General features: G+C 32.0%; 1 protein-coding gene across 1 annotated transcript; it reads left to right on the top strand.

The window, feature by feature from the left end:
* The first annotated feature begins 28321 nt into the window (after positions 1-28321).
* Positions 28322-29655, top strand: LOC134682051 (uncharacterized). The gene is made up of 2 exons (XM_063541649.1): positions 28322-28426; positions 29326-29655. Exons 1-2 carry the CDS (start codon positions 28361-28363, stop codon positions 29638-29640), a joined length of 381 nt encoding a protein of 126 aa, XP_063397719.1. The 5' UTR covers positions 28322-28360; the 3' UTR covers positions 29641-29655.
* Positions 29656-72089: the final 42434 nt, after the last annotated feature.

Genomic DNA, 72089 nt, shown 5'->3' on the forward strand with positions numbered 1-72089 from the left:
TGGAAATTAACACTGTATATTTATATAAACGATCAATCTTATAAATAAACAAACAAAATTGAGTTGATGTTGCGTATTTTCTATACTAGGTATTATGATGGTTTTACCATATAATTAGGGACGTTTTGTTCATTAGTTTTCTGGATTTTAATTTGGTCTTAGTTTATACTGGTTTCGAACACGTCTATTCGTTGTTTCATTATATAACTTTCTTTTTTTAGAATTCCGAATAAGTAAGTGTTAAAAAACTTTCTAAAAAAGATAAACATGTAATGATTATGATATACCATTTATAATTATGTAGTAGAAATGGATCAGCAGTAGTGGATTGGGAAGGATACAAACGAGTGACGTTATTCTGAATCTACTTCTAGTTATAAATCTTTGCGTGCAAAACATTATGTGTCATATTATACATTTTACTTTCGACAAATAGTTTTGTTCATGTATGTTCGCACAATTGGATCACATTATCGTTCAAGTTTATATAAAGGCATCAAGATCAAGAATTTAAATTTAGTTTTGATTTGTTAGATTGATATCGTTTCAGTCAGAGTACCTGGTTAGTTCATATGGCATTTTATAACTAATATTTTTTTCTGTTTAAATCCTGTCAAACGCCAATTGGGTAATGGGTTAGGACAAAAGTTTAACATATATCGGCTCATGATAAGATCAGACAATATAAATGTCATATCAGAAAACAATATGCGATATACTGCCTTTTAATTGAATAAGGAATTATCGTTTATGTTTAAAAACAATACATCATTAGTTGTTTTAATTCTGCATTTCTTTATAATAAGAAATTCACATTTAATTTTGCATAGTAATGCATGTTAATGATTTATTCATGATACAAAGAACAGATAAAACAATTTCATTTTGCACATCATATTTCTTAAATTTGATTAGAATGTAATTTGTTTTTGTATATTTTTAACTTAAAGTGTAATATACCAGAGGTATACCCAGTAACAAGACCAGACCATATTCTGTGCAAGGCATGTGATAATGAAGGCGATGTCCTTAAAGAGATTAATGTGAATAAAACGAGCATTGCCATAGAGTAGATATCAAAGTCGTTATATAGTAGTCATTATTTTATAGTGCGCTATAGAGAGGAGCGACAGATACCAGAGGATCAGTCAAACTCATAGATCGAAAATAAACTAACAACGTCATGGCCAAAATAGAGAAAGACAAACAGAAACAAAATGGAAAAAAACTATACAACATAGAAAACAAGAAACTGCACAACACAACGAGCCCCACTAAATATGGGGGTGGTCTCAGACGCTCTTGCTGGGTATAAAGGTCGTGCTCCACATCTGTCAGCCGTCGTGTTGCTCATGTTATTACACACTTTGTAAAAATTCTTATTATTTAGGTTATGTTCGTGATTCCATAACGGTTAACCAACTCGTGATGGCGTGAACTTTTGATGTCGTCCCTAATATATGTCTATATTATACAATTTAATATATTATGGTGTTTCTTTGATTGATGATAATATTGGTTAAAGAGTAAGATTTGCAGTAATTTATCTGCAGTTCTTTACACTTTTGGCCGAACAAGGCCTATCAACATTGCTATTAAGCTTCTTACGATTTCTCAACTGTTGAAATATTTTATTTCATAGATAGATTTACATATGTATGGTTGTATATTTAAAATTCCAAAGTTAATAAGTTCTCGTATAATAAATAAACAAAAGAAATATTCAACCACGTGCGATCTTCATATGCATTTTAGATGATAATTTGTTTTGAATAGCATCCAAACATCACGATGGGATAATAACACAAGAAAAGAAATAGAATAAAGTCATTCATTTGTGCGGGATACGTATGGTATCTTTGATGAGATTTAAAAATTATCATTCTTTAAAATAAATCTGTCAGAGTGAAAATAAATTGTTTATATAATGAAATGTCAGGAGTTCGATTATTTTAAGATCAAAATCAAGGATTAATTTATAATAATATAAGCAAAGTTTTTGTTTGAGTTATATCACATGACACAGATATATATATATATATTTATAAATACGATATGGGAAATTCATTTTTTTAGTTATTATATTGCAATTTGATCGCTGCTTTTCCGTGACTCTAACTCCGCTGTTAAATATAACGCAAATACAATAAACATGTAGACTCGTTATGAAAATTAACTTATAAACAATTTAAATGTATGTGTTAACTTACAGACTATAGTCAGTCAGGGGCATTACTTAAACAAGTAACAATTAAAATTACCGATACAAGTAATGTTGAAAACGAGGCTAATTTAAATATAACTTATATAAGTTATTTTTCTGAATATTATTTTTATAGGTGTCCAAGAATACAGATTTTATTAGCTTTAAATAATTTTCACAGTTATCTGGTTATTTTTCCCTTGATATATAAAAACTAATTCTTCAGAAACACTAATTAACTTTCCGACGCACTTATCGTTCATACCGACGCTTCTGGGTCAAAGATTGGTCTCTTGGGACTATTAAATTATCATTTTCCTCTAAAATCTTGAAGGTAGACTGATATAAATAGATAGATACTTGTGAATTAATTAAGACCTGAAGTTATTTATAATTTGTAACCTAAATTAATTACATATGTGCCTTAGATGAGTGTAGTTGCTATTTTATTCAAAAATGTTTAAAATAACTTATTCAAGTAATATTTTTGTCATTATTTTCAAAGTAACCCTTTATCTCTATACTCCTCTCAAATCTGATAAATTCTTTGTTTTATGATATAAAATGTTGTTTAAAATCATGAAAACAACATTTAGTCTATGTTTCTATTGAAAATTAAAATAACTCTATTAAGTAATTTTATTATTTTTAAAATAAAAGATTACTTATATGAGTAATTAAACAAAATAACTTGTTTAAGTAACGCCCCTGACTGATAGTACTTAACTTAATATATTTAGTGAATTCGATTGAACAATAAAATGAACGATTCAATAGAAGATCGACTTACAACTTGGAATTCGGTAGAAGCTAGAAAGTACATACTACATGACGTGTTTCTCGTTTTATATCTCATACTGGGATTAGTAGGGAATTTGATTGTGTTGGTTATTTACAAATTGAGACTGAAACAAACTGAGGGCAAGTACTTTATACCAATTTTAGCATTTGTTGATATAATTGTCTGCATTTCGAAAGCCCCATTAAATTTATGGGTAAATTTACTGCCTGTTAAATTTACAAATATGATTTCATGTCAGATAATGATGTTTTTATTCAACATGTTTGGATTTTCGTCAATATTTCTTCTGGCAGTCATAACCCTGCAGCGGTATTTAAAAGTATGTCGTCCATTTGGACCTCAACTTTCTCTGAAGGCGAGACGTATATCATTGGTAATAATATTTGTTTTGTCTGTTTCCGTGTCTGCTCCGTTTATTATCACGAGAGTACAGCTACGCATTCCAAACATCAAATTAAATGTGACAGGTTATAAGTGTGGTATCGATATAATGAAAGTTGATCAGAACACTTATCGAGCATTTATATTTTATCCGTCTTTTATTATCGTTGGTGTAATGCTGGAGCTATTCATTCTAAATTTGTTAATTGGAAGACAAATAATAATTGCAAGCAAAATGTTCATTGGGGTGAATAATGCTTTGAGGATAAGAACAACAGACACACAATTGTCAGCATCAAGAAACAGGTTGGACACAAGTTTTACCAACATTGATTCTGGGAGTATTGCATTAGCTGATACTGACCTGAAAACAACATCCAATGGAACCAACAATGGAAATAGGACTACTAGTTCTGATGTCACTGACCGGCAGCTGAATACATCAATAACCAAAGAACGTATTGCTGCAGCTAAACGCTTTTCATTGATGATTATTGTTATAAACTTAGTATTCATTATTTGCTATATTCCTCAGTTGGTTTTACTCTTATCGCTGTTTTTTAATTTCTGGATCCAACGAACGGAAAATGAGGCGATTATTTTCAAGTTTATTGACCAAATGATGATTATAAATAACATCGTCAACCCGTTTGTGTATGGGATGTTTGACAGACAATTTAGAGCAGAGGCAAAAACTTTGATGTGCACATGTTTTAAATATCGAAAAAAGTGAATTTCAGCATTGTTTTAATGCAATTACAAGACCTTACATTGAAAACATTAAGCTTCATAATGGAAAAAGAAAAGTGAGGAGACTCTATCATAACTCTGCTTTTATGAACTAGGCTATTTCTCATTGTGAATTTGGCACAAATAAAAAACTTCAGTGTGTGATCAGGATTCGTTTTATTTCAATCGATGTATGACTATTGAACAGCAGTATTGGACTATTGCCTATTTTACAGACGCCCGACGCCACAAGTAATGTTTCCATAATATAATATATATTTTACAGATAACAATGGAGATCACTATGCCATTGTTTTTTTTTGGACAGGAAAAATTACCGCCGTGTTTAATAGATAGAAACAATGTTACCTGGTCGTTCGCTTTATTGTCGTCTTGTAAAAATTAGTGTAGAAAAGAAAACATCTAATAAATTATTTGGTTTTTTTTGTTTTTTTTGTAACAAAACAATCTTTTAAAGTCTCATTTAAATAAATGTATAAATGTTGTAGTGATTCAAACATCAAATGAAAAAAAAAATGATTTATAAATAAACAAAATAACCTGAAAGAGTTAATACTCCGATTGTCTGTAGACAAAATAAACAATTTCAACAGATTTGTGATTTTGGACAGACCAACCAACTAGCAATAATGTGGTTGAACAAAATTGCTATGAACAGAAGTTCCACATAGTGTCAAATAGTAAATACTCGTCTCATAACCACATTACTGCTTTAATATGAATTGCCTCTCCTGACCATTTCAGCGTACATACTAAGCCAAAATACACTATTCCAAAAAAAGAGTAAAATATTGTTTCAACATCGGCCTGAAGAAAGTGTCCTAACACACCTTTGTTAGTGATTTTAACAAAAAACATTCATAACTAGTTCGTTGGCGATTACAAACGAACTTACAATTAGCTTTTGTTAAATTCCTAAAGAAAAAATTGGTGTTAATTTTTGGGGAAATTGAAAAAAAGGATACTAAACAATTATAGGTCAACCTTGACTAAAATCGAACAGAAAGCTATAAAAGGTCCCAACAATGCCTATTGTAAAACAATTTAAACGGAAATTTTAAAGGTCTACTTTTTATGAAAATACGAAAAAGTAGAAACATTTTAAACCACACCTCAAAACGACAACCTCTGCACATCATATTCCGGACAGATTCCAACAGATGCAGCGGGTTTGAAGGTTTAAATAGGTGCCAATAAGTACTGACCTTCACATTCATCTAAACAATTGTGTAACATAACATCAAAGAAAGACCTTTTCTTAAATCTTGAAAGTCCATGCTATGTATTGGTCATCTACACCATACAAGAGGGGCGAAAGATACCATAGGAACTGTAAAACGTATGACTTGAAAATACACTGACAACGCCATGGCTAAATATGAAAAAGAAAATAAGACCAATAAAAGTAAACAAATCAACATAGTAAAGTAATGACTGAGCAACAGAAACCCCATCAAAAATTTGGGGTTATATCAGTTGCTCCGGAACGTTTAACATATCCTGTTCCACATATGGCAGCCGTCGTGTTCCTCATGTTATCACGAACCCGGTAAATAGTATAAATTGGTAGGTCGTATTCATAAACAGGGAAGAAGAGCTAGATTGTGCTTACGACTTAAGAAACGTTTCCGATATCATCTGTTAAACGGTGAGTCAATAACGGTCAACTAAATCGTGATTACGTACGTAAAATTTACGAAGAGATGATTTCAACTATACTATTTGGAACTCTTGGTTTTGATAGCTACTTTGTGAACAGCAACCTTTAATCAAGGAAGTCATGATAGGGAATACATAAGCCGGAATATCGTGTCAATCGTCAATGGCAGTCAGCAGTGTTCAACAACATCAGTTGCTTGACCTGTTAGTCAAAAACGTTTTGTTAAAGTATACTTTTTACTTCTTTGTTCTTTTTGAAAATGTTGTATGGCGACCTCTCTATAACGAAATTTTCTGTACAGGGGCACGTTTAATTGCGGTGTTTATCGAACAAAATCATATAGGGTTGCGCGTTGTTTTCAATTTAGAATTGTATAAATATGTAATATTTAGCTTCTGTAAATCAGCTTATTAGACTACTTCGCAGATAACTTTTATGTACAAATACATAGAATTATTCCGCACTGCTTTTGACAAATTCACAGTGGTAATGATTGTACCGAAAATAAAAATAAACTTTCTCACGATCACCACATAGGTTGAGTTGAAGTACATTTTTTAAGTGTTTATCACTTATGTTGAGTTATTTTTGATTGTAATATTTAAATACCAACTAATGAAATTTGCTCAGAACAAGAAGTTTAACATCCATGTCCAAGAAGTTATTTCTGATTATTTAAAATTTTCAATTTATTTTGCTTTCAATATTCTTTGGGAAAGTGACGGAAATGTATGATTTTATCAACCGTGATGAAATTTATGATTTATTTGAAGAAAATCAAATAAAAGTTGAAACATATTTTAATATGTTTTTAACTGCACCATATATGTCATTAAATAAATTGGCTGTATATCGCCCTTAATATTTTCAAAGTAAAGGCATATTAATATAAATCATGTGAATGTTTCAGATGTCATAAAAGCTGACCGGCATCATTGATTTATCATACTTTTAATACATTTTATGCTTTCAAAAACAAAACGTAACTGTCAAATTGTGGACTAATTGTTAAATATGCCAAATGAATTAGGACAAAAATAATTTTACAAAATTAACCCATCAGCCACACAAATGAATTCCTTGATCCACTGAATCGACCGTACATATTTTCTTATAAGGTTCACGCATCTTGAAAAGTAGTCGTGTCTTTTTCCTGCGCCGATTTTTATTTGCAAAAAGATATATAACGATTTAAGTATATTAACATTGGTTTCCTTCCCCCTTATTTACATTTCCCTACGAAATCATAGATATAGGAAAATGTGGTGTGCGTGCCAATGAGACAACTCTCCATCCAAATAACAATTTAAAAATTAAACCATTATAGGTTAAAGTACGGCCTTCAACACGGAGCCTTGGCATGCTTGTTTTCGTTGTTAGAACAAATAACACTGAAGGAGAAGTGATGCCATCAACTAAAATTTTATTGTTTTCCGACGGAACAAAACTAGTCATACCTGCTGCATGTTTTGAGTCAGGAGCGTGCCGTTCAATATTTGTCGTATTTTGGTATGGTTCATTAATATTTCTCTGTTTGTAAAGAGATTAGATCATTGATTTTCTTGTTTGAATTGTTTTACACTTGTCATTTTGGGGTCCTTTAAAGGTCGTTGTATGGATTGTCTACATGTAAAAGCGTTTTGTTGAAGGTCGTACTATGAACTGTAATTGTATTAACTTTATATACATACTTTGTCAGGTTAGGAACAACTTTCGAATTTAATAATCCCTTTATAAATAAGGGACTGTCCTTCATACCAGAGATTCTTTTACTGTTGTACAAAGGAAAAATGTGAATTAAAAAAAAAATGTAACTGACACTTTAACAAACTGAAACTGAGGAAGACGTATCAAATATACGACACAACAGAAACACAATATTAAAATGTAACACACACAGAAACGAACAATAATATAATTATAGCCGTTTCTCTGACTATGTACTGGGTATTTGAAGAAAATAATGGTGTGTTTAACCTTGTTTTGCTGCATTCCAAATCTCCCGCTTCAATGGCAATGTTCGTTATAACATTAAAATGACAACATCACATGACAATACAATAATTGGGAGAAAATGAAGGACAGAGAATCAAACGAATAATAGCCAACAAAGGGTACCATGTAAAAAATTAATACGCCAGACATGCGCAACGTCCACACAAAACAACCCAGTGAAGCTCAGAACAAAAAAGTCTGAAAGCCAGATCAAGTGCATATTTGAAGATTACCGAGGTCCAAAAGTTCCAAAATGGTGTGACCAATACGGTAAGTGTTATCCGCGTGGGACAAAAATGGAGTCTTAAATCACCTTATTTTAATAGGCTATCAGTAATATCAGCCGTTAACCATGTTTCTGTAAGTAAGATAAGATTCCTGTCTCCAAGCTTAATTTCAACTATTGATTTTCTAGACAGAAAACTTGGTATGATTAAGTACGATAAAGCAAATTGATCTTGGTAACGATCAAAGTTTACCAGTTGAACTATCATTTTGTAAGCACTTATCTGTTGAGTCGGTCAATGGACCTGAAGTTTGATATCCTCTGACTTATATATAATTATAAATATACACATGGAAAAAAGTATTGCAACACCTTGATTTTTTATAAATTAAATCGGCTTCTTATTTTGGATAGAATATGATAAAATGTTTGTAACATAATATTGAAACATAGTTAATGATAACATTGGCATTTAAACATAATAAAAATGTATGAAAAAAAAGGTTTTATCTAACCACAATTTTTATAATAAAATAAAGTGTTTTTGTACAAAAAGATGAATTTTACAACTTTTACTGTAGTCGAACTTTACAATGTCAGACATTTCAAAATTAATGTTAAGATGATTGTTCACATCATGGTCGATCGTTATATATAACCTAAAGAATTAGTACTTTGCGCACAGCCTCCATTCGAACGGATAACTGCCTGTTAACGTCTTCCGATTCCTGCCGTAAATCGCCTTAATTGTTGTTAAGGTAGCATCAACCATTTATGATTAAGGACATTGTTTATTTTATGACGTTTATGAACTTGGAAGTCCTTTCGTGCACTTTACGCCAATTGTGTCCCATATATGCTCAATATGGTTCAAATCCGGGCTACGATCGGGCCAAGGAAGATGAACTGAATTCAATTGGAACTATGAATCTTCCTCCACGATGCATACATTTGTTTTGATTGCCTTGTGCAAACTTTGGTAAGCAGGTTAACTAATATAGATGTATATTAGTCGATTGAGTGCGACTGTTGAGAAACCTAACATAGGTGTAGCCCAACACGTGCCCTAGATGTATTTAGGTCACTTCCCATTTTGTACATCCCGTGTAGATGAATATAGTACAAGACACATGTTTCAAGCACTACACTAATAATGTTACTGAAAAGAACATCATAAGTACAACATTTTTTTTTACCTATGACAGGAAACTAAATTGTACGCAAATCATAATGCACGATAAAGAAATAGGAATAATAATTTTATTTTCAATTAGAAGTATCAGAAAGGAGAGTTTTTTTATTCATCAATTTCAAAAGACCATCTCAAACAGCCGAACACCGAACAAAAGAAGAAACCTTCCCCAAACAAACATTCATCCAAGTCTTCATGCATAATCAACTCGTTTTTAATGAATTACGGCAACACTAAGTATAAAATGGGGGAGTCTGAAGGGGGGGGGGGGGGGGTTGCGTTGAAATGAGGTTGATTCTTTTTTGTATGTATCCCCATTTGCCATTTAACACAGTACTGTCGAAACTACGCCATTTGTGTTTTTTTTACAACTATACAAAACATATACTCACTCGTTCATTCATAAACATTGTATAAACACATAAATTCAAATTCAATAATGTAAAACAAGTCTCGCTGACATTGTTTATTTGATAAGCGTCCATTGTTTTCAACATCCCTGTTAATGACAGACATTGCACCATCATCATTTGTTGCTAAGCAATCTCTAGTGTCACCTGTGGCTTCTTCTGGTTGTTTGGACCACTTACTTGGGGTCAATTCCAATCTCGTGTTACTTTAATGGCATCATTAATATTTCGAATTATGTGTTCGTCTTCGTTTGTGTCTATAATGATTATTTTCGCGTCGAGAATCCATGTAGATTTTAGCTTCTTTTTTTTCATACAAGACATTACGCAAATTATGCCAGTTTATATCACCATCTTGTTATTTCTTGTTTGATGGGTATATTAGCAAGTTGGAGCTCCTTAAATGCATTTTACATGCAATCCTGTGACCGTTAGTACTGGGACCTGTTTTATTAAATGCATAGAACATGCTTTATGACTTCTGGTCAGTTAACGTATTAGATGCATTTGACATGTTATTCTATAACCACTTTAAAATGTATGTATTGAATGCATTGGCAATGTTATGATATAACAACTTGCTTTCAGATGACCTCTGGACAAAGAATGTAATAAATACATTGGCTTTTATCACTAGAAAATGAAATTATTATGAATTAGGATTAGAGAAAGGTTTCAGATTTTGATTCACTTACTATTTCTATTTCCTTACAATCTTATTTGTAAGAGTGTTTTACAGTTTTGTTCATTGAACGCCCATCCTAGAATTGATCATAAATCCGATAGCCTCGTTACGATTGTCACAATGCATCATCAGGATGTTGTCTCACTTTGTTTCGGCTTTCTTAAACTTCTACTTTTAATCAGTCAAGCAATATCGTGAAACAATATGACAAGTGTATATCTAGCGTGCCAGTGAAACACAGGTAAAATAAATATCTTTCTTAAGTCTTGTACAAAAGGGGACACACTTACTTTCGTTCCTTTTAGTTTTGATGTTAATATCTCATGTTTATTTGTTTCATTAATTCATTACCGAGCTTTAAACTCGTCGTGTCTTCCTTTTACATACAAGAAAGATAAGTTCAAATGATTACTGGCTAAAACATAGGTTTAAGCTCTTTTACATCAATAATAATCGGTGTTTTTTTTTACATGAATATAGAAATAATTTATAAGAATGGTCAGATGATACAAGAAGTAAATCAATAAACAAATCAAAATAACATAAAATATAAAAAAGTAATCATTTGCATTGTATTATAGCTCCCTCCGGTGGATCGCTATCCTTGCCGTGGTCGGAGGGCTTGCGTGTCTCAGTGACCCCAAGAGCTATGCCAGCTGGAGGTTCGTCTCCTGGTAGGGTTACCCATGCTGGACAGGTCGAAGGGTGGAGACCAGACTAAAGTGATCCGAATATCGTGAGATGCCCGATGTTTTAAATAAAATAGGCTCTCCAACCCGTTTGCCGTGGGTTGCTACCCGTGTCGGTGGTTGACGAGATCCTTGTGGATGAGAGCTATAGCCAGACTCCTTACGGTCAGAAAATACCCGGACGGACGAGACTATAGTTCAATAAGCTGCTTTGGCTTCGAAATCATCTAAACGGGAGGTCGGATGGACCCGGTTCGATCAATCGGCTGGTCATGTCGAGCCCTTCAGTTAATCCTCAACAATAAGCTTTCTTGTAACAATTTTCATAATATACACATGTATTTTAAATTAAGCTATTTATATTTTGGATAACTGAAGAAGGCGATGGCTCATGGGTCAATCAAGTGGTACGCTTTCTTTTTCGCTTGATGGATACGCTCTGCTTGAGTATACTATTCTTGGAACATCTGGTGCTTTCCGCAGTGGATCTTGGGTGCTGATTTTGAGGACCAGCTACATTATATATGGAGCTCGTTTTCAGCATTAGCACTCGATCCCGGTTCGCCACGGAAACACAGCATCGCCCTTGTAGGCACTCCGAGGTGGGTGGATGGCAAGAATGGTGAATCTTTCTCCTTTCATATGGCACAACAAAACAAACCCTCGAAATCAGCTTTAATACATAAGAAAAGAAAATGTGATGATTCAGTGCCCTGTCGGGAAGATGACAGTTGGCCCAGATTTATTGTAATAAAAGGAAAAGAAGAAAAACCAATTTCAAAAATATCGCCCTTTGTAATTCACAAACAAATTCAAAGCGTTGCTGGTACTGTTAAAAAAGTTTCAAAAATGAGATCTGGCAATTTGTTGGTTGAATGTTCCAACAAAAGTCAATCAACACATTTACTTACAATGTCTACAATATCAAACTTTCCTGTTTCTGCCTCTCCTCATAACAGTTTAAACAGCTGTAAGGGGATCATTCGAGACAGAAGTCAATACCTTGGTGACCTTACCGTGGAAGAAATCGGTGAGGATCTTTCAAGCCAAGGTGTAACTAATGTTATTAGATTTCAAATTAAAAAGAATGGAAATATAATCAAATTAAATACTTATCTTTTGACCTTTAGAACTCCAACTCCTCCTCCATCTATTACTTTAGGTTGCTTCGGAATCAGAGTTGACATGTTTATCCCAAACCCAATTCGATGCTTTACTTGTCAAAAGTTTGGTCATGGAAGCAAACAATGTCGTGGTAAGCAGAGATGCTTCAAGTGTTCTGACGAAGGACACGAGGGAACAAACTGTCACTCTGAATCTTCTAAATGTGTAAACTGTGGTGAATCCCATTTTTCATCGTCTAGGGACTGCCCTGTTTACCTTAAAGAAAAAAATATTATTAAAATTAAAACAGAAAGAAACATTAGTTACCCAGAAGCTAAACAGATAGCTTCTGTTTCGAATGATCTCCTTGTTTCAAACAGACCATCGTACGCCAGCAAAGTTGTCCGCTCATTCAGTCACGAGAATACACAAACTCGAATGACTTGGCCAATTGATGCGGACAATTTTAAAATGCTGCCTGTTGAAACAGAACCTGCCGATAAAATAATAATTCCAAGAAAACCACAATCTTCCAAAACCAGTACTCAGTCAACTCAATCTTCCTTACAGAGCTCAATATCATCACCAAAAAAAAATGAGAAAAAAAATAAAAAGAAAACAGAAACAGTAGAAATACACAATTGGAGCGGTGAATCTCTCTGGGATCTTCCCAGTGACATAGATGATTCTTCCACCTCCAAAAGTCTTCCTTCATTTGCATCCAAGAAGGTATCTTCTTCGTCCAGTACACAGTCTACCAGAGCCCCATCTCCTCTTCGTTCTCAAGAAAAGAAGGATGTCCAAAAGAAGCCAGGAAATACATCCTCTCAGAAGTCTTCTGATTCGAGGTCGCGGGGTAGGGGTCGAGGCGGAGTAACACCAGCTACGCGTAGTCCTGGAGATCAACGACTCTCCTCGCACAAAAGATTTTCAACACTTATCATCGAAACTGAAATGGAAACCGAAAGTGTTCCGCCACCCGAAAGATCACGATCTCAGGGTGAGCGAAATAAGAATGCTGGCAAACTCGACAGCATTCGCCCTTCTTTTATTAAATAATGACAAATATAATCCAATGAAATTGCCGAGGTCTTAAAATAAATCTTCTCGAGTTAACACTTCTAGTTCAGTCTTTTTTACCTATTGCATTTTGTCTTCAAGAAACTCATCTAAAAGAAAGTGACAACGTATCTTTAAAAGGATACAACATGTATAGTACATTTTCTAAGGTAGATCAACGTGCTGCAGGCGGATCATCCATTTTTGTGAAGGACAACGTCATTCATAGCACTGTCCAACTCACAACGGATCTGCAAGCAGTTGCAATTCGTTTATCATTAGACAAAACAATTACATTATGTTCGATATATATTCCACCTTATTCAATTATCGATAAAGCAAAACTCAAAAACCTCACTGATCAATTACCCTCACCATTTATACTTATGGGCGACTTCAATGCCCACAATCCATTATGGGGTAGCAAGACTCATAATGCCAAAGGTAAGATCATTGAGGACTTTGTCTCTCAAGAAGGATTATGCATTTTTAATGATGGATCTAATACGTATCTTCATCCTGGAAACGGGTCTTATTCTTCTATTGATATCACTATATGCGATCCCTCTCTGCTTCTGGATTATGCATGGCGTGTTCATGATGATCTATGTGGAAGTGATCATTTTCCAATAGTACTTGAACATCTTTTTAATTCTGCCCAACAGAGAGGACCACGTTGGAAACTTGACAAGGCGGACTGGTCCTTGTTTGAGAATCTCTGTCGAGCGGAACTTCAGTCAAAGATGTTTGAGACTGTGCAAGATCCAATTTTAACTTTTAATACAGTTAAAACGTCAATTGCTGACAGAACTATTCCTAAGACCTCGGCAAATCCAAAACATCCCAGTAAACCATGGTTTGATGACACATGTGATCAAGCCATAGGTGACAGTAACAAATCTGAAAGACGGTTCAATCAACAACCAACGACGGAAAACTTGAGTAATTTCCGTATTTTCGCGCAAAGGCACGGCGGACTTGTAGGCAAGCCCGACGAACATCCTGGAAAAAAATTGTCTCGGGGATTACATCTCGCACTCCGATGACAAAAGTTTGGAATATGGTAAATAAAATTAAAGGTAAAAATTCTAAAGCCACTGTAAAACATTTGAAAGACGGCAATAATTTATTAACATCTGAAAAGGATATTGCCAACAAACTTGGTGAAACTTTTGCGAAGTCTTCTTCTTGTAACAACTACAGGGAAGACTTTAAAAAAGTTAAAAAACAAAAAGAAAAAATTAAATTAAACTTTAAATCAAAAAATGGTGAAAATTATAATAAACTATTTTCTCTTGAAGAACTTAAAACATCTCTGTCAAAAGCCCATGATACAGCTTGTGGGCCTGATAATATTCACTACCAACTCTTAAAACACTTGCCAGATTCCTCGCTAGAAGCTCTCTTGCAGCCCATGAATAACATCTGGGAATCTGGTGATTTACCATCAATCTGGAAGCTTGCAACCGTCGTGCCTATTCCAAAACCAAGTAAAGATCATACGGATCCTATTAATTATCGACCAATTGCTCTTACCAGTTGTGTCTGTAAAACACTCGAACGGATGGGCAATGATCGCCTTGTTTGGTTCCTGGAATCCAATGGGCTATTAGCCAATATCCAGTGTGGATTCCGACAGGGTCGCAGTACTCTTGATCATCTTGTTCGATTCGAATCATTTGTCCGTAATGGTTTTGCGAAAAATGAGCATGTGGTGTCGGTCTTTTTCGACCTTGAGAAGGCCTATGATACTGCATGGAAATATGGTATTTTAAAAGATCTATTTGATATGGGGTTGAAAGGCAATATGCCTAATTTTATTTCTAATTTTCTCTCTAACAGACAATTTAATTTTAGAGTTAATTCGACCATGTCTGATCTTTATGATCAAGAGATGGGTGTCCCTCAGGGCAGTATTTTATCTGTTACATTATTTAGTCTTAAAATCAACAGCCTTGTTGAAGTTTTAAAAAGTAATATTGAAGGTTCATTGTACGTTGATGATTTTTTAATATGTTACAGAGGCAAAAATATGAATAACATTGAAAGACAATTACAATTATGTCTTGGAAGAATTGAAAAATGGACCTCGGAAAATGGTTTTAAATTTTCCACTTCAAAAACGGTCGGGATGCATTTTTGTAACAAAGGAAAATTGCATCTTGATCCAGAACTAACTTTGTACGGCAACCCAATTAAAATGGTTGATGAAACCAAATTTCTTGGTTTACTTTTCGATAAAAAGTTAACCTTTCTACCCCATATCAAAATGTTAAAAGCGAGATGTTTAAAAGCTTTAGATATTTTAAAAGTTGTCGGCAGCACTGACTGGGGTGCTGATCGCAACATTTTACTCAATTTATATAGATCTATTGTTAGATCTAAACTAGATTATGGCTCTATAGTGTATGGCTCTGCAAGGAAGTCCTACATACAGATTCTCGATGCCGTGCATCACCAAGGTTTGCGTCTCTGTCTTGGCGCATTTAAAACCTCACCAGTTGAGAGTCTGTATGTAGAGGCTGATGAGCACTCACTCACTGACAGACGTTTGAAGCTTGGACTTCAATATGCTGTCAAACAAAAAGCCCATTCAGATAATCCTGCCTACAGCTGTGTTTTTAATCCGATTTATGAAGATATTTTTGCAAAACATGAAAATAAAATTCCTCCGTTAGGTTAACGTTTAAAACCACATTTAGCTTCTCTTGATTTAAAATCTGTTGCTCAAGTTCAAACTTGCAAATGTCCTCCATGGGAACTTCCCAAACCAAAAATGATATTTGATCTCCGTGAACACAATAAAAATAAAACAAATCCTCTTTTAATTCAGCAACACTATGCTGAAATTAAAGCCGATTATCTAGATTTTTCAACTGTCTATACTGATGGATCAAAAGATGGTGATAAAGTTGCATCTGCGGCTGTCTTCAGGGACAGAGCTGCAACCCTCCGTTTGCCATCTGATGCATCCATCTTTACTGCTGAAGCAGAAGCAATAATTTTGGCTTTGAAATTTATTGCTTCTTCAGATAAATCCAAATTTATTATATGTTCGGATTCACTTTCATGTTTACAAGCTATACGAAATACTAAAATTAAAAACCCAACAATCCTGAAAATTTTATATGTAATGAGGAATTTAAAAATTCTTCTGAAAGAAATAATATTTCTATGGGTTCCGAGTCATGTTGGAATCCTTGGAAACACAGCTGTAGACCTTGAGGCAAAGAATGCCCTGGGTGACCCTCTATCGAACTGTGATATACCATATACTGATTTTAAATCTAATATTAGGGAATATGTTTTTAATATATTGAAAAATAAATGGAGTAAAAAAGATGATAATAAATTGCATGAAATTAAACCTAATTTAGGCAAACCTTTTAATAATATTATGTGCAGAAAAGATCAGTGTGTTATTACTAGATGCCGTATTGGTCATACTAGAATAACACACGAGTATCTTTTAAAAAATGAAGATGAACCACAATGTGTTCCTTGCAACTGCAAGTATACTATTAAACATGTTTTAATTAATTGTATTGACTTTGCTGATATTCGTAAGAAGCATTTCAATGTCAATAATATGTATGATTTATTTAATAATGTTCCATTTACAAATATTGTTGCTTTTTTAAAAGAAATTGGAATTTATTATAAAATATAAAATTGTTATTATATTTAAATCGATTTTAATTTTTATCACGTTATTTTACTGTTGATTTTTATTTGTATATACTCAATTTGCTTTAGTCAAGAATTTTAGTATATTGAAGGACCTTTTGTCTTATTTTAAAAATATGCTTTAAATTGTAAAAATAGTCGAATTAGCTCTCGCCGCGATATAGCCTTTTTGTGCTAATGCGGCGTAAAGCAACCAACAATCAATCAATCAATGTATTATAGCTTCAGAAAGAGTTTCATGCATGATGTTTAACTGCCTCAACAATACTAGACTTTATTTAAAAATATTAGGTTGATGAAATGTATGTTTTTTTATATATTTTTTACATAACGACCGAAAACACTGTGCCACAAATTCGGCTCAGGCAGAAAAAATCTCATACATTTTCTAACAGTACGTTACACGGACATTGATAGATATATGTTTTTTTGGCAATTATTTTTCATCTCCTTTGTTTTGTCAAAACAAAAAAAAAACTAGCAGTACAATCATAATATAGTTACTTAAAAATAGGTTAAAACTTTACTCAACTTGAATTACTACCTACATATAAGAAACTAGACTTCAAATTTCAAAAAAGTGGATAAAAAATTTTCAACTAAAACTAAATTTTACACATGGATTGCTTTTTTTTTTACTTCATTATCGGTATATATTTGAATTTAAAACATTAAATTCATTGCAGATACATATTTCATACATCCATTTTGTAAAGGTATCATGACCAGAAACTAGTTTCGTGGAAAGCGTAAGTATACACCATTGCTTTATCCATCATTTGATGGAGGAATGAAGATTTCAAACGACGTTTTTGGACTAACAATCAGACAGTTTTGAACGAATGTATAAGGCTTGTTTAGAAAGAAGGAAAACTAAGGAGCAGTGGATACTGAACCTCAGATATCCGGACAAATCTTCAGCAGAAATCTTGAATACTTAGAGAACTGTACAGATTGTAAAAAAGGTAATACATAAGTTGTGTAGTAAATTTCTAAAACTTAGGACAATCAAGAATGCAAACTTATTGTTGAGTTCATGCAAGTCCAGAATTCGTCCTAAAAGCGTTAATATACCATGATTGAAAGCGGAAACCGTAAGCCACATACAAACAGACAACTCCATGACTAAGAAAGGGAAACAAAAAAAATAGCCGTCACGATGACTAAGAAAAGTAACCGACAAACAGCCAGCACTATGACAAAAAAAAAAGACTAACAAACAGAACAATGACTATGAGAAATTAACGACACACGTCTAATACCTTGACTTAGTAAAAACGGTAAACCGCTAAAACAATGACTTGGAAAGGAAGATGAAAAACAACAAACACCTTGTCTAAGAGAAGGAAAAATACCAAGACTTAAGAATGGAAACGTCAAATATATAAAACCATGACTAAGAACGAGAATTGTCTCACCTTTCTCGAATTACAGGGAATGACAAATAGACAAGAACAATACCAAGAAAGACCAACGAGAAACTGTTAACACCATGACTAAAAAAGGAAACAACAAATAGACACACTATGCCGAAGAAAATAAACTGGAAAACCGCTACGATTTTAATGAGAAAAGAAAATGAATTTAGACAATAACATGAATAAGAAAGGGCAACGAAAAACAGCCAGAACCGTTACAATAAAAGGGAAACAACATATAGGCAACACTATGACCAATAAAATCAATTGAAAAAAGAGAAAAACATCACATTACACTATTCTAAAAATTAAACCAACACACACAAGCATAGACAACACACATTGGTAATTAGTAATTTTTGATAACTTACAATCGTAGCACATTGGACAGTATGAATCACATTGTCAAACTAAATAATAAGGATGTTTATTAAGTAAAAGGAACGTAACAAGTTGTATTGAACTAGACGATGAGTATGCAAATGTTACAGTTAAATCATCACAAAAATCTTTCTAAAATAGGTACGTTTAAACAGCTGATTAGTTGTTATTGGCTTTGAACTAGCTGCCAGTAACTGTGAATACTGTAAGATCTTTACTTTGGATATACAAATACATGACGACGTCCACTCTGTGTTAGTGTTAGATGTATATCTATTTGTATTGATAATGTTTGTACTGTTACACGACAATTCTAGGTTAGGAGGAGGGTAGGGATTCCACTATCATGTTTAACGCCGCTCATTTTTTTAAGTAGCTTGTGCGAAGTTATGAGCTTGTAATTGAGTGGTTTGTCGTGTGTTTCTGAGCTACAGACTTGTTTTTCAGTCATATAATTATATATTTTTTATGATGTAAGTTTTTCGTTTGAAATGTTTAACATTTCTTGGATTTTTATAGTTGACTATGCTGTAATGGGCATGTATAAATGTTAATGTGACCTAAAGTCGTAAATTTCTGTATAGTTTGGTCTCTTGTGAATATTTGTTTCATTTACAATCATATCATATTTTCTTTTTTATCTTATATCATCTTTTCATCACAATTAAAAGCAATTACACCAAAAAACTGAATGGAAAAATACACCCAAAAAGCAAATGCATTGAAAACCATTGTGTTTTGGAAAAATCAACAGTTGATACATAGATATTTACAAAAGTGAAACACATCACGCTTAGGGATACTCCATATACACTAAACATTTGATGGCAGTATATTCAAAAGATTTATATACAATGCCGAAGACATCCCAATTGTACTAAATAGGTAACATGCTTTGTATTGTTACATTGTTTGTTAACTGTTACACCTGGCTTAATATATCAATTAGTAGACATCCATTGCGTCTACATAATACTCAACATTGCTGCTAAGATCAGAAAGATTGGCTGATTGCTAAGAATAAAGGTAAGGGAGCAACTTGTCTATACATGTACGACTGTCATGTTATATTTTTATGATTCATTGAAAGTTATCCGAGGGATAAATCCTTATACGAACGCTTAGTAAAACAGTTGGTACTGAAATCGATATACGAAAGAGACAGCGACTTTTTATCATACGAGATATGGTTGCAAATGCATGTGTGTCTGATCATACAAAAATATCAAGTGGAAGTTTAGCCGAGGGACTTGATTTACCAGACAGTGACATAGATATGATGTACGTTAATAATTCCTATGAAGTTAGAAATAGTTTAAGTAACACAAAACACCAAATACATCGTACAACATTAGTTATGGAGGTAGATATTGGTCATCCTGGTTTTACTAAACTCAGGTTTAAAGCATTAGATGTTGGAGAAATCCTTAGTGTACACTGTCAGTATCGTCCAGGGACATGTACAAGTAAACGATTGTATCTTTCAGCAAACGACTTTCTGAACACATATTATAATAATTATAATTATAATAGACCGTTATCTATACACGGTCCCTGTTTGTCAGACAAAAATCAAACTCTAGACATAGCATTTTGCTTACGGTGTAAATATCTCCCTGAGAACGCTATTTCATGGGCATTCCGTCGTTGATTGCAATTGCCACGTAATTGTGTAATTGACAGTATCATAAAATATGGGTGCTTGTTAGTACCTATAGGACCTGAGACTATATCAAATAATCTGATTTTATGGAGATTGTCGTTCTCTATTGCAGAAATGAAACTTGTACATTCGTTTAATTTCACTCAACTCTTGTGTTACGGTCTACTCAAAATAACGTTAAAGCGTATTGTCAACACACAAGATGATGTCAAAGACTTATTGTGTTCTTACTTTCTGCAGACAGCTTTATTCTGGGTTTCGGAGGAAGTTGATATTGATACATTTCAGCGATCTAAAATATATTATTGTTTTTCTCTCTGTCTCAATAAAATAATTTCGTGGGTAAAAACATGTTACTGTCCGAACTATTTCATACCTAAACACAATATGTTCCTTGGAAAGATTAATCAGTGTAACAGTAAGATACTACAATGTGTACTTTAGAGTATTAAGTTTGAAGGGATTGATGGATTGTTAAATAATTTATTTCTGCCTGACAAGGACTATTACCGTTTATCAAGTACAGAAAACGATTCCTCGTTCGTTATGTCAGACTTTCTTTTATACAAGTTGCGTGATGGCTTGCAGGACATGCTGTTGCTTCAAACAGGCATTTCAAGTTATTTTAAAGCACTTGCAATTGCTGATTCTTTGCTTAAGTCTAAAACTTCTACATTTATTGCTGATAGTTGTAAATATTATATTGCTATAATAAGCCAAAAAAATGCACAAAGACTTCCACCCCCAAACACAAATGGTGAAACCTACAACATACGAAAATGTCACCACAAAATTCTACAAAACGGCATCAAGACAGATGCAATGTCTGGTTGGTTGTTATACGCGTCTTATTATCATGTAACAAGACAGTTCGAAGTTACATTTAAACTTACGCAGTATATTCTATCAAGATATTCCTGATTTTGCGGGGCTTCGTACAATGCATATAAAAAATTAAGTTAAGAAACATAAGCACAGAACATGACCAGTTTATGGATATTAGGCCACATGTTCTATAATTTTTTTAACGGATATATTAAGGTGACTTACGAAACTAACTGACTTAAATTAACATTTTATCAATACCATTTATTCACAGAATATTAATTAACTATAAATAAAAAGCATTCATTTGAAAGGACCCGTTCTGTAACAAATGAACCAACATTAATGAAACATATATGAATACAATGCATATCGATAAACTTTGACCAATTACCAATAGGGTATTACTAAAGGTTGAATTGAAAATAAAAAGACTTAAAAGAGTGGGTACCATTTTGACTCAATTTGTTAATCTAAATGAATACATGTTGTCTTCTACAACAGCTTATTTTGTTCTTTTATTTGTCCTTGTAACTTAATAATCTTGACTGTTTAGTTCATTCTAGTATGTAATTTTCTTTTGACGTTGCTTGGTACTTATGCATCCAGCCAATGTGTTGTGCTGTGATATTTTTTTTTGTTCTTTCTTGTCTCTTAATTTTGCTTTATAGCTTTGTATATATGTCATTAAGTTTTTTTTTGTTGACATGGTTTTTTGTATAATGATAAGATTGGGACTTTCCGAATCAAATTTCGCTCGAAACTCGTTTTTTTAGATATTTTATTTGTCATATGGTTGTTATTAAAAGAATTATCTTAATCAAAGATTATATTGCACTTTAGTGGAGTCAAAACTAGTCATGTATGAATAGTTATCCTTTTAACATCAGCTCAAACAAGTTTAAATTAAAGAAGTTCCTTGTTAAAAACATTATGGAATATTTTATGTTTGATTGTTTTGTCAATATATTTGTATCAACAATACACAAATGATACAGTTTCAGGTGTCGAGGAACTGCACTGTAAAACCTAATGAGGAACTGTTCAACCAGTTTGAATAATGGAAAAAATAATAAATAAATGACATTTTGTACAAGGAAAAAGAAATGTATTTTTAAGGAGTATTCTTCAATTATCTATTTATAAACACAAACATCAATATTTTAAATAAAATAATATTTAAATTACACGTCATCAAAAGATATGCGTAATTCAAACTATAAAACACAATTATTTTTTTTCTGGATTAAAAGTATTAATTGACATTTTGTCAAGACTAGCAATTTGTGCAATCAGGTAAGCATACATACATAATATATATAATTATTTAAGTCAAAACGTTTCATATAGCAAGATTATGTTTAATAAGCCGGGGCTACGATAATAACATAATATAAATTGTAATTTGTACTCCTGCGCCGCGGCGTATGTACGTTCAAAAGCTTATTAAAGAATTCAAAGTTCAAAGACTGCTTTTATTATTCGTCTCCAGTGAAAATACTTCAATTATATTTTAATTTCGGCAATTTCTTTTTTCTTTCTTTTTCAAACTTCTTTATTTTCAGGGGAAGAATTAGTATAATTTTCAGTTATATTATATTAGTAAATAAAAACATCAATATAATAAATGTTTTTTTACATTAACTAAAACTTTAACTTCTTCTAACTTTTGTATAAAATACATTCGTTTTGTAAATTCTGTAATGAATAGACAGAATACATCCAGTCCTTTCGTTTTTTGATCAGATACATAGTAGGATTGATAAATTAAAATCCAATAATAGTAATAAGACAGTTAAAGCCAAAGAAATGTTTATCAGATATTTTAAAAACAAGATATTTCAATGTAATAGCTTTTTCTGTATTTAATTTTTGCAGTAAATTATAAATTTTTCTCCAAAAATTGTTTAAAAAAGAACATGACATAAAGTCGATAATCTTCTTGAGTAAATCATTTTTACATGAATCATTGTATGTTACCTTCCATCTTAACAATATTATTTTAGTAGGTGATATACTTTTGTATATTTTGTTGTTGTTGCTGTTTTCTCTAAAAATAATGAAGAAGGAAAAACCTTTAACACCAAAGATGATCAGATATACCTAATATGTGTAGCTGTGATAATATTATTCTTCATACATAGAAACTGAACAGAAAACCTTTATCTACAAAAAAAAACACCTGAAGATACATGTTATCATGGTTAAAGTAACCAAATATATCTGATTACTTTTAATTAACTATGCTACAATAAAAACATCGACATCTCGCTACATTGAAGACCCATTGGTGGCCTTCGGCAGTTATCTGGTCTTTGTAGGGTTGTTGTCTTTTTGACACATTCCCATTTTATTATACACCACGCAACGGGTTGAGGAGGGTATAATGTTTTTGACCCGTCCGTCCATCCGTCAGTCAGTCTCTTTGTCAGTCCGTCCGTCCGTCAGTCATGTATCTTGTCATTGCAACTTCTCTCAAACCACACAACAGAATTTCACGAAACCTTTTCAGATAATAAGGACATACTAAGTAGTTTTGCATATCGACGAGAAATTGCGATTCAATTTGTTTTAGGAGTTACGCCCCTTTGAACTTATTTACTTTAATGTACTACTGCAACAGTTTGTCATCGCAACTCCTCTCAAACCACACAACAGAATTTCACGAAACCTTTTCTGATAATAAGGACATACTATGTATGTGCATATCGACGGGAAATTGCGATTCAATTTTTTTCTCTAGGAGTTACGCCCCTTTGAACTTATTTACTTTAATGTACTACTGCAACAGTGTGTCATCGCAACTTCTCTCAAACCACATAACAGAATTGCACGAACCCTTTTCAGATAATAAGGACATACTATGTAGTTTTGCATATCGACGGGAAATTGCGAATCATTTTTTTTCTAGGAGTTACGCCCCTTTTAACTTATTAACTTTCATGTACTACTGCAACAGTTTGTCATCGCAACTCCTCTCAAACCACACAAAAGAATTTCACGAGACCTTTTCAGATAATAAGGACATACTATGTAGATGTGCAGATCGACGGGGAATTACGATTGATTTTTTTTCTAGGAGTTACGCCCCTTTGAACTTGTTTACTTCGATTTACTACTGCAATAGTTTGTCATCGCAACTCTCTAAAACTACACAACAGAATTTCATGAAACCTTTTAAGAGGATAAGGACATACAGGAAATTACAAATATTTGTTATTTCTAGGAGTTACACCTCTTTGAAATTATTTGCTCTAAGGCACTACTTCAACAGTTGGTCATCTTAACTTCTTCGAAACCACACAACAGAGTTTCGTGAAACTTTGTAGATAATAAGGACATACTACGTAGATGTGCATATCGACAGGAAATTACCATTCATTTTTTTAGAAGTTACACCCCTTTGAACTGATTTGCTTCAATGTACTTCTGCAACAGTTTGTCATCTCAACTCCTCAGAAACCACACAACAGAATTCCATGAAATTTTGTAGATAATAAGGACAAACTATTTAGATGTGCATATTGGCAGGAAATTATTTTTTCTTATTCATTTGTTTTTTCTTACACTTATTTAATTTCTCCATTGACAATGTGGGGACGTGGGGTATGTGAGCGTGCTCACTAAGGTTCTTTAATTCTCAATGTAATGCTACTCTGTTTGTACTTGGTAAGTTGCATGTGTTACCTTGCATTCTTTATGAGACAAAAAACGTTTAACGAAAAAAGAAAAAAAAAAGGATTGTTTTGTTATCAAACTTATCACAATTTACCTAGTAAGTAAACATGTATGTGTTAATGCATATCTTTTTTCAGTATGTGTTAACAGGAATGATTCCACTTTGTATGACAGATTCCCGGAAACCCAGATGGAAATGTTTGGTATGTTTTTTTGTTTTTTTTGTTGTTGTTGTTTCTTTTATATAGATAAGACTGTTGTTTTTACCCCGTTTGAATGGTTTTACAGTAGTATTTTTTTTGGTGGCCCTTTATAGTTTGTTGTTCGGTGTGAGCCAAGGCAGCGAGTTGAAGACCTTACCTTGACCTATAATGGTTTAATTTTATAAATTGTGACTTGGATAGAGAGTTGTCTTATTGGCACTCAAGCCACAACTTCTTACATCTATAATTATGTTTGAAAGTCAGAATACATGTTTTCTGTCATTATTGTTTACATTTTATTCTATTCTCATAATGGTTTGAACCCGGAAGACCTTTTGGAAACGTTTACGTAACTTTAATCATGTTTTAAAACAAACATAACGCAATTACCAGTAAACCTTATCGACTATCTAAAAAAGTATATTAGCAACAATACCAATCTTTAAGCACAAGGCAAAACAAAAAGTCACTTAACAAATGTGCTGATCAAACGAATGGAGAACAACTGTCATATTCCTGACTAGGTACAGGCATCTCCTTGTGTAGACAATTGTGCATTTAACATGGTTTAATAGCTACCTGAATCTCACACTTGCATTATGACAGTCGCATAAACTTCCATTAAATGGATAGACATGTGTGACCAAAACAAACATACAGTATAGACAAAATTAAAAAAAAAATGTCTACATCGGTCAACATTGTATTACAATCTTCATCTCAAGAAATGCAAACAAATATGTCAACACAACAAAACCAAAACATCAATCATTGATATCTATCAAACAATTTCACTATTCAATAATGTTCTCGTCTAAAATTTTATCCCTGATTAGTTTTAAACCTGTAGTATTTATGATTTGAACTCATAAGGGAGGTTTGGGTATTAGGGGATTTGTTGACATCAGTGTGGCTGTGTATAAAACCTGTTATTCTTGTTTCGAATGAATAGGGTAAAGGGATAATGTTGCAATCTAGGAATACTTAAATATAAACATCTAACAAATATAACCATGTTAAGGTCATTGCTATCTACAGTTACTGACTTGGTAGGCATTTTAAATATGTGCCGCCGTACTTGTTTATTTCTCATAATTGAAAGTTTAAACGGATATCTTGTTCAAATTATGTTCTCCAAAAATAGTATTGCAAAAGCATTGTGTGATTGTTTTTTTTTTTATTGGGTTGGTTATGAATCTCATGTTTAAGAAATGTTTTAGCGATTCCATATTGGAATATATCATTTTGTTTTGCAAACAGTTTTCGGCAATATTGTAATTATTTCTATTCTGTTACTTATTTTTAATACAGTATTCAGCTCACATACATATAACTGGTTTTGTATGTACAATGTATTCGAATTTCTTTACACGTTTTATTTGTATTGCATGTGTGTCAATTGATGCACAAACAGTAGTTATTCTTTTTCTAATTAGTATATCAAGATATGTATATTTTCTAGAAAATAACGTTTTTGGTGTTCAGTATTATATCTGCAGTAGTGTTTTCTCCTGCGATGTTGAGTATCGGACTTCTCAGTATTTTTATCGTCAATGTAAGTATCACAAATAAAGAGTAACATTTGTCTAGTAGCTGACAATTAATTTTATAGCGAATATAAACGTGCATCGCAAACCAGTAAAACAACATTAAATTAAAAGTAACCTTTTTAAACTTGTCTCTTAACCTTAAAATCAATTGGACTAATTATATGAGAGTAGAGGGTATTTTTTTAGCTTACACAACGTTTCATATTCGAAATATAGGCAATGTTCAAAGGAAATTGGCAATTAAATGAATTTCATTTAATGAAAAAAACTTGGCTCAAAGCATGTACTATTACTGGAATCTAAGGTTCTTTCCAAATGTTGGTACTTAATCATTTGTCGTCCGATTTGGTATTATATAGAAAAATGTATGCATCCTATATGTTGAGACCACGTGGCAAAAAGAGGTGATACAGATGATATCAAAAAAGAAACATGTTCTTGTCATTATACATGTTATAGGACCAATTTCATATTTATAATTAATAAAACTGAGAATGTAAACGGAGAATGCGTCATAGCGACAACAATCTGACCAGAGAAAAAAAACGAAAAAAACAAACAAGACAAGAACCAGCAATGGGTCTTCAATGTATTGAGAAAATACTGCACCTGAGGACGAGTTTAATTAAATGTATACTATTTCACCGAAATTGAACGTTAAAATAAACTGAACCAGAATTAAAAAAAAACCAAATACAATATAGAAAAGGGCCAGCGGTTCCTGACTTGGGATATTCACACAAATTGCAGTGGGGTAAAACATATTTTGAGAGATCTTAACCCTCCAACTGCACAAATGATCTTTGTGGTAAGTGACTTTAAAAAGAATTTAAAGATAATCTTAACAAAGATCGTACAGTTTGTAGATAAAGTCATCATTGATACCTGAATGAAGGTTTTGTACATCATTGGCGCTCAATTAAAAAAAAACAGGACAAAAAAAGAACGAAGTTGAAGGGTACTGAAAAACTGAAATTGCAATTTTAAATTATTATTTTGAAATCAGATGCACATTTCTATACTTACATTCAGAACAAATTTATAAGGAGATTTGGTTTGGATTAAAATAAGAGAATATCTTAGGTGTTCCTTGTCTTATTTATATTTCAAACCCACAGCTAGACTAGGGAGTAATGGATTCACAATGTCCGTCCATTTGTTCACCAAATTTATTTAAACCATTCAAAAGAATGACATTTTAGCTGGCTATTTAAGTAATGAATGATCAGTCATATTTGTCATACACCAGCTTTGTAGATTTTGTAGGATATGTTGAATGGACTTAAAATGGTCCGTCACACATTTCACCTTTATTTTTAAAATAGAATATATGTATATATGGACACCAGATTTACCATTTGCTGTAACAACGGGTAAACTATTTCTGCATCGTTAAGACATAATATATATTCTTCCAATTTTCCGATACTTTTAAGAACGAGTGGGCGTATTTGTAGGGTAACACCCACGTGGTTACACTAATGTTATAGAAGTCACAAAAATACTGAACTCAGAGGAAAATCAATTCGGAAAGTCCATAATCATGATAATCACATGGCAAAATCAAATAACAAAACGCATTAAAAACGGATGGAAAAAAACTGTCATATTCCTGACTTGGTACAGGCATTTTCAAATGTAGAAAATGGTGGATTAAATTATATTTTATCGTTTTTTTTTTATGAATTGTGAACAGTTGCTGTTGAATACTGTAATTAATATTTTTGATCTTTTAGTTGGAAAACAACGGAGATATAATAACGGTTTCAGCAATCATCGACGCATGCGCTGTTATAGAAATGATAGTAGCAATTACGTCAGCTACATATTGCTGTTGCTGTTCACAAATGTTACCAGGCAACCAAGTAAGTAACGTTTATTTATTCGTCAATATCTATGTAGGGTTTGTACACAATTTACTGATGTTTGATTTTTTATAGTCCTTTGCATTATGACTAGGTTTAATAATGACGTATTTTTCACATTGAGGCAATAGGCAAAACTTTCTTTCTTATTTTATTTTTGATAATGATTAAGTCTAAATATCAACAAACTATGTGTTATTATTACCTATACAATGCAAATGTATGACAATTCGACGAAACAGAGACTGCACAAATCTAACCAATATTAACCGTTTCTTTGTATATGTGAATCGCACATTAGTTATTTTAATTTTATATCCGTTGACGGTGATATATGATTATTTTTCCTGCATTGTAGAGGTTATGCATTAATAAACAAATTTGGTGTAATTACTGTCTTTTGATTCGTTAAAAGTATTACTTTTATTTCAATGTTGTTAATTTTTATGGCGACACGCCCACTCTGACGTTGTGTATTCATACGCCAACATGTGTGGACGTTGTTATTGTTAATATAAATAATATAAACAGTTCTTTGAGCCTTATTTGTGATAGAAATTTATTTATAATGAATGGTAATACTTTGTTTTGAATTTATTGAACCATAAAATTAATTTCTAACTCTTTACATTAACATTATCATTCGCAGATTATGCACATTTGTATGGTTCAGTTAATTCAAAATAAATAAAAGCCTTTCATTAATAATTTTTTAATAATCAAATTCAAATATGCAAATGTGTTAATGAAGAGAAGGGATGCATGAAAATTGCAATCCTGTATCCTTTCTGTATTTTCGTTTCTACCTTTAATAGGCAATAGGTAATACTTGTCATGTCGGTATTGCAAGTTTGAAACTAGATTCGGGAATTTTCAAATCAAAATTATTTTTTTTACAGCAAAATGTTGTCATATTTAACCCAGTACAAGAACGAGTAGTACATGCCGTGACACAGTTACATGGACCCCCTGTAAATCAATACGGAGTATTAATGCCACAAGGATATCAGCAGCAACATTTTATGCCGAACACAAAGGTACAAATAATGACCCAGCAGTCTCCTTGTCAAATGTTGCCGCCAGTGATGCAAGGACCACGTATTCAACATCAGAATGGAATGACAAATGTGAACTTAAATCAGCAACCAGCGTATCTGCAGCCGAAATTAGGACAGCAACAAAATCAAGGGGTCGAAAGTCAGCAGCAAATTTAACATGTTTGACTAGCAAAAAACTGTGGATATTTTATTTGTATACTGAAATTTTCATTTAACTTCTCACAAAATGTTGTTAATCTTTATTAATACATGTTCCTTATTATTTCATTTATAGGATTTTTAACAATGTTGAATATAACAAATAAAAAGATATCAGCAGGTAATAAAATGTAATTGTAATTTGTTATTAAGGGATGAAAACAAAATTCGTTAAACGTTCAGATAAATATTTCACTGTTTTCTGGTTTTAAACACAAAATCAGATCGATGTACACTATTTTTGATTGTTTTTTGCATCAAGATATTTTTGTTGATTATAGCTGTTAATATTGTGTCCTTATGTTTAAAAGTTCCTACTCAGTTTCAAAATAACGAGCTTATCATAACACTAGTATATATTGATAGGAATAAATAAAGAAACTAAAAAGGCCAAAAAAATATATATAGGTAAATGCTCTTGTTTTCGAGATATAAGCCATTGTAAGTTTTGCGGGAAAACGTTCTCTATTGATTTTTCATAACTTTATCACTGACAAGTTCAAGTTCTCAAAAACTATTAAAAAATAATAAGCAGTTCACAAGACTTTGACAGTTGGCTTATACTAATACATGTAAAAGGTTTTAAAAAAGACAAATGGCGGTCAATGGTTAAAATAGTTTAAGGCATTCAAATAGATTAAACCAGTGGATCCGAAAATTTGATAAAAATCCCAAAACATGACAAGCGAACATACTAAACATATGTCTAGTAAGCACTCGAAATTTTGGTTAACTCAGATATTTACGTACCACAATTGAATATACAAGTATTGTTTACATTCAAATCTTTTTTTATACCAAATTCTTATTACTTTCAAGAATAAGGAGCGGGTATGCGGGTATGGTTCCCATAAAATACTTTAAGATTGGCCAAGAAAACCAACAACGATGAAAAATAAAACAGATTTTTTTTTATCACATGCACCAAAACCTGATACGTTTCAAATATTCATAGATTAACAGTATTAACCCTAAAGGTCTTTATGTCTATTAAAAATGTTCATTTCGGACGAAGTCTTAAGCAATTGGAAGATGCCATGGGAAGATTTATTTATCAGATATAAAGCATATGGAAATCAAACGATACGATGGAATAAACAGTTGAATGTAGACATCTAACTCATTAAATGTGTGTGTATTTCATTCGTTTGTGTTTTTTTTGTTCTTGAATTCATTTTGCGTATTACTAAGTGAATACGTTCGAATAAGTCCCCAATTAAACCCGTTATCACATGAGGCCATGTTCGATAATTAAATATGGATTGCTAGTATTAACGACGTCAAATATACATGTATGACGTCATTTCAAATATAAAGGATGAGACATTTGGTTTGAACGATTTTCTGTCTAAATAGTTTATATCCGACAGGGTTACTTTTTTAAAAGAAATACTAAAAATTGTTCATGACTCATCAAACTAGTAGAGGGCTGATATAAGTAAATACCATGTTCTTTATAATACAACTTATTTTTTAACAATATGTTGAGTAAAACAAAAGGTACAGATAAAAGCGTATCGAAAATAACTGTCCTTACTGTATCTGTCCTGTTAATAGACCTTCCCAAGAAATAAAAGACAATCTATTATTATTATGACCAGTTATTGTAGCTGGGTAGAATAGTGACTTAACCAAATCTTTGTTTTTAAGTATTCTTAACCAAATGTTTTGTAAACACAATATATGAATATGTCGTAAAGAACAATTCATAACGTATCTTTATTAAATGTATATAGGAAGATGCGGTGTGAGTGCCAATTTATTAAATGTGCATGTTCAAGTTGCATTCAAAATACAATTGTCTTGATCTTCAACTGCCTACACATGTCAAATAAATTATGATAACGCATGGTCACATATCCTATTCCGACTAAATATCTTACAGATTAGTAGAGATTATCCGTTCGACAGTGCAGAATAATTACAACCGTGAATACATCATATCAGAATTGAACAATACATCAGGTACCTTGTGTACAGAAAGTACCACTTGTTTTGCATTTCAAAGAATATGGACGCTTTAGACGAATCTCAATGGTGGCAGTAAATCCAGTTTATTTAAGTGGCAGTTTAAATCAGATGATTATCTCACATAGCCGCTACTTTGCAATTTTTAATTTTATATTTTTATCAAATCCTACTCTGCAAATGAAAATAAATACGTATGACACGTCAACTGTCATATATATTATGTGAAAAGAAAGGAAATGTTTAAGATATCCATACAACTTGATTGAGTTATACGCACATGTTGTACAGATCTACATACACCTTTTCTTTAAAATAGTGGCGATATATATTAAAGGAACAGTTAAACTAATTGATTGAAAATAAAATGACAACTCCATGGCAAAAAAAAAAGATAAACAAGGAAGGAGATTGTAGTTACGACACAAGGAACATTTCCGATGTCATCTGTAAAACGGTAATTCCATAACTGTAAACCTACTTTAACTTGTTTGATCACGAAGTCAAACAGGAAAAAAATGCAGTTTAACCCTTATCACGAAAAATACACTGATATGTTTAAAGAAGAAATCCGTAATATTGAGGTTGGCTGAAAGCATCTGACCTGTATAATTTCATTGTATCAAATTTGAATTAACGCTGCTCTTCCAAAGTGCTGCTAATGTCAATAATATGTAAACCCCTCAACAATCAAGATGCATGTGTTTGTTTGTTGCAAAAGGAGATATCTATGATTTGTTCTGACAATTTTGCAACTAACCCATTTTTAACATATCGTTTAAATAGAACATGAATATATATATACTGTCCATTTTATTTTTAAAGAGTTTTTAAAAACCTTAAAGACGAAAAATACATGCAATGGTGATGAGGATCAATACTGTAACACCTAATGAGGAAAACAAGAAGTGCCAGTTAAATAGTTGTCGTTTGATTAATAAAAATCTGTATTAATTTTCACTAAGCAACTATCAGCATGCTTTTGCTAGGTAGAAGCGTATTATTTTCAAAACCCGCCACTTTTTTTTGTAATGCAGCATATTAACGGACTATACGGATAACAGAAGTCAATTATGTTTAGAAATTTTAAATTATGAATACAACATCAATAGTCAATGTAACTCAAAGCAATAGATATATCATGTGAATTGTATAGATTTGATAGTAAGTTTGTCTGGCAAGAAATCAACCTTGTTTGGTAGGACATTTGTATTATGAAAAACGTTTTATTCATCCTAATTGAGTAAATAAAAATAGAATTATCGGTCAGAGTACAATTGACCGTTTCAGTTCATTGTGTTAAAACCTATATTAACAAATCTACTTCTTTACTAGCCATAGACTAAACGTTACTTGAGTAGCCGTCACACGATATACGTTATGATGAATTGAAATGGTCAGTCTAAATGCGTTTTAGTGTGCGATTGCGATCAACATTTACATGAAACGAAGATGTCATCATGAGCTTTGACTATTTCAGGTTGACTATTATAAAACAATAACAAAATGAGAAAAAGAGGCAAAAAGTAAAGAGTAGAATACGTGATGCAGTTACTGATGAAAGCAATGAACAATGACGTGATAAATAATATTCATATAATTCAATAAATAATACCTATTTTATATCAAATTAATTTTTACTGAACATATTACTAAAATAGCTGTCTGAGTCATGTACACCCACACGTCCTAATGAATTGTTAATCTAATGGTACATGCACTACATAGAGAAGGACTTTTTTATAAACACTATCGTTGTTATTGTAAATCATTCGCATTAATTTGAAGGAAAAAAAACATACTGTATAAATAACTTTGATTTTCGTGTGTGAAAAAAACCCATCACTTTACATAAAATGGTCCTCAAATGCGTTTTCGTGCTTTTATATTCATCAGGAAAGTTTAAACCTAACAATTGAAAAGCCAAAAATGTATATATAAGTTGAAATATTTTGAGATTGCAACATCACCTACTCTTGCGGGGGGTTGCCATCTAGTATGCAAGTAATGCAAAGGATGCATCAATCTGTTCGTGGATATTATTTGCCATTTCTTTTTTAGAGACAATTAAACACCAAAAAAACATAAATATCAAATCAATAAATCGGTTTGTGATGAAACGATAACAGTACTCACTAATATCGGACAAACTATCATTAATAATACAATATTATTAAAATGTTCTTTTTAATTATAAAAAAATAGAAAAAAAATAGATACAGATACATAACAAAGATATTAAAGATCCAACGAAAGCTAAAATTATCATATTTTAGAGTCAAACCCAGTTCATGATAAATATACTTGACAGAATCATACGAATCAACTTAAATTGACGGACTCTCCGATAAATATATATTAATTGATATACTAGCATCCAAATTGAAAAAAGTTTTTGGATACAAAATAGAATATATCGCATACTTTGATGTTCGTGTCTTCTTTCAATATTGTTTTAAATTGGAACTCATACTAGAACTTCCTATATGTATTTAACAAAGTATTTGTATCTTACTATGATGTTAAACGCAGACAAGCACATGTTCCAAAAAATATATAAAACATTTGTATCAATGTTATAAACAATTCATAATAAAAGGCTGCAGGGTAATATTTTGGTTAAGTTTGTTCATTTGTAACTAAATCCTTTTGTCTTCTATAAGGACTAATATGGTTCTTGATATAAAGAATAATCGTAATCATAGTTTAAATCGCACTCGTGTGAAATTAGTCACGTAATTATCGTTATCACTTAAACATCTCTCTTTCTTTAAATATAATATTTCTAATTTTGTCCTCATTTGTTGAAAACAGAAATAATGGATTTTTTTTAATTCAGAAGATGTTTGTAAATAACAACTTTACGGTTTTTGATTTTGAGGAACTGCACGGTAAAACCTATTCCGGAACTTTTTAACAAGTTTGAATAATGGAAAAATGTATCAATTAATGAGGAAATATTAATATTTTCTACACGGAAAAAAGGCGTTTTTGTGAGTACTACTCTAACTATACATTAAAAAACACACAACTATATAGTAATCAAAATAATACCAGCAATTGCATGTCAACATAATGAAATTGAGAATGGAAATGGGGAATGTGTCAAAGAGACAACAACCCGACCAAAATAAAAAAACACAACAGCAGAAGGTCACCAACAGGTCTTCAATGTAGCGAGAAATTCCCGCACCCGGAGGCGTCCTTCAGCTGGCCCCTAAACCAATATATACTAGTTCAGTGATAATGAACGCCATTCTAATTTCCAAATTGTACACAAGAAACTAAAATTTAAATAATACAAGACTAACAAAGGCCAGAGGCTCCTGACTTGGGACAGGCGCAAAAATGCGGCGGGGTTAAACATGTTTGTGAGATCTCAACCCTCCCTCTATACCTCTAACCAGTGTAGAAAAGTAAAAGCATAACAATACGCACATTAAAATTCAGTTCAAGAGAAGTTCGAGTCTGATGTCAGAAGATGTAACCAAAGAAAATAAACAAAATGACAATAATACATAAATAACAACAGACTACTAGCAGTTAACTGACATGCCAGCTCCAGACTTCAATTAAACTGACTCAAAGATTATGATTTCATCATATGAACATCAGGCACAATCCTTCCCGTAAGGGGTTTAGTATCATACCATCATAACATATATGAGAAGAACATAACCCGTGTCATGCCAACAACTGTTTTTTAGAATAAATGTGTTTAGTTTCCGACCCCCTCACCCCAAAACGTAAGTTGTAGTTATTAGTAATTCAAATAATTAAGCACAATATCCTTTAAGAATTGACAGGATTGGTCAAAGTAATTACTAAAACGAGCAATCCTTGGGATCAGGTAATATAAGCATGTACTAAACAATTTATTGTTTTCTTTATTTACCGTCATATAGTTGGCAAATTATGTGTATATAGCCGAGGCTACGCTAATGGCATGAGATAAATTGTAATTTGTATGCCCCTGGTGCCACGTACGTACGTCCCAAAATATGTTTTGTTCTCTGAATTTAGTTTGCCTCAATCAACTGTTAATAAACTCATAAAAAATGCGTATTTTCACAAAACACTTACCAAGTTTGAAATCGGGTATTGTTAATTTTTAACATTTGGAAAAGCCTGTACCAATTCCGGAATATGACAGTTGTCTTCCATTCGTTTGATGTGTTTTGTTATTTGATTTCGCCATGTGACTAGGGACTTTCCGATTGAATTTCCTCTGAGATCAGTATTTTTGTAATTTTACTTTTTTACCAATCTGGAGTTACATGTATATTCCTTAATAATGTTATATGCAGGCGGTGGCATCAACCTTGCTTCATGGGCACATTCTCTATTGATGACGATAGATTTCAAGTTAAATTCCGCATCATCTGCATTTTTAAAATTTAACTATAAGTGTTTTGGTTTCAAATATGAACTGAACTAATTCAATTAGTAAAACTACCTTAACGAGTAAAACACGTTGTGATAGTTGTTCAGTTGTACGAATTAAATCGCGTGCATTTCATTGATAAATTGATGCTGATTACCATTATCACGTCATTTTCTCGATTTCCGCCAAGGTAGTCTGTATATTTGCCAATGACAGTAAAGTTCTCGATTCCCCCCTCCCCCACTCTACCCCCTCACCCCAAAACGTAATTGTACACTAAACAACAACAACAACTACTTCATTACAAGTTATTAATGCTGGACTTTTTCCTGCTGATTAAAAACAAAACTAACAAAAAACAAGGGATATAATTTGCTCTTAACTGTGCCTTCACTTTGAGGAAATTCAGTAATAAAGTTAAAAACTGAACTATAAAATGTTTAAGGCACGAATGGTTATATGCGTTCGTTAAAATGTGAAAATAAACTCTCTGATACTAATGCTGCATACTGCCGTCAAAAAAGAGACACATTCGTTAACTGTATGCCAATATCATGTACAAGTCGTACAAAATATAATTTTAATATTTAAAACTACTTATGTAAATATGTTTTTTTTTATGTACAGAGTAAAATGAACCATAATGAGCATACTGATGCTACCACATCTGATACAGATCAATCTCATCTCCATTTAGCACTGGGTGTAAGAAAGCTGAAGATATTTGCCGGAATACAGATTGGACTTGGTGTTGCCTGTATAACTGCATGTACCGTTGGAATTATCACAAATTTGAATAGAAATATTTCCTGCTCGAATGATAACGAAATGTTTTACAATTACAATTATAATGCAAGCCTCAATTGCAGTAGTTATAGAGCAATTTTTATTTTAAATGGGACCTGTATATGCCTTTCTCTCTGGGTAGGTATAATTCTAATGAACAAAAAAAATCGTAATAAATTGCGTGCAGCTGAAACACTTTACGGGATTAACTTTCACCAGGAACGGTATTAATAATTCAAGTGTTGCTTTGCTTATGTAAATTCAATTTATGACACTTAAAACAAACGCTGTACGTACGTCAAGCTTAAAAAACATACAGTTATCACCCAACTATAAATTTGTTGTCCAACATACGTGTCTTGATCTGCGTTAATCATGCTTATCTTGAAAAATATGATCTATAGATACAAGTAGGGGCAGTAAACATGGATAGACATGAGTCAAGATCTACGAATAAGTCAAACGATAGACATTTTAAATCATCTGTTGTGAAAATTGCTTTAAATTATGCAAGTGTTTAAAAAACAAATAATTTATTCTAAGCCGTGGCTGAGTTTGGCCATTAATTGTCCGTACTCTTTAAACCATTTGTTTTCGCTGTTTCCCTTAAACACAACTGGGACTGAAAACTGTAAACAAAAAAGACGATAGGTTAGACGAAATACTTCAGTTTCAGAGACGGTAAGGTCGGTACCTGTAAAATAGAAGCTATTCAGTACACTTGTCTAGAAGATTGGCATAGCAACATCTGCAGATACATGTTATAGTAACAAAATATATGAAACTACTCTTTAACAAACTATAGTACTCTGTATTTAGTTAATTTTGATTTCTAAATTGAACACTGTGCGAGACAAAGACATTTTAGAGCAACAAAAATAATCAGAATCGTATTTTTATTTCAGTATCTGTTAACAGGAATGTTTCCACTTTGTATGACAGATTCCCAGAAACCCAGATGGAAATGTTTGGTATGTATATGTTCTAAAATTAGAATACAACTTTTGCTTACCTTAGATTCTATTTGGAAAATCAGTGATTCCATATAAAAAACTGTCTTACCATTTAAGATCAAAATGAATTACGGAATACAAGTACTGCTATAATCTATCAGTATCTAAATACACCTTTTCAGCAAATTCATCCATGTTAACAAGGGTCCTCATTGCTCTTCAACTTTTTACTTCATTGGCTTCATACATATTTTGATCTGAGCGTCACAGATGAGTCTTATGAAGATGGAACGCAGGTCTGGCGTATTGATTTATAATTCTGGTACCTTTGATAACTGGTTAGTCATTTATATTTGGAGTTATTAATTATGTATCCATTTTATATGCATGCCGTCGTAATGAATGCATTAACATTCATAATCAAAAACTTATCTTAACTTGTAATAGATATATTAAGTTCATTTATATTTTATGACAAAGTACAGTTTATGCTTTAATTCCGTTAGTTTTATATCTCTTTTCTAACGAATATATAAAAAAAACCATACTGGACAACTATGAATGAAGTATTGTAGTTTGTTTGGTTGTCTGCTTCTTATTCTAAATACAGTATACAAACTACATACAAGTGAATAGTATTACAAGTATTCGAATTTCTTATGGGGTTCAGTTGTGACGAATTGATGCAAATTTACACACAGAATGCATGCATTTTATATCGTATATTTATGCCAAGATGTGAATATTTTCTTTGTATATATGAACTTTTTATTATTAAGACAAGATATTTCTATTTTCTAGAAAATAACGTTTCTGGTGTTCAGTATCATTAACGCAGTAGTGTTTTCCCCAGCGGTGTTCAGTATTGGACTTCTCAGTGTGTTTATCAACGATGTAAGTAACTTTATATTGATCAATAAATATTCAGTGACATAAGACAATGCCTGTAAAAAGTCAGGAATATGATAGTTGTCATTCGTTTGATGTGTTTGAGCTTATGATTTTGCCATTCGATTAAGGACTTTCCGCTTTGAATATTCCTTGGAGTGGATTTTACTTTTTTTCCCAGCAACTGAATAATATCTTTTAGCAATTGAAACTAAAAGAGGGACGAAAGACACCAAAGGGACAGTCAAACTCGTAAATTTAAAACAAACTGACAACGCCATGGCTAAAAATGAAAAAGACAAACAGAAAAACAATAGTACACATGACACAACATAGAAAACTAAAGAATAAACAACACGAACCCCACCAAAAACTAGGGGTGATCTCAGGTGCTCCGGAAGGGTAAGCAGATCCTGCTCCACATGCGGCACCCGTCGTGTTGCTTATGTGATTACAAATCCGGTAAATAGTCTAATTCGGTAGGTCAAATTCATGAAAGGGAAGGGGATTGTAGTTACGACGTAAGGAACATATCCGATATCATTTGTGAAACGGTTATTCCATAACGGTCAACCAACTCGTGATGGCGTATCCGAAGGGATGATTTCAACTTCACCATTTGGAACTCTTGGTTTAATAGCTTCCTTGTGAGCAGTAACCCTCTATCAAGAAAATCATGATAGGAAATGCAAGCACGGGAATATCGTATCAATTGGGAGATATATATAAATGTTACTACCAATTCCGTGAAAAAACGGAAATTTTAAACTATCCTCTTTAATATATCATTACTACCAATCGGATAAAGTATATCAGTGCATGAGTGTAACATGTTGTTTTTTTTTATCTTGAGCAACGTTCTACAACTGAAATATATGTACTTTTTTCAGCATAAATAGATGAATCATTTCACTAAATGCAAAAATCTCTATTTGAAGACAAAGCGCACGTATGGCAAAAATACACAATTTCAATCCTTGTATCTCTGATGAGTCTATACAATTTAATATCAAGGGAAAACTTTATTATTTGTAAAAAATTGATAATGTGTGATCTTTCTTTCAAATTATGTGGTATTTGAAAACTCAAAATCATGTAGTCCAAATATCAGACTACGTGGAAATACAAATAACATGTTTTTTTCGTTTAAGGGTTTATTTGATATTTCTTATCATTTCAATATTTTCTGATTTTTCTGGTAAAGGCTTATATTAACTAAAATCAACAGATATATTAGTCTTATAACTTAGCACAAGCTTTTGTCCATGTTGGCATTAAACCATAATTTATAATTTGTACTCCAGGCATGCGTTTCGGTATACAAATAACGATATCACGCTCGAATCAAAGAGGTCGAAAGGACAAATAAAGAAAAGTTAAAGAACATTGAGGCATTCTAATACAAATGTGATTCATTTGACTAAATCAAAATCAGACGAATGTAATGCAAACTTCCAAACTTATAGCGTGAGCACATCTAAAGGCAAACTTATCTAGTGGTTATCGTTTGTTTATTGTGTTACATATTTGTTTTTCGTTGTCTTTTTTTGTACATACATTAGGTCGTTAGTTTTGTCGTTTGAATTGTTTTACATTGTCATTTCGGGGCCTTTCATAGCTGACTTTGCGGTATGGGCTTTCTCATTGTTAAGGGCCGTACGATGACCTTAAGGTTTTAATTTCTTAAGTGTCATGTGGTTTCTTGTGATGAGTTGTCTCATTGGCAATCATACAACATCTTCTGTTTTATAAGACTGTTTTTAAATGAGTAAATATCTACTATGTACCTTGTTTTATTGATATACCATACCTTTCTGCCATGTCCGTCCATTTGTTCTCCAAATTTGTTCTAAAAACTGAAAATACATAATGTCAAAGCTGGTCATGCATTTAGACATTGATTCGTTGTAAAGAACGACTTGTTTCCTATTTATCACATATCGGCTTTGCTCATTTTCTTTGATATGTTGAATGAACTAAACATGTTCCGTCTCCAATTTCTCCAAAACTCTTGAACAAAATACATTCAAATATGGTTATACCCATTTCCATTCTCAATTTTATTATAAGTTATCAGTGTGAAATGTTATCAGTTTTCGTCCAATACCGAGTTTCAGTGATCATGGTGATGTGTACGCTTATTTTGTAGTTGGAAAACGACGGAGATATAATAACAGTTTCAGCAATCATCGACGCATGTGCCGTTATAGAAATGATAGTATCCATAACGGCAGCCACATATTGCTGTTGCTGTTCACAAATGTTACCAGGCAGTCAAGTTAATATAATTAATTTTCTTAACAATTCCATGTAGGGTTAAGATACAATATACTGTGTACCGAATTTGTTATTGTCCTTTGTACATGTATTATAAGTTCACTTTTTTTTTGCTTTTTTTACAATTAGGCAATGGTCAACGTCTTGTTTTATTTTATTTGTGATTTGCAATGTTTACGTTTTAATAGAATCAAATATATCTTATTATTACTTATCAATTGTATGAACATAAGTTGAGACAGCAGTTGCAAAAACCTTACCAATAACAACTGCTCCCTGTTATGTCTGCAACATACATATTGATTTTTTTTTCGACGGTTACGATATGTATGTTTTTCTTGGTTACAAATTCTAGACTTTGTTATTTTTCTTAAAAGAAATAGATTGTTTAGACATGCAGCCTCTTGTTTGATTAACTCTGATTTATGAATAATGACAAGAGAAAGAGTAGGTCTATATGATTTGTGTGTTTCTTTTTACGTTTAATCCATCTAATCTATTAACGCATCCAAAAAAATCTGATTTTGAAATTGACCCATCATATTTGCCAAAAGGAAAAATATTCTATTTTCAATGGTTACGCTTACCAATAAAAGAATATGCAAACAAAATGTTTGCATACAACATTTTTTGGGTCCTTTATAGCTTGCTGTTCGGGATGAGCAAAAGCTCCGTACTTTTATGAATGGTTACTTGTATGGATAGTTGTCTCATTGGCACTCATACCACGTCTTCCTATATCTTAAAATAGTATACTGTTTATGAATTAGATATTTCACCTTAAAATTTCGAAAACATTGTTGTTCAAAATCAGAACTGATACTGAAACAGGAATTTTAGCTACAATTATATATTTGTCAGTCACGAAAAAAAGTTTATTTTTTATGTATTTATGTTAAAAAGAATGTACATCCCGTTTTCAAAACACACTGACAATTGTTCAATTGTAGTTCACGTGTCGAGACGAAACTGTAAACAGGTAATGTTATTACACAGAGAAAAAAAACCTGACATAACCATGGTAATATCAGTTTTATTATAATGTTGACCATTTTAATCTATGTCATCAAAATTTGCAAATAAGTTTATACCAAGGTGGGATGCAGGAGAATTTCAAACCAATATCTATTCTTCTTACATAAACTTAATTGAATGTATTTTGAATTTCCAAATTAAATGAGGGTGAATGTAACTTATGTGATATCGATATTGTAACTCAGTTTACAGCGGGTTTAATGAATCTCCGGGCATGTACTTAATATTTTATATTATTTTACAGCATGAAGTTGTCATTTTTAACCCAATACAAGAACGAGTTACAATGTATACATACCGTGACACAGTTACAAGGGCCACCTGTTAATCAACATGGAGTTATAATTCCATAAGGATGCCAGCAGCAATATGCCATGCCAAACACACACGTGCAATTAATGAACCAGCAGCCTCCTGGGAAAGTGTTGGTACCAGTGATTCAAGGACCACAATGCCAACAACATAATGGAATGGCAAATGTTAACTTAGGTCAACACTTAGGGTATATGCAGCCGAATTTAGGACATCCACAAAATCAAGTAGTTGGAAGTCAGCAAAGAATTTAACCAGCATAAGGAATAAACATACATATATATACATCACCTATCTGCTAGACTAATACATTGTAGTATACACTTAAATTCTCATATATTTAGAAACATTTTACTTTTTCATTTAAGTTTTTACAATTATTCTACGTTCATCAATATATACATGATATATTTATGCCTTACCATGTTATGAATACATAAACGACTAGTTTATATGATTAACACAAAAATAAAGTAAGCATGTTTATAAATTGATTTGTTATTATGACCCAAAAGAAACAGCACATTTTGGTACAATTTTAAAAACGCCTTTTTAAAACAAAATATGGATACAAACTTGTATAATTTACCTACAAATATGCTTGTGGGTTTTTTGGTCCAGTTTGTGCACCAATACATGCATTTTAAAATGTGTTTTATCCTGATAATTAAAAAAATGGAGATTAGGAATTTTATTTCCCTACTCGTAATCTCTATCACACGTAAATTCCATTTAATGTGTGATTGTATTGAATTGATCCGTGAATATTTTTATTCCTAAAACATATACTACAAAAATCTGCTATCTGCTAAAATGTAAACTACAAAAATGTTTATTATCACTCAAATGAATATGTGTAATTGAACAATATACTGAAAGTCGCATAATTTTTTTAGAACGTTCAGCTGGTTTTTGTGTTGATATCGCCACCTTCTTGTTTACATTGGTTACGAAAAGTAGTTCCGTCAACGTCTCGTCTATAGAAAAAAATGTTACACTTCAGTTTTTCTATTGTTTCTTTGTTTTCCTCTTATAGTTGATGTGTTTCCCTCAGTTTTGGCATGGTAAGTCTTCCGAAAGATACGTTTATTTTTTGTTTGAACTCTCCGCTATTGTCTTCGGATTAAAAGGACATTAAGAGTTACCTTTTGTCAAGTACTTCTGCAAATTGTTCATGACTCTTTGAACCGGAAAAGAGCCGATTTCATTTTTATGTGAAAGATATATTGGTTAGTTGCAAAAATATATGATGACGAATAAATTAATTAGATGTGAATTTTTCTAGTGGCATTCAAATTATTTCAACTGTTCTATGGCCCACAAATATACTCATATCTTTTTCATCAGTAAATTGTTTGTTCGTTATTTACTCACGACAAGAAGATTGCAGCCATCAAAAAGTATTAAACCTTCTTCAAACTGATACTTGTATTTCTCGAAGTCTGGTAAATCGGGAATTGAGACACTTCATATAAATCTCAAAGCTGTTTGTTTGTTACTCCTGTAGACATTTTTTCTAGTGGTATCACTCATTCCCACATCTTTGCAGTGTTTACCAATTACAATTTTGAAAATGTATTTCTCCTCTTCAAATCCCGGAAAACTTTTCAGTTGATTCTTATATATTTCTACCAGTTCGGGCAGAAATGTTTCAGATAAGTGTACATATGACTGAAATTGAGAAGAAAACAAGAAAAATTAACGTGACAATTAAATTTCAACCAATCATTTGCCGAGAACAGTTACTTCACTAGTGAGGAGAAATATTTTTCTCAAACCGGTCAGGAAATGTGAAAATAGCACAAAAATTAGAGAAAAGTATTTCTCGTTTCTCATCTTTTTTATATAGATTAGAGCGTTGTTTTTTTCGTTTGAATGGTTTTGCACCAGTACTTTTTGGGGCCTTTTATAGCTTGCTGTTTGTTGTGAGGAAAGGCTTCGTGTTGAAAACCGTATGTTTACCTATTATAGTTTACTTTACAAATTGTGTTAACTCATTGACACTCATACCGCATCTTCTTATATCTATATATAGAAACACATGATTGATACGTATCACAAAAATACTGAACTCCGAAGAAACTGAAAACTAAAAGTCCTTAATCAGAGGGTAAAATCAAGTGATTAAACACACCAAACGAATGAACAACAGCTGTTATTTTCCTGACTTGGTACAGGCATTTTCAAATGTACAAAATGGTGAATTGAACCTTGTTTTATAGCGCTCAACCTCTCACTTGTATAACAGTCGCATTAAATTCCGGATTAAGTTCTGAATACACTTTGTAGGAACCTGATTGGTCCCAAAATTAAAAAAGGTGCAAAATGCAGTTTAAACCTTTCCGAGAAAAAAAATCCTGATATTTAATTAAAAAAAGAAAAATGCGATAAATGAGGTTGGGTGAAGTTCCTGGTCTGCATTATTTAAATACGTGGATATGGATTTCAAAATTGTCTTCTTAAGTGCTTCCGTTTTTTATTATCCGAAAACCCATCAAAATTCAATTTTAAGTTCGTGTTTTTATCGTTTAACGATCCACGAATGAATCGTTATGATTAATATCTCATTTTTAATACAATGGTTCAATGATGATGAATACAATGTTTGTAAAATACACAGTTTTTCTTTAGGTTAAAGGTGTGAACAATACAATAAAAGATCACAAGGAACTAGACTGTAAAACCCAATGAGGAACACCTGACTCAGTTGTGAAAAACTTGTCGTTTCAATAAAAGAAATCTGCTTTTATTGTATTCTACATATCTTTATAATTTTTAAAGGAAGAAACGTGTTGTATTCATGCAATACCCAAACATGTTCAACACATCCTTATTTGATGAATACAGTACATTTCCAAACTTTAAGGATTGACACAGACAATTTGTAAGTACCGAATCTGATTAATATTTTAGATGCCGACTTTTAGAAAATTCATATTATAAATTAAAAATGCATGGTCAAAGTAAATAAATGCAATACACATTTCATTCATAACCTGTGCGTTTTGAGTTAGTTTGACACTGAATAAAATATTACGTCCCTTATAAGCAATCAGAAGTTTTAATTAGCCTGATTAAAAAATAGAAATACTATTTTCGATTCAAGTACAGTTCATTTGTATGTCACTTTATACAGTATAACGCTTTTTGATAGCTGTATGAGACAAGATGTTCACTTACATGACTTAGTTTCAGTCAAACAATGAACCACTAATATATTTATATAATGAATCTGAACGTGACTGTGTATGACACTTATATGTACAAGCATAATCTGTCAAGTTTGATATAAGTACACGTTTGAAATGGAGCTAGATTGTCTCGCTTTGTTCATTAAAGATATAAAAAATGCATTTTACTGTTATACATTTGTTAAAGACAAGACACTTGTTTAGGTCATGATTTTATGAAAACAAAATTTGTTTTGATTCGTTTTGCTGATTCGGATTTTTTATTTAATTTAGGGTGTACTTTATACTGTGTACTAGTGCGGCATATGTCTAATGTATTACTAAATACAAAAACAATTTGTTGGTGCATTTGCTTTATTTATTTGTAAGTGTGTAAAGTGCTAGTATGATCTGAGCTTCTTATGTAGAAGACACGCGCGTCTGGTGTATAAAATTAAAACCTAGTATATTTGATAACTATTGGTTAGTTGCTTTGCATGCATTCCGAAATTGTTATATTAACAATTTTTCATTTCATTGTATTTCAAAAAGGCAACATGAATCTGAATGAACCTTCAAGAACATATACAGTCCCTTCCAATTTCCGTTCGGCACTTGGTGTTGGAAAGCTTAAAGTTTTTGCTGGAATACATATCAGTTTAGGGGTTGCCTGTATATCTGCGTGCACAGCGGGTGTTATAACAAATATAAAGAAAAAGGTTATGTGTTGTGATGATTATGCATGCCAGCAAAAGTTTCAAGAGCATTTCAAATTAGACGATCTATATAACTCATATTCACACCTCGGATGTAAGGAAAAAACAATAGTACTGATTTTATATGGGACCTGTATATTTCTGTCAGGCTGGGTAAGTTCTGTTTCAGCATTTTTGTGTTCATTTCGGTGTCCTCGTTTCAATCTTCTTTTAAGAAACATAGAATAATATCGAATGGGATGTGTTAAAAAGTTTGAAACTTGATATAAAATGAAGATGTTTGAATGTTTGTAAGAGAACTACAAACAATGTAATATTATGAATATGTCATTCTAACAAAACAATGATGTTGCTACAGGTACGTCCTTGTGAAAATTTTAATAAATGACGTTTTGGTATGTTTTGTTCAGATACATTTTGGTATTAAGGCGCAATCACTGTGTTAAGCGGGAAGATTACAAACGTAAAAAATAAGAAAAAAACAAAAAAACAATAGTCATAACATATTTAAACGAAACATGTTCAGGACAAGCGAAAAACTTAAACCACAATGATCAAAGTATTCGTCCATTTCAAAGACGAAAAGATTCGGTAATGTGACTCCCGTTCAAACCGAAGTGGTGCAAGGTGTCTGAGAAATTCCTGCTACCATTGTGCTGCAAACTTTGCAAATTCTATAACAACTTTTGCCCGTTGTGTGTCATAATTTCTAGTTTATATACGGATATCAATCTCAATGGAAGTTATAGAAGCAATTTAACACATACTCTTGATGGACGTTTAATTGATTACTTTTTAATTTTCGTTTGTTTATACAGACCGACTTTTGTAATTCGATGTACATACAACATACAATATTAAAAATCAACACAATTTCTAATCAGTGAGTTTACAGAGACTTATTGTAATTATAAATGTCGAGTTTTCCTTTTTCAACATGCTATTTTTAAAACAAACAAATTGAATGTGTGTTTCGATGTAATTGTATGTAGAATGATAACAACAACTTGCGATTCTGTAAATTTTATTCCTAACGCCGTCATATACCGCATTTGACATGTATGCACCATTTAACTATTAATTCTATAATCATGTAAAAACTATCTTATATATTATGAATGTTCTTGCGTTATTGTTAAATGAATATACATACTTGTATTTCAGTTCTTGTTAACGGGAATATTTCCAATTTGCATGACGGATTCAAAGAGGCCCAGATGGAAATGTTTGGTAAACATGTTAACGTTTCTATGCATGTTTATGATAATGATAATACATGTGGTGGTTTACTTCGGTTACTTTAGCTCATCTGGCCAAAAATCATGCGTTTTGTAACACCCTTGTGATGGTTTTTTTTTCAATCTTCAAGTTGGTAGTACACTTTCTATCTAATTCAACGAAACTCGTGTTGATTTTATTCGAGTGTTGTTTTTAATTGTAATCCATCAATCACTCTTATTGCTATGGATGAAATTCAGTACAAAATGTTGAGATGTTTCTTCAGAGCTTAAAATTCACATTAGGTACTAAGTACATAAGAATGATAACACGGGATTTGTTCCCACCAATAAAACCATGTTTTGGTCCAAATATTCCGTTTTCCTTCTTCGTCAGATTCATCCACATTCTAAATATTCACACATTGTTTTTCGAGTTTACAATAACCAAATAATGCTTTATCATGGAAACATAAAGTCTTATACATGTATACTATGTTTTGGATAGTTGGACCGTCTACAGTGTCTCAGATTTATGTTTACCTTTCCTATGTTTTTCTTGCTTGAATTGTTTTACATTACAAAAATGTATATTATTAGTAACATAGTGTGTTAGTGACCTAATACGATACGTACGGGGTCAGTATGTTCCATATGGGAAGAGAACGACGCTCGAACCCCATAAGGAATTTACTGACCCCGTATATCTCGTATTAGGTCACTAGCACACTATGTAACGAATTTATCTTACCGACTATTATTAGTTGAATTTAGACTAGAGTTGTCAGCGTTATGGTATTCTTCAAGTGCTTGCATATGCGTCACTCGGAGTCTGATGGATCGTTTTCCTTTTTGCAATCAAACCAAGATTTCGAAATTAAAAACAAATTCGCGTTTGGTAAACTTAAACCTTGTATTAAGTTCTTATGATCTATTACTGAAAATCAAAATAATATTCATTCACAGGTTATGCATCCTAAAATTGAAATGACTTAGAATCCTACAAGCATTTGCAATAAATATAAAGAATATATCAGAAAAAAAATAATTCTGAAACAGTTTTGATGTGAAATAATTATTGAGTCATCGACTGAAAACTAACTGCATTTCTTCTCTATAAGAGAGTTTCCTATAATTTCTGACATTAAATTTTTGATTGACTTAACATTCTAGAGAATTTTTATATCAATAACCTGACAGTGTATAATTTATATCATTTAATTGCTTTCGGACATCATTAAGTGTGCATTCAATATATATATATATAACATTTATTTTTTAAATACATGTATATAAAAAGTAATGAACTTCTTGTTTTTTTCTTTCAAAAAATAACATTCCTGGTGTTTAGTATTATATCTGCTGTTATATTTTGTCCATCGATCTTTACTATTGGAATTCTTAGCGTTTCCATTCTCCAGGTAAGTAGCATAATTTTCTGAAATAAACCCTACAAATACCACAAATAATATCTTTAATGAAATTGTGCAAATTGTGCAAACGAACAAAAGCAAAGGCTTAAACTCCCAGATAAAGCTTGTAATTTTTGAATGATTAAGAATGTCACGTGTGTGTATTTGGGATTTGATGCTTCCACATGTTCCATGAGTTAAATTTTTTTCGTTATTGTTTCTTCCCTTGACTTGTTGAGCTGAAATAACAATCTCCATTTTTAAGAACCTTTACAAGTTTAGAGTGTGGTTACATGTTCATGGGACTAAATTTCAATTGACCATCATAAGAACACACGTAAACACGGTTAGTTTTGATAGCATAATAGAACAAATTATGGTAAAAAATGCATAATTTCAAGAAATTGATGTTTGTGTTCAACGGAATTTAAAGAACTTGGCAAGGATCATTGTTGAATGTAAACGTTAGTCCGATGACTCATGAAGGAAGATAAAGGCAATAGACTTATAAGCAAGACAAAATGACCACCATTGCAACGACAACATATTCAAGGCAAATATATGTTAAATGAGTTTCGGTTTTTCAAAACTGTTTTGCGTACTGATTTACTGATTAATACATGTAGGCTAATTTTTTTTAGGAACAAACAGTAACTTAAACAAAGCACGGAAACGTAATGAAACTCATTAGAGATAACAAGATTTAAAACAATCATAACGTTCTAAAGTTGAATAACAGCGATATGGTTTTATCTCTTTTGGTACAGATTGAAATCGAGAAATTTCTTAAATACATAGTTTTTCATCATAAAAACAAAACATGCAATTTTAAGGGTAACTCAGAAGAACCATAGTTGGAGATATAATGTAGGACTGGTTGTGTTTTCTAAGAAACAAGCATTTACAATTGCTTGTTTAAGTGAAGACGTTACAGTTTATAACTTATGTAAAGATTCTTTCACTGAAAAAAACCCACAAACTTGATATACTTTCTCAATTTTTCTAAATATCTATATACCTTTCAATTATCAATATTGGAAAAAAAATCGGCACATTCAAGACAAATATAAATAAATAAACCTTATCATACCAAGTTTACTTCAATAAACGTTTGTTATTGTAGGCGGAAGAAGTCGACGGAGATATTAATACAGTTTCAGGAATCATTGACGCATGTGCTGTTATTGAATTGATAGTAGCCATTACATCAGCGACATATTGTTGCTGCTGTTCCCAAATTCTACCACCAAATGAAGTCAGTATAAAATAACTTTAATTTACTATTCCCTTTTTTTCTCGGTACTCCTAGACAATATAGAAATATAACTGCAACAAGTGTATTACGATATTTCTCCACTCGAGAGAATAAAATATTAATATTTAATTCGCGAGGCTTGCCGAGCTTTTTTAAATAATTCAAATTTAACTGTTGAGAATGGAGAAATGTCGTAATACACGGTTACAGTGTTGGAATCTGTTTCTCTTGTGATTTTTATCTTTCCTTTTCAAAGATTTGAGGACAGTTGTGTACTTTTGATCTGACGTTATCAGGCATGGTCGACTTTTTTCATGACGTCACAATAAGAAAATTCAGAAGAAAAAGACCAGTCAGGAAATGTGAAAATAGCACAAAAATAAGAGAAATACTTCTTTTCTTCAATTCTTAAAATTCTTTACTTTTTAGCCTAAGAATATACATTTGTTCGAAAAACTTTTCCAAGACAAATATCTGAAAAAAAATGTATGAAACAGGAGCTGAATAAACGTACTTAAAATCATCATTTTCGTTTTACTTTTGTAAACACGGTTATGTTTCTCTGTAATTGTACAATTGGAAATAGATAAGAAGTCTTAATTTGACATTAGTCCACTAGTGAAGGAATATTTGGTGTCTAAATTGCTAAACTTTCAATAACATAAACCGGGACCATTTTATGTCTCATGAACGGTCGATTAAATTAATTGTATAAACAATTATTTCTAATTCATGTATACAAATGGTGACAAAATTTGAGTAAAGCTACACTATTGCCAATTTCTCTTCATGATGTTAGTTTCATAAGAAAAATCCGAAGATAAGGAAAAATACATCAACGTGCTCTTATTTAAAACTCTAGTAAAACATCTAATATTATTTTCAATGCTAAAATCGATAAAGCCAACAATTGATGGAAACTATAGGTAATTACATTTGATTTGCACATCTCATTTAATTAAAAAAAAAGATTCAATTTTAGCAGTAAAGCTCACTAATATAGTATGTTACAGTTGTGGATCAAAACTTATTGTTATTAAACCCATTACTTAATTATTTAAAATATCCATTCTGATAAACAGTGCGTTGGAACAAATTAGAATTTATGCAATTTCATGTTAAATATGTAGCCTTACTTCAGGAAGCAAAATACTTATATATTTCTAGTTATAAGCAAGAAGGTCATTTAAATCATATAATAACATGTACAAGGCAACTCAATTTAAAAAAAAAATTATTGTTTCTTCGATGCTTTTGTCAAAAACAGTTTGTTCTTTTTTTCAGCAAAATGTTGTCATTTTTAATCCAGTCCAAGAACATGTATTACATAACATGACACAGCTACAAGGGCCAAATGGTAACCAACAAGGAGTATTTATTCCACAAGGGTACCAGCAACAACAAGTCATGCCGAACTCAAATGTACAAATAATACCTCAGCAAGTTCATGGAAAAATATTTCCGACATCGATACAGGGAAATCAACATCAGCAAAATAACGGGATGGTCAGTTCCAATGTCGACCAACAGTCAGCTCATGCGTATATGTAGCCAGGATTCGAAAAAACACCCCTGTCAAGCGGTCAACGGTCAACAATACATGTAACTTCCGAAGTTTTAACTGGCAGTAAACAATATTGTTTTTATGATAAATTTATAAAGGATATAATGCTTTATTTTCATTTAACTCTTTTCTGTTGTTTGAACTGATTTCACTCTTTTTTTTGAGTATTAAGATGTTTTAAAATGTACAAAAAATCACTAATTCAGTCTTTTTTTAAATGTGTTTTGAACCATAGGTAACGGTAAAGATCATTCAATCATTTATTTTTTTGTCATGTTTATAGTTTGCTAGAACAATAACATAACATTTAACCTTTTAAAGATTTGTATTGCTATTTGCTGGTTAGTTTAGAGGATGGCCGCGATCCGTCTAGCACGTTTTACTCAACAATATTTTGTTTGATTGTGCCTGTCCGAAGTCAGGAGCCTGTTAATCAGTGGTTGTCGTTTCTTTATGTTTTACAGATTTGTTTTTCTTTTTTTTCTTGTACTTAAATTAGCCGTAGTCCGTCAGTTTTTTCGTTTATATTGTTTAACACTTATGTCGGTGCCTTTTATAGCTGATTATACGGTATGGGCTTCGCTCATTGGTGATGGTGTTACGGTAACCTATAGTTGTTATTTTTTGGGTCATTCTATCTCTTGTGGGGAGCTGTCTCATCGACAATCACAGCACATCTCCTTTTTCATATTTGTTTTTCTTTACAATCTTTTTCTGAAGGTCATTTATAGTTGTCATATACATTATATATGGCAATTTGGTTGAAGAAAGATGATAGCATTGGCAAAAAAAAATCAGAAACCACTACACACATACTCCGCAGGTGCTTCGTATACAGTTTGAAACAATTGGTGCTAGTTTATAAAATGATATCAACGTTTAATACATTTATAACCGATCTGCGGCTTTTTTTCGACATATCAAATTATTTCCAAATACCAAGTTGGTCTATAAAAGGGAAGAACATATCAAATAAAATTGAGAATGGAAATGGGGAATGTATCAAAGAGACAACAACACGACCGTAAAAAAAAATACACCAACAGGTCTTAAAATATTGAAAACAACACGTTATAAATTTCTTGCGTCCGAAGCGCTTTTCTGGATTTACCTTCATCTTAAATGTAGCGAGAAATTCCCGCACCCGGAGGTGTCCTTCAGCTGGCCCCTTAATAAATATATACTAGTTCATTGATAATGAAAGCCATACTAAGTTCCAAATTGTACACAAGAAACTAAATTTAAAATTATTCAAGACTTACAAAGGCCAGAGGCTCCTGACTTGGGATCTCAACCCTCCCCCTATACATCTAGCCAATGTAGAAAAGTAAACGCATAACAATACGCAAATTAAAATTCGGTTCAAGAGAAGTCCGAGTCTGATGTCAGAAGATGTATCCAAAGAAATTATTCTGCCTCAGTGCATACTAGTATAACCATAAGCCACAGTAATGTATATCATTTATTTCGAAAACCATGAAATAACAAGTTCTACATATGTGTGCTGTGATGTTGGTAAAAAGCTACAAAAAACAAAAACAAAACCTTAGCTAACTCATCATACTCATGACTTCAAAAATCATAAAACTAACAGTTCAAATCTATGTATCAAAATGAATTTTCAATCAAAACATTCAAAAATTATAGCACCAAATGGCTTTCCATACTTTCGTAAAAACAGTGACAAAATTAACAATCATCATATTTCACTTTTGGCTGATATACACATAATTATACAAAATTTATCTTGATGTGGAAACATATTAACTTTCATCATACAATCACTAAAAACTATGAATTATAAACTTACATTGTGAGTTGGCGTAGTTTACGATACTTTTAAATGCCTGTGACCACGTTCATGCTTTCAATTTAGGAAACAAAAAAGTAAGGGGGACAGTAAGGAACTTCAAAGTACAAAAATCTAGCAATAAAAAATAGTCCGGGAAAACTTATGAAAAATCGATAGAATTTCTGTTAAACAATAAAAAATCAACACTGGTAACAGTACAGAAATAAACAAAATGACAATAATACATAACTAACAACAGACTACTAGCAATTAACTGACATGCCAGCTCCAGACTTCAATAAAACTGACTGAAAGATTATGATTTCATCATATGAACATCAGGCACAATCCTTCCCGTTAGGGGTTTAGTATCATACCATCATAACATATATGAGAAGAACATAACCCGTGTCATACCAACAACTGGTTTTTGAATCATAAAAATACTCCATCAGTTTACTGATATACATATTTTTTAAGTATGCAAACCATTTCAAATAACGAAATATATATTTCGTTTTGAAAACTCTATTTTTCATTATTTTTTGTGTCGTATTGATATAAGTTTCTTCAGATATTTTATCGTCGTCACTGATTGGAATTATGTGGACAAGCAATCATCTTTGCGTTCACAATTGTCAGCCTGGTATCTAGTAAACTTTAGTGTTAGTGTACATTTATTCTGTTTTAATACATTTGTACTGATCATGTTGTATGAAATTTATTCAGCTACATTTGCAACTGTTATGTTCATGTGCAGTTTCATATAACTGATAAAGGTTATGATTTGTTTAAAATCTCTTCCGTTATCATTCATAACACGTAGTTCTGAATGTTAAACTACCTGAACTTTATAATGTATGTAAATAGACAAACATAATTATCTGTGTACAACTACCTGTGTTGACACCCTTTGATTACAACAAAAATATTTAATCAAGATCAGTAAGCTTTAATGAAGTAAAAGATTAGTATTTATTATACTGTTCAAAGTCAAGTTAGATATATTAGGCCTCAGAAAAGTGTCGTTATTAATTTGGTTAAAAACCAGGACAGATTACATGTTCATTACAAAACAGTTGCAATTTCGAATTACCTTAAACAAACAAATATTCAATATCATACGACTAAGAATATACCTGTAAGCTAAACATAATAAAACTAACCGGACAAACTTAAGAATGAATTTGTTTAAATTAAATTATTCACTTTGAATGACAGTTAAATACTTTCGCTGGGCAATACGTTAACATGAAAACGTGTAGATCGTTAATACAAATTTGGTAATTCCACGCAACGTTTTCATGTTCACTGCCATATATTTTATTTCTTTTTCAAAAGGTCGACATGTCATCCTAGCAAAGGTTATTAACAACGAATTTGTTGTGTTTGAACCAATTGCTACGGGAATGCATTTATATACGATTATTCTATATCTACAGTAACATAATGGGGAATCGACAAAAAAGCTTTCGAATATAGTTTTAACTCTTTTTTCTTTATTAACATCGTGTCATTTAAAAAAAAACTTTAATACATATTTGACGTGCTTAAAAAGCAGCGGAAAACAGTGCGTGTGTAATTGATACTTAATCAACAATAAAGCCAAAGTGAAAAAAGTGTCGACAGAAATCTCTATGTTCATGGTTTTCCTTACATTCCGTATTCGCATAGCCTTTTAAAAGGTAATATGTCATTAACATATTGTTACCTTTATGTAAAATTATACCATTTCTTGTAAATCATTAACATGATATAGAAAATGTAAAGTGTTCTTTTTTATATTTTGTAGATAACTTCATCTCTAAAATCCACGACAATGAATGGTATATTTCTAACAAAAACAACTATAATACGATAGTTCTATATTGTACGAAAGACAAATCTTTTATAAATTTGAGTCTCGACTTTTTAAGATATGTTTACTCTTAAAAAGAAAATGTTATCAAAATTATCTTAGTTATACTATGTTTAATTTGTGCATGATTTGAACCCATGACATTATACATGTTATAAGTAATTTTCGAAACATTAAGTATTAAATAAATTAGGATTACACATACAATGTAAACTCAAAACTCTTAGTCTATCATCTTTATTAATATATGAAGTTCTTCGATACATGTACATAAGTTTGTATTATTGTACTCGAACTATAGACAAGGGAGTTCTTTATTTATTGACTAAGGTTGTTTCACCTTGTGGAAATTAAAACAGAAATGTTCTATGGAATATACATTACAAATTCTTCTGAGTCCAAACATTATCACATTCCTCTTTTACACTCGATATACTCAACATGCTCAATTTACTTAAAACAAACACGTGTAACATAATTCTTCAAAGAATAACTGGTTTAGTCCAAACGTAGTGTTTTAATGATACTGTGGATTTATTTTTTTCGTGGATATACAATTAATATTCGTGAATTTCGGAAAACTTGCATTTTCATGGATACTTGAAACGTGATTTTGTTTGTATCTGCATACAGAGCCTATATAATATTCTTATTTCGTTGGGCATTTGAATTCGTTGTTTACCTGTACCCAAAGAAACCCACAAGAATTGGTATTCAACGAAAAATAATGATTCCACAATAGTTTAAATATTTTTTTAAATGAAAGCATGTGGGCAAAACAATGTTCACTATGAGTACAGTATGAGTATTAAATAAACACATTTATATGTTTCGAAGTTAAGTGTAATATTCATTTTTCATATCTAGTAAACATTTAGTTTGAGGGCCAGGTGAAGCTCGTCTCCGGATGCTCCCTATGTTGACGGCTTATTGATGGACTTTGACTGTTTTCTGCTCTATGCATGCTATAGTCGTAGTGTTATTGACACATTTTTCTTGTTTTCTTACCATCAACTTGTGCATTTTTGTAGGAGCCAAATAATATAATTCAACAGTAGGACATTTTGTCTTCGATATCCATTATCTTACCATATTCTTACTCAGTCATACTAACCTTCCATCATTACCGAACTGAACAAATATATAACACGACGGGTGCCGTATACGGCACAGGAAGTGCTAACCCGTCCGGAGCACTTGAGTGTGTTTCTTGTTTTTTTACCATCAATTTGTGCATTTTTGTTGGAACCAAATGATCTAATTCAACAGAGGACATTTTGACTTCGACAACCATTATCTTACCATATTCTTCCTCAGTCATAATAACCTTCCATCATTACCGAACTGAATAAAAAAATAACACGACGGGTTTCGTATACGGTGAAGGAAATGCTTACCCGTCCGAAGCACTTGATTTCACTCCCGGTTTTAAGTGGAGTTCGTGTTGTTTCTTATTTCTTATTTATAACTGTTGATGTGAATATCCTCTGGTTTTGCAAGTCTTTTTTTACTCCTTGTTTTTGATTGTTATTGTCTTACTATTTCGAAATTGCTCGAGGTACAAAGGCAACAACAGTTGAGAACAGAACAACAGCATCGGAACATTGAGTCCTTCCGTAATAGTGCTGAAGACACGCTGTCTGTGTTAACATTCCAACTACAAAGTAAATACGTCATTCTCGAAAGGAAATTAACGAGCACAGTTAATAATAACGACACATGTCGGGATGTTGATGAAATCGAGAAAAGGTTTGTGGCACTGGAAAATAATTATACGAATGTTCTTAATGAACTACAGATGGCTAAAGACAATCAAAGGAAAACAAAAAATCAGTTTACAATGTACTTCATTAAAACACAAATGACGTCGGGCTGTTGATGAGCAAGACATAAACAATGTGGAACTGGAAAATACCTTTACCACTAAGGTGTATGAACTGAAAATTTGCATATATTGTATAAATGCGTATCTGGTGCAGGAAAATTGGTACCGTTAATGTTATTGCAAAGATGAAAACCACAAAATGCAAAACCAGTTCACTTCATTAAAGAATGAAACACATCAAATCAATGACCGCATGATAAAAAATGAACAATTGATGAACATTCCATCACTTCAAGATTTACAGACAATAAACAGCAAATCCAGAGTATAAATGCAGAAACAGCATTATTAAGTTTAAATCAATTCGCACGAAACCAGGCCGTTTTAGCGCTATACAATATGACATCAGTTCGCTTTGTCAATACGGAAGATCGTCTGCAAACCTTGGAAAACGTCAACAAGGAATCAATGTTGAATACAAGAAGTCTGCAGCAGAACTTAAAATGTCTTACCCAAAACACAATAGGCATCGAAAATACATCGAACCCGACGACGGTCAACACTCACACACTAAGTACGTTTAATACACGAAGGCTTAAGATTATTTATATATGAATAATAATTTGTAAATGAAATAAATGTAAATGTATGTATTACATTGTTAACGGATATTTTGCAATACCACATATAGCTTTTTCAATATGAATTTTATTTTAAAAATCCGCCCTGAACACCTAATAAAGTGTGTTACTTTATTAAATTAAAATTGTATGACAATTTATTCGATTGGACGTGTACATGTAACGATCTGTTTTTAAATGCTTAGTTAAACATGTAATATTTTGGCTACTAACCGGAGAAACGACCAATTTTTTTTTCTAATCGTATAATATTTTATTTTATTTTTCTAACAACTTGTATGTATTATTTTTTTCTGTTTCTATATATTATGTTTTCCTCATGCAGTTAGGATGACAGCTTCAACGCATGGTGACGTAAGTGATGATGCTGGATATATTGTAGGTTTAACAACCTAAAAACAAACCTTGGAGTTAGTGATATTTAATCCTTTCGAAGCAGAGGAAAGTTCAAATGTGAACATCAGAAATCTGATGTACAGTAGTTGTCGTTTGTTTATGTAATGTATAAGTGTTTCTCGTTTCTCGTTTTGTTTATATAGATTAGATTGTTGGTTTTCCCGTTTGAATGGTTTTACACTAGTAATTTTGGGGCCCTTTATAGCTTGTTGTTCGGTGTGAGCCAAGGCTCCGTGTTGAAGGCCATACTTGAACCTATAATGGTTTACTTTTTAAATTGTTACTTGGATGGAGAGTTGTCTCATTGGCACTCACACCACATCTTCCTATATCTATATAAAGGTTTATATATTTTATCATGTTCATTGAAGATGTTGGTTCATGTATTACTTTTATATTAATTGAATGACCACTTATAATATATGTTAAAATGTATGGGTTTAGACATATTGTTAATTTTATAGAATTTCAATTTATGTCAATTGAATGATATATAAAAGACAACAGAACATATATACAGACTTTATCTTTTAACCAAACTAAGTGCGTATTTAAAAATAGTCAGCAATTCTGTATCGACATATTACCAATGTTATTTGAACTGATCGGGCAGAGCTTACGTTTTAATTTGCTTGAGGACAGTCGATTCGAAAATGTGTGTGATTACGATGGTTGCCGTTATAGTTATTACTGATTTCTAATAAACAAAATAACAAAATATTAGAAATTATTATACATTAAGGAAGGTATCTCCCTCATGCAAAGCTCTGATTCCTTTCACGGATTTGGCTATACTTTTTGGACCTTTCGGATTATAGCTCTTCATCTTTTATATATTAAGCTTTGGATTTCAAATATTTTGGCCACGAGCATCACTGAAAAGACATGTATTGTCGAAATGCGCATCTGGTGCAAGAAAATTGGTACCGTTAATTTCATAATATATGATAACTATGTTGAAAAAACATCGAATAACTCTACAAACTTGGAAAGAGATGATATCATTAAAAAAATCGGAAATCACAACTCCAACATAAAACACAGCACATATGCACAACAGGTGCTTCGTATACAAATTAAAACAATTGGTACTAGTTTGTCAAATGGTATCAATGTGTAACACATTTAGAACAAATCTTCATTTTCTTGGGGCCAAATCAGAACATTTCAAAGTACCATGTTGATAAAAATTCACCGTTTCCATACTCTGTCTGCGTAAATTTTCATAAATATGGGTAAACGTCCGTTTTTTGTTTCCTTCTTATACATGTTCAAATTCAATAAATCGGTATGCAAGTAAATTTATAAAAATTTCAGTTGGAAACTTAAAGTGAAAAACTTTCAAGTTCTTTTTGTCTTTCTTTTCAAAAACATGACATGTTTCCTTAAGAAACATATACTGTGAAAGTACTTTTATTAGCGGGGAACCATTTTCGTGGTTTTCGTGGATGACTTTATCCACAAATTTCAGTGTTCAACGTAATGAAACCACCGTTGTCCAAATCAACCCAGGAAGGTTTGACTTCTGGTATGATCTAGAGAACATACTAAATACTATGAAAAACGCACCATGAACTACAAATGCAGGCAGGTTAATATCCATTTAATCTTTAAAAACCTGAACTGTACAACTATTCATCTTCAAATGTTCATCAAAACAAATTTTGATCACTGAAAGTCAGATTTCCGGTATTGATATCCTCATAGTTTTTTCCCGTATGGGAAATATTAATTTCATGATGGGCTTGCTATTGTAACAAGTACAGTACTATTTTACCATTCAAGATACGTTTATAGCATTTTCTATGTAACTATATGCTTTAGGTGACATGTCTATGGCCTAATTTACACCTTTGATGGTCTGTACTATGTTGATCACATTATTCCGGGCTAATAAAGAGCATCATTGTTACATTTGATTGATACATTCAAAAATACCTACCGTTATCTGGTCGATATTTTTTCCGTGGAATAATCCAGAGTTCTCTAAATATACTTCAGAAATTTACCCAAACGAACTTACTTTAACTAAATCTAACATAAACAGCAGCAGTTGTCCTTTTCTAGATTTAGACATTTCAATTTCAAACGGGAAACTTCACACCAAAATTTACGACAAAACAGACGATTTTTCATTTCCTATTGTTAATTTTCCTTTTTTAGACGGCGATGTGCCTTTAGCTCCATCATACGGTGTTTATATATCGCAACTCGTTCGGTTTGCCCGTGTGTGTTCTGACGTCATAGATTTTAACGAACGTAATCAACGCATCACTGGTAAATTGTGATGTCAGGGATTTCGATACCATAAATTACTTAAAACTTTTACTAAATTCTTTCATAGATACAAAGATTTGATTAGTAAATTTGGCTATAACTGTAGAAAGCTTATTAAAAATGGTATTTCACATCCTAAATGTTATGGTAATATTGTACTTAAAGCGACGATATCACTATGTCATCCTTGTAAACTCATCGAAACTTTAAACAAACTTATAAGTAAGGGTTATCGTACCAATATTGTAATTAGATCTCTGAATATAGTTCACATTGGCACTAATAATTGGTTTTGTCATTAGCAAATTAATACATAACTAAATTTCATTAACTCTTGAGGCGAGATGTATAGAGACACATTTTATTTCTATAGAAGTCTCTCTTCACTATACTACTACCTGTCGATACATTTATTTTTGGCATTGCACAAGTCATGTCTTCTTTGACTATTAATGACGTTCAAATACTTAATCCCTGTGATGTGTTTTAGTCGATTTAAGTCTCTGATGCATGATTTTTTACTATTAATTGGTTTTGGCTTTTAACTAGCTGTCAGTAACTGTGAGTACTCTCAAATCGTATTTTCATGTTCATTCGACCTGTTGATACTGTTTATAATGCTTTTTTGTTATTTTTTATTTATATGGATCTTGTCTGTACACCAGCTTTGATTTTTTGTAATATCTTCAATTTTTCACTTATTCTTACAACATTTGTATAAACTTCAAGATTATAAAAAAACAGTTTTTTTCTAAAGTGAACATTAATTGGTTAAATATTTCTCAGTAATGTCCTGTGTTTGAATTTGTTTGTTAGCTTTTTGGTCATGAATGTTTGTCGCTAATATTTAATTAACTGTGCATTTGTATTCAGATATCGCAGATCAAATTTATTCGTTCATTGTGTAATCATATGTTTTTTAATTGAGTTAAGTCTGCAAATTGATATTTTATCGTTTGTTTTTCTATGTTGTGATGTTATGCTATTGTTTCAGAATCTGATGTACAGTAGTTGTCGTTTGTTTATGTAATATATACCTGTTTCTCGTTTCTGGTTTTGTTTATATAGATTAGACCGTTGGTTTTCCCGTTTAAATGGTTTTACACTAGTAATTTTGGGGCCCTTTATAGCTTGTTGTTCGGTGTGAGCCAATGCTCCGTGTTGAAGGCCGTAATTTAACCTATAATGGTTTACTTTTTAAATTGTTATTTGGATGGAGAGTTGTCACATTGGCACTCACACCACATCTTTCTATATCTAATAAGTATGATTACTCTGATTTACACGACGGGTCACTGTTAACTTTAGAACATCTTTCAATCCAGACAATTTATAACCTTCTTTTTTAATGGCTTCAATTTTTCATTTTTTTTTTAGAAAACTAAAATCCACGAATTTGAAAGCCCACCTGTAGGTATTTCTGAAACGACAAAATTTAATTCCAACGATTTAAATACCTTTCACATTAAACACAATATTTAACACACAACCTTGATGAAAGGCGGATTTTCAACAGTAATGTTGTTCAATAAGAGGTGGATAATATAGAAGGAAGGCTTAATAAGTTGACATTAGCTTCATTGCAAATAACCACCAAAACCGTCAAAAAGAGAAACTTTAAACTTAAAAAAGGATCAGCAGAATATATCATGTATATATATTATCAGTATTGTTTCATTGTATATCCAGTTAGTACATACTTTATATATTATAGTAAGTCGATTAACGTACATCCAATTGCAATCATTAATGACACACAACACTGCTATGCTGATGAGTACACTAAGTTACTAAATTTTGTAAATCATTTCTTATTCGATAAAAATATAAGTAACACAAACTTAAGAAAATCCTAAACGGAAAGTCCAAACATCATGTTATCAGGTATTCTACCAAGACAACACAACTAAAGAGAGTGAATGAGTATCAGTATCATGACATAAATACCTAAATATACCAAGTCTTCATAACTTCACTTACAAGTTTTGAATATGTTGTAATTTGATAAAAGCAGGATTAATAGTAATTTCAGGTGCAGACATTTTTTTGTAAGAATCTGAGGTACATTTTAACAAATTATTAATTAACCCAAAATATATATCAACGTTACTTTTGAACTTTAATGAAAGAAAATTGAGACTAGGAATTGGAAATGTGTCAAAGAGATAACAAATTAACCAAAGAGCAGAAAACAGACCTAGACAATCAATGGGTCACGTAACAAAAATGTGTTCTAGTGAATTGAAAATGGACCTCATACCAAACAGAGGAAAAAGAGAAAAACAAGCCTTAAAAACTAAAAAAAGTACAGAGGCATTTGACTTTGGAAAGTTGCAAAAAATATGGCGGCGGGCTTAAACATGTTTTGTGACATTGCAACCCTCCTCTATACTTTGGACAAATGCAGCATTATACTAGTTCAGTATACACAACTTAGTCCTAAGCATGAACATACGTCAATAGACTGCCTGAAAGTGCATATTTTTAAATATGCAAACCATTTCAAATTACGGAATATATATTTCGTTTTGCAAACTCTATTTTTCTTTTTTTTTGTTTGCATTTATATAAGTGTCTTCAGATATTTTAGCATCGTCACTGATTGGAATTATGTGGACGAAACAATCGTCTTGCGTACATAATTGTAAACCTGGTATTTATTATTTGTTAACTTTAAGTATACATTTATTTTATTTTAATGCAATTGTACTGATTACGTTGTACGAAATTTTTATCAACTAAATTTGCAAAATTTGCAAAATTTGCAAAGATATAAATTGTTAACGTGTAATTTCAGATATCTGATTAAGTTATAATAAGTTTAAAGTCCCTTCCGTTATCATTCATAATAATAAGTTCTCATTGTTAAACTACCTGAACTTTATCTGTATGTAAATAGTTAAACAGAATTATATTCGTACAAATATTTGTTTTGACATCCTGTGAGTACAACAAATCTATGTAATCAAGAGCTGTCAGATTTAACAAAATAACAGATCATAATTTATTAACTGTTCAAAGTCAAGTAAGATATGTTACGTTAAGTTAATATTATTACTACCACTGGGTCGATGCCTCTGCGGGTGTACTGTATGTCCACGAGGGTTTCACAGCCCAGTAGCCAATACTCCGGTACTGGCATGAAAATACGGATTTTTGTGTTATTAAATTTGCTATTACAAAATATTAAGAATGATTAAAAATTATGGAATGTATCTCTCTCATGCAAAGCTGATTCATTCACGGATTTGGCTATGCTTTTTTGAACCTTTGGATAATAGCTCTTAATCTTTTATATAAGCTTTACATGTTACATATTTCGGCCAGGAGCATCACTGAAGAGACATGTATTGTTGAAATGCGCATCTGGTGCAGGAAACTTGGTACCGTTAATATTATAAGATATATCAGGCTTCAGAACAGAGTCGTTATTGATTTGGTTAAAAACCAGACCATATTACATTTCATTATAAAACAGGCGCAACAGCGCTTTAACTCTAGACAAATATAAAATCTCATACAACTAACAACACATTTGATACATTCATTGATTGTTCGTTGATTAACGTCCAGTGGTAATATGTATTGCGTTTCAAGACGTACACAAATTAACAGTACATACAATGTGCAATAGTTGGGCCTGTAATAGAGACCGTCCGGGGTCGGTGAAATTGGGATTGCACTGTACATATGAGGGTATATTAAATAGGGACATACATTAAAACATTGCAACATGTCACATGCATATCCATTGAAAGAGTTGTTATAAAGGGTTTTTAGTGGTTTACGAAGAGCGTTGTTCTATCTGTAAACGAGGCATCGGATTCAACGTCTTCATTTTTTCCAGGCGAGGCTGCAAACTTTGTACATCTTCCATCGCTAAATAGACGTCAAATTTGGTAAGGATAATACCGCTAGTTGAAAGAATACCAATGGTGACTATGTTTCTATTCCCCAATCACCTTTAAGGGTGATTATAATTGGTATATAACTACAAGGTAAAAGAAAATAACTAGTTTTTGACATCTTAGTTTTAACTTAGATATAACCGAAACTGTATAATCAAACAATTGTCACTTAATATAGGGCACATAATAAAAATACGGAACCCTAAGGAAAATTTCAATTAGAAAGTGACATATCAAATGGCAAAATCAAAAGCTTAAACACATCATGCGAAGGGTAATTGTCATATTTCTTCTCTGTACGGGAGTTTTCTTATGTAGAGAACAGTGGATTAACCCTGGTCTGATTGCTAGCGAAACCTCTCACATATATGATAGTTGCTAAATTTAAGGAGCGCACTAAATAAAGCAAACATATCAATTAAATCGAAAACCATCATGTCAAGCACAACTGACGTGAGTGCCTTAATGGTACAAACTTTTGTAAAGTGATTCTAATTAAAACTAATAGCTTCCATATGGGTTTGATTGGAAATATATTTGATTAGCATATTCTCTTTCAATACCGATCATTAAATACAATCACTTGTTGAAACATATGGATATTTGAAATAAGACTATGAATACAGTCAAGTTACGCCTGTTATTGATATAAAAAAAAAAAAAAAAAAAAAAAAAAATTTGGAACATAATATAAGCCATACTACATATCAAAAATATTTCAAGGACTGCACATGCACGTGGTATAGGAAGCAAAACTCCAACAATTTACTAATTTCCAGAAATTATGGGTTCGCAGTAGGTTGACTAATTATCATCAGATTTCAGAAAATAAGCTCAACGCATGAGAATTCCAGGCAACAACTAAATGTCAAGCTGTAAGTTTAATGCTTAGGATAAAACTTATCATCAAATTTAACTAAATGCCGGGAACACATAGTTGTGTTTATCGAGGACTATTTTAACATTTTAGAACATATAACATGTGTAACTTGGTGTTATAATGCTTGCATTATCAATAACACTATTTTTTATCTATTCACGTTTCCCATAAAGAAAATCGGTGTCGTTTTAATTTTGTTCAAGTGAATTATCTTTCAAAATCCAAAATCGAATAGAAAAGATTTTTGTTTTGAATTTGTTTCTTTCAGTGATGTGATTATATATGATTGCAAAGATTATTATTTTGTTTTTTACTCGCCGAAAGTCGCGAACAAAAAGTAATTAATAAGAACCAAAAAGGAGTATAAATAAACTTTGGAAAGAGTTATGCAGACGCTATTTTTTTAATATTATTTTAATTGTTATTTAATAATGCGATCAAAATTATCAATTAGGTTGAAGTATAATAGTTGTTCTTTATTATACCACAGTTATCATTTTTTATATTAAATAAGAACACAATATTTTGACTAATATTTTTCAAATTTTAACACTTTACTTTACTTTCCAACTATTGGACCTCAAAGAGACTATTGAACTATTGGACCGCAAGCGTCATTATATTTCGCGCAATTTTAAATGGTGGATTTTAAAAATATGGCGGCAGTTAAGACGTCTCAATTTATCTATTATATCTTGGTTTGGCGTCAGTGCAGGACGTATCCTTATCATTTCCGAATAGTTATAAAGTAAACGGTAAACAATTGTTGACTTTTTGTTTTGTATTTATAAAACGATAATGTATTTCCCCAGCCATTTATTGTATGTTGTCTTCTTCGATATAAAAAAAGACTTACTGACTGGATATTCGTGAAATAGATTTATTATCCCTTCGGATATAACTACTGACCTAGGCTACTTTGGAGACAATAAACTTGCTTTTCCAGTCATACCCAGTCAATAAACATACAATATTAATCCCGACGAAAGATTATAACCATTCAACATCATCCCAAAAATTAGTTTTAACTATTGGTTAATGTCACAAGGTACAAACTATTAAATGGACAATTAAGTTCACAACGTAATACTGTAATACTATTATCAAATTTGGTTTAATTTACTGTCTCATATCTGTACCAGTCTCCTCATGTGTCATGACTTCTATCATATCAATACAAACACGCATCAAGCAGATAACTTATTTACAATTACTAATTTAAAATTGTGTATTTAAACCCTAATGCGTTTAACTTTCAACATTCAAAATAGACATGTGGAGTGTTTACCTTGTTTTGTTACCATCCATTTTTGCATTTTTGTTAGAGCCAAATACTCAAACAAATTCAACCGGAGGTTATCTTACAATTACGAGATTTCTCGAGGCGCAAAAGCAGCAACATATCGAAACAGAAGCGCTTCGAAAGACCACTGATGACACGATTGCTGTATTAACATCACAACTACAAAGTAAGTTTACTGATCTTGAAAAGAAATTAATAGGAGACGTTAAAAAAAACGAAACATGTCGTGCTGTAGATGAACTAAAGAAAAAAATATTGGAACTGGAAAGTAACCAAACGAATATGTTGTCTGAACTGAAGATTGCGCAGGAAGATAACAAAAAATTAAAAAATCAAATGTCTTTGTTAGTGAACGAAACATATCATGTAGATGAACGTATGAAAAATATCGAACAACTAAAAAATATACAATCACTTTATGATTTGCAGACTTTGAAACAACAGATACAGAGTATCAATGCAAAAACATCATCACTGAGCCAAAATCAGTTCGCACGAAACCAGGACTTTTTAGCTCTTTACAATCAGACTTCATTTAGCTTTGTACAGGCTGATAATCGTCTGCAGCATTTGGAAAGCTTTCGAAATGTGTCGTCAACGAATTTAACGATGATACAGCAGCATGTAACAGACTATTTTGTTGCAGTGGAGGATCGACTACAACATTTTGAGGAATACACGAATATGACATTAACTCGTCTTAACACGAATACAACAGCGCTTCAGTCACAGATTGCTAATAATAAACGAAAAGGTAATAGCATGCATATTGAGATTAAGATACTGTAAAAGAAGAATGCAAGATACGAAAGAGACAGCCAAACTCATAAATCTTAAAAACAAACTGACAAAGCCATGGATAAAAATGAAAAAGACAAACAGAAAAACACTAGTACACATGACACAACATAGAAAACTAAAGAACAAACAACACAAATAGGGGTGATCCCAGGTGCTCAGGAAGAGTAAGCAGATCCTGCTACACATGTGGCACCTGTCGTGTTGCTTATGTGATTACAAATCCGGTAAATAGTCTAATTCGGTACGTCACATTCATGAATATAAGAGGGTCATAAATGTTTTATGTTTATAAAGAATACAGCATTTATATAGTCTATTTATTAATAAAAAGAAATCAGTTTCAGCACTATACAAGAAGGAAAGTATCCTGGTGCAAGGCGATACATTGAATCTGTTCCCAAACAAGGATTTGAAGGCGTTTAAAAAACAGTCACTAAAGTCGGTTATGGAGTTTAGAGTTGTCTAATTATCTCCAGAGGTTGAATAAACAAAAAAAAAGGAAAATGAACCTTCAATTCCCTTTCTCCAAAGACTACCGCGACATATTTTTGTTAAATTATCCTTCAATGATAGACGTTCCTCATTTGATGAGAAAATATCTGTTTCTTCACTGCATAACCTTATATCTAATGGGTAGTCAATTTCTCGCTATTCGTTCTTGTCACTTTTTTGAAGAACCTCCAACATAGTAAGTATTTTTTAATATGCTGTCCTTTTTTGTTGCAGTGGAGGAATACAAAAACATGTCATTAACTCGTCTGAACACGAATACAGTCGCGCTACAGACACAGATTACCAATAATAAACGAAAAGGTAGGTTTGTGTGAATATTAAAATTCAGATATTGTAATATGTTTTACGCAAATCACACATACTGCATATTAATATACTTTATTATATTTATTGATAAAAAATATTGATGTCCACAATTATACTAGGAAGGAAAGTATCACAATACAAGTAGATGCATGCATTGTGAAATATTCTGCTAAAGGTTTCTAAGATAATACTTTGACTCCCGTTCACACATTGTTTCAGAAAGAATGCAACTGTTTCCGACTTGTTACAACAAGAATGTATTGGCGTTTAAACAAAATATATATGATGTTACCCACGTAATCAACTTTTTCAGTGGCGGTCAATTTCGCGGTATTCATTCATGTCATTTGTTTTGTAGAAACTAGGAAAGAATTTATGATTGTTTTATTTGCTGTCCTTTGAACTAGTCATTTGTATATACGTGTTTGCTTGTCAATGGGCGAAAACAATTTCGAATTAATTAAATTGTTTTACCGGGTAAGTATGTTGTTTATATTCTTTAAACCGTAATCAAAACCTTAGACTGTGCATGCAAGTTATGTCATTTTCATTGATAAACAGAATTTGCATTTGTTTCATATGTATAACTAAAGTATTGCTTTAATATTTTTACAGTAGCAATAACAGCATGTCAACATAGTTATTCAGAAGGAGATAGTGGGTATATAGTGAAATTTGGTGACGTTAAAACCAGCAATGGGATTAGTGACATTTCATCCTTTAAAAGCAGTGGGAAATTTAAATGTGAATATGAAGGTCTATACACTGTGTCCGTATCGTTAACTGCATATAACACTTTTATATATTATGGAATATACATAAATGGTCATGAGTATACAGCTGTTCGTGAAAACGACAACACAGTTCTTTACCAAAGAGGCACTACTACAGTGGTTGTAAATCTCTATCCGAATGATATGCTGTGGGTACAGCTTATTTCTCATATGTACGTCGACCACCAAAATTCATGTATCGCAATTGCAATGATAAAATAGAGGATTAAATAGAAGGATTGATATACATTTTGAAGTGTTGAACATCTGAGTGACAAATAAAAAGATGAATATATTCATATAATGACTTTATAAAGTTGTATCCACTGTAACATAATCATACCCGCTTTTGGTATGCATTATACAACACAAAGGACTGACATTTCAACATGTGGTAATTTTACTATGAACACATAAAGGAATCTTTAAACAAATAAGTATTTAGAAATTGTATATAATTATGTTCAGATATCTACTAATCTCTCTTTAAGGACGCAAAACTTTGATATAAAGACTAGAACATGTACACTAACAAACTCAAAACTTAGAGTAGACTAGTCTATCTAATAGGTATTTCTTTCATTGAAAAATACTTAGCACACTTAATTACAGGACATTGTCTGGATTCACAGATCTTTTATACTACTGCTGTTAAACTTACAAGTCTATAATTACCAGGTTTCAGCTATTTCGTCTTTTTTTCAGTCGACCCATTGTTCAGAACTTCTGTTGTCGATTGATTGCTCAGTCAGTCTCAACAAACGTTATATTTTAAATTTCACGTCAGACGTACCACAATCATTGAATGAGTCTATTCTGAGTGGTCTTTTTCTAATTGAGTGCCATCCAAAAATGTGTAGGACTATTTGTCAATTTCTAATTGGGTCAAATATCAAATGCATTGATAAAATAATGAAGCCATTGGTACACAATGTAAAGACTTGATGACACATATATACCTATTTAGTTAACATTTTAAAAAGCTGACTCGATATGTTGGTCTAACAATGATGTCGATATTTAAACAATGTTTCATACATGCGCACTTTGAAGTAAACAAGACTGTAGCAAGTATAACATTTGTTCTCTGAAAAGGCATACTGGTAAAAATTTAGCAGGTTCAGATTGAAATTGTGCAGCTATAGTTAAATTAAAAAGATTACTTGTTTTTTTACCAAATTACAATTTTGACATTTTTCTGCAGTCTGGAATATCAAAAATGTTTTTAAAACATCAATGACATTTACTTAATCATCAACCATGAGTTACACAGTATTTACATTTATTAAACATTGTTAAAGGTTATCTGTTTATCCCCTATATTACCTAATGCTGTTACACTGGTTATAAAAGCATTAACAGGGTGTCATTGTACGAAAACTAATATGGTCATTTGTTTACACAAAAGATTAGAGGATATTTATATCAATGTCGAATTTCATTACTGACATTAGAATGAAGTTAACAGATAGCATACACCTTAGTTATACATTAAATTGATGACTTAAACACTTTGTACGAATTTTACTTGAATGACGAGTTGAGATTTTTCTCTTTGGCACTCATACCTAGAGACGATATTTTAAAAATAAGAATGCTAATAGTTCCTTTGTCAGACATTATCGTTGTAAAATATAGATTCCAAAAACGAAAAAAGAGCAAATCATAACATATCGTTAGAATTGAATTGTATGGAAAGCCTCAGCTGTCATATATAAGGGACTCGATAACGTTATGCGGAAGCTTACAATGTAAGGTTTATACAGCGTGATGATGAATTAAATCATCAAAATGAAAACTTTAAATAATAAAATGCTAAGTTAAATCTGCGTTGTGTTGACTTGCAACTTCAAGTGTTGATTTTTTTAAAGCATCGTGGTGAGCCACGGCGTTATGATGATATGCTTATAACACGTAACGTTGAGTTGAAAGTACATGTTGTTAAGGTCACATTACACGATGTTAACTTGATACTGGATAATGTTCAGACGTACTCTTCGATTGCTAGGATAACAAATGAAACGGAAAGTTGAACTTCATGATGGTGACGTATTATTAATAAATGTAAAGCTTAGATATCACAACGTTATATCATTATAATGTCATGATAGGTTTATCATAATGTATGTAGACTTTAAACTACACGATGTAAAGCTAAGCTAGCATACTTTTATATTACTATAATGTCATGATAAGCTAACCATACAATATGCTCACTAGAAATAACACGACGTAAAGTTGAAAGTACGTGTTGTTGAGCTAGGATTGCACAATGTTATGTCATTATAATTTCATGATAAGCTAACCATACAATATGCTCACTAGAAATTACACGACGTAAAGTTGAAAGTACGTGTTGTTGAGCTAGGATTGCACAATGATATATATAGTTATCAAAGGTACCAGGATTATAATTTAGTACGCCAGACGCGCGTTTCGTCTCCATAAGACTCATCAGTGACGCTCATATCTAAATAGTTATAAACCAAACAAATACAAAGTTGAAGAGCATTGAGGATCCAAAATTCCAAAAAGTTGTGCCAAATACGGCTAAGGTAATCGATGCCTGGGATAAGAAATCCTTAGTTTTTCGAAAAATTCAAAGTTTTGTAAACAGGAAATTTATAAAAATGACCACATAATTGATATTCATGTCAACACCGAAGTGCTGACTACTGGGCTGGTGATACCCTCGGGGACGAAACGTCCACCAGCAGAGGCATCGACCCAGTGGTGTAAATAGTTATCAAAGGTACCAGGATTATAATTTAGTACGCCAGACGCGCGTTTCGTCTACATAAGACTCATCAGTGACGCTCATATCGAAATAGTTATAAACCAAAAAAATACAAAGTTGAAGAGCATTGAGGATCCAAAATTCCAAAAAGTTGTGTCAATCTATATATCATTATTATGCACGATAAGCTTACCATACAATATGCTCACTAGAAATTTCACGACGTGCAAAACTGTTGAAAGTACGTGTTGTTGAGCTAGGATTGCACAATGTAGTATCATTGTAATGTCACGATAGGCTAACCATACAATATGCTCACTAGAAACAACACGACGTAAAGTTGAAAGTACGTGTTGTTGAGCTAGGATTGCACAATGTTATATCATTATTTTGTCACGATAGGCTAACCATACAATATGCTCAATAGAAATTACACGACGTAAAGTTGAAAGTACGTGTT

Source organism: Mytilus trossulus, chromosome 8 (assembly GCF_036588685.1).
Source record: "Mytilus trossulus isolate FHL-02 chromosome 8, PNRI_Mtr1.1.1.hap1, whole genome shotgun sequence".
Classification (NCBI taxonomy): Eukaryota; Metazoa; Mollusca; class Bivalvia; order Mytilida; family Mytilidae; genus Mytilus; species Mytilus trossulus.

Bases quoted from the DNA above. Each gene is read 5' to 3' on its own strand.
- LOC134682051 (XM_063541649.1), top strand. From the start codon at position 28,361: ATGATAGTAGCAATTACGTCAGCTACATATTGCTGTTGCTGTTCACAA. The intron at 28,427-29,325 runs GTAAGTAACGTT...TTTTTTTTACAG, and splicing joins AAATGTTACCAGGCAACCAA to CAAAATGTTGTCATATTTAA.